The 72089-nt window shown below is 33.5% G+C and overlaps 4 protein-coding genes, 2 long non-coding RNA genes and 2 pseudogenes across 8 annotated transcripts in view; 4 read left to right on the top strand and 4 right to left on the bottom strand.

Moving 5' to 3' along the window:
* Nucleotides 1-3373: 3373 nt before the first annotated feature.
* On the bottom strand, nt 3374-4623 carry LOC120180521 (annotated as a pseudogene).
* A 6678-nt stretch (nt 4624-11301) lies between these two features.
* On the bottom strand, nt 11302-11989 carry LOC120180547. Its single transcript, XM_039185862.1, has 3 exons — nt 11845-11989; nt 11599-11761; nt 11302-11430 (listed from the first exon to the last, which is right to left on the bottom strand). The coding sequence occupies exons 1-3, from the start codon at nt 11967-11969 to the stop codon at nt 11302-11304; spliced, it is 417 nt and encodes a 138-aa protein (XP_039041793.1). The 5' UTR covers nt 11970-11989.
* Nucleotides 11990-18908: 6919 nt separating this feature from the next.
* Nucleotides 18909-22722, top strand: LOC120180531 (UDP-glucuronic acid decarboxylase 5-like). 2 transcript variants are annotated; one of them, XM_039185846.1, is made up of 13 exons: nt 18909-18995; nt 19415-19534; nt 20333-20419; nt 20536-20623; nt 20772-20863; nt 20946-21010; nt 21092-21180; nt 21448-21525; nt 21605-21698; nt 21922-21988; nt 22081-22144; nt 22235-22275; nt 22380-22722. In XM_039185846.1, exons 2-13 carry the CDS (start codon nt 19445-19447, stop codon nt 22560-22562), a joined length of 1038 nt encoding a protein of 345 aa, XP_039041777.1. In that variant the 5' UTR covers nt 18909-18995; nt 19415-19444; the 3' UTR covers nt 22563-22722. The 2 variants fall into 2 exon arrangements, with proteins under 2 accessions (XP_039041777.1, XP_039041784.1); XM_039185853.1 differs by lacking the exon at nt 18909-18995 and adding an exon at nt 19159-19289.
* Nucleotides 22723-22973: 251 nt separating this feature from the next.
* On the bottom strand, nt 22974-23594 carry LOC120179781. The gene is made up of 3 exons (XR_005521649.1): nt 23432-23594; nt 23269-23309; nt 22974-23172 (listed from the first exon to the last, which is right to left on the bottom strand). It is a non-coding gene; the product is annotated as an uncharacterized LOC120179781 (long non-coding RNA).
* Nucleotides 23595-34972: 11378 nt separating this feature from the next.
* LOC120179676 (glycine-rich RNA-binding protein 4, mitochondrial-like) lies at nt 34973-36045 on the top strand. Of its 2 annotated transcripts, XM_039185219.1 has the most exons (5): nt 34980-35220; nt 35343-35411; nt 35484-35590; nt 35717-35789; nt 35962-36045. In XM_039185219.1, exons 1-4 carry the CDS (start codon nt 35124-35126, stop codon nt 35762-35764), a joined length of 321 nt encoding a protein of 106 aa, XP_039041150.1. In that variant the 5' UTR covers nt 34980-35123; the 3' UTR covers nt 35765-35789; nt 35962-36045. The 2 variants fall into 2 exon arrangements, with proteins under 2 accessions (XP_039041143.1, XP_039041150.1); XM_039185212.1 differs by lacking the exon at nt 35962-36045 and having other exon boundaries at nt 34973-35220; nt 35717-35879.
* A 1480-nt stretch (nt 36046-37525) lies between these two features.
* Nucleotides 37526-40685, bottom strand: LOC120181187 (annotated as a pseudogene).
* Nucleotides 40686-54950: 14265 nt separating this feature from the next.
* LOC120180556 lies at nt 54951-59241 on the top strand. Its single transcript, XM_039185872.1, has 10 exons — nt 54951-55071; nt 55180-55230; nt 56955-57071; nt 57170-57595; nt 57681-58114; nt 58218-58317; nt 58400-58459; nt 58534-58623; nt 58702-58809; nt 58875-59241. The coding sequence occupies exons 1-10, from the start codon at nt 55024-55026 to the stop codon at nt 59181-59183; spliced, it is 1743 nt and encodes a 580-aa protein (XP_039041803.1). The 5' UTR covers nt 54951-55023; the 3' UTR covers nt 59184-59241.
* A 12695-nt stretch (nt 59242-71936) lies between these two features.
* Nucleotides 71937-72089, top strand: part of LOC120180573 — a 426-nt gene continuing 273 nt past the window's right edge. The window contains exon 1 of the long non-coding RNA XR_005521694.1: nt 71937-72013. This is a non-coding gene — a long non-coding RNA (uncharacterized LOC120180573). The remainder of the gene's footprint in view (nt 72014-72089) is intronic.

Consider the following 72089-nt stretch of genomic DNA (forward strand, 5'->3'; position numbering starts at 1 on the left):
GAATTCAAGATTAAACGGATATTATTTTATAATCATTACATATTGTTTAAAAGAAAAATAACAAAATTTAAGCTAGTTGTAATCTTGTACAACGTATAATCGAAAATGTTCACTTTCCGATCCTATGACGCAGTCAAGAGATCATTGAAACTGTTATTAAGATTGAAGCAAAGTGAATTTACATGTAGACCAAGGCGCATGGCTAATCTTAAGCACATTTTTGACGGAGGTCAACTGTAAGAATCAAAGTCTATACCTTTTACGAAAATATTCTTCTACTTGTCCTTCTCAACATCATTAATTTCCCTATTTTTAATACCAAAATGATTGATTTCTAAACAATCAATGAAAATGCATTGATATTGCACAAATCAAAGAAGCAGCTATGGCCTATGTGAGTGCTGGGTCAATTATTTCAGTTTGTATGGCCCTTAACAATAACCTTTAAGGGCTTGTATGCATTTCTTTAATGGTTTGGGTTATTATTTGATGCAAAATATTTTATACACCATGTTTATTTTAGTTTTAGATTTTAAAATTTGAAATTTTAATCTCCAATTTTAATTGTAAAAAATAAAATTTGAACTCTAAAATTAAACTCTCAAACTCTAAAATAGATAAGTTCATATGAACTAAACCTTAAAACACTTCAACCCGTTCATTTTTTTTAAATAGGCCCTCACTAAAAAAAACCACTTCTAGATCTTGCAAGGAGAAAAGAGTGTCCAAGAAATCCATCAAGTAGAAAGAAGATCGTTTGATACATAAGAAATAATTATCTCGGGACAAACATAGTCGAAAAACATAGAATGCCCCGAACTAAGGGCCCAAAATCCATCAAAGTCGAGAAACAGATCGTTTGATATTATATATGATATCGATACTACTTAGAGTAATAATACCAATACTCTGAGTTATGGTACTGATACTGTCAAAACATAATGCTAAATTGGTACCGATACCATATATGATATCAATACTACTTAGAGTAGTAGTACTGATACTGCTGAGACAGTACCGATACTGTCAAAACAGAATACTAAAATGATACTGATATCATATATGATATCGATAATATCGATACTACTTAGAGTAGTAGACCGATACTGTCAAAACAGAATGCTAGAATGGTATCGATACCATGTATGATATCGATACTACTTAGATTAGTAGTACCGATACTATGAGTAATGGTACTGATACTACTCCTTTAGTTTGAGTCAGTTAAATTTCCATTGAAATTATTTTTCTTTTAAAAATATTACTTTTTTAAAAATTTCTTTTAAAATATTATAAAAAATATTATATTATTATTGGGACTCATCACGCTGATGCGACGAGTCACTCTTGAAATTTATTTTTTAATCAGGCTGCAGGACTCACCTAACACGGCCAATTAAAAAAATTATATCCCATGGGGACTGTTTCAATTGCAGTAAATCCCAAATTAAAAGTTTATGTGCCCTAATAGGTTAAATAATTTACTCGGGAGCCGTAATGGGCCAATTTGACCAAGGTACCACAGTGTTACAAGTTCTGAAAACATACTTAACAATAAAACCTTTATTTCAATCCAATATATCACGAGCCTCCTGCAAATAGAAACTAAGGGTAGAAATATTCTCGTCAAGTCGTTGGAGCTTGTTGAACCCGTTCATTTGTTTATTGACTATCGTACCACTCAATTCATATACCGTTATTTTTATATCATTGAAAATGTGATGTGAGCAAGCATATTTGGTGAGTTGATTAACTCGTTCGTACCTTTGAAAAATATAATACATCAATTTAATTGCTGTGAGTCCAAGTGCATCCCATTGCCTTTGGATTTTAATGGAGTAGACGTCCTCATTCTCGAAAATGAATCCTTATGCTTTGTTTTCTTTCGCATTTAAACTTATCTTTATACTGTTTGTTTTCAAAATTATTTGTTTCTTAAACATTGATTTATCAACTACCTAATACTCTATGCTTCCAAGGATTACTTCCATAATATCTCGAGTATAAATTAAAGCTTCAACTTGGCTTAATTTTTCACTCCAATTATTATTTATTATAATTTATTTAGATATATAAACATAGTTGAGAACCCATCAAGTAATCACAATAGTTCACTCTTAATGTTTCAATCTAATATATATATATATATATATACACTTTCATCATCAAGCTCAAGAACTATGATGAATTTGATGCAGTGAAAGAAGAGTGATTTACCGTTCACCTTTAGACCACAAAAAAAACAATCGGCCAAAGCAGTGGAAATCAGGGATCACCATTGTTACATGTATACATGTAGCGACAGCCGCATTAGTTTGATGATGGAACAGCCAAAGCTAACATGGCCGTAGCTTGTCAAAATACAATCATCATTTGTCCGTTGTAAAATTTACCACGACTGTTCATTTATATATTTTTCTACTTTTTGTTGTGTGTGCAATCTTATTAGCTGCTTTAGGCCGGTGAAAATCAATCCTACATGTATATTATTCCTGTTTTAATGGAGCAAATAACAAGGGAATAACATTTATTTTTTCCTTTCCAGCCATGTTCCACAATAAGCTGGTCCTACAATAGTGTGGAAGGAAGCTGGAATCAAGGAACCAAGCTGGTTTGCTGAAATGGGAAAACCACATATCATCATAGATTGCGCACTCTGTTCCACATTAAAGTGAAGACCCGCAAAACAAAACAAGCCATCCAAGGTTTTAATTCAAGGGAAATAGAGCCAATAAAAATTGACCTAGAAACACTCTGGACCACTGTTCTAACTAATGTCTGGTTTCACTGGTATGGTCTCTCCACCTATCGCTTGGATCTTTTTACTTTATCCTTTTCAAATACTGTACGTTGCAGCAGATGCTGCCATTCTTTTTTAAGGATTCGAATTTTGAAAAACATAATTAAATCTTAGTATTTAAGTTACAAAACATGAATGAAGATGCCAAGTCAAGGGAGGGGCGAGCTTTCGGCCGCATTGCGTGCTAAACTAATTGATTCTTCTAATCAGTATAAACTGTTTACAACAAAGGGTAATTTTAATTAATACGATGATTAGATTCTTGTTAATCATTCATTGGACAGGAGCGATGGTTTAGGATAGTGGGAAGATTTTGGTTTACACCATACATTGTTTGCCTCCTTTTGATTAACAGAAAGACAAACTGTATAATCAGACTTATACACATATATAGTGTGAAAAGCTAATTGCTTCATTTTGGTTTACACCATACATTTTTTTTATTAACAAAAAAAAAAAAACAAAACAAAAACAAAGGATTAGCTGTACACCATTTCGACTTATCATTAGCTCGTGAAAATACATGCCTTAAACAATGTCTGAAAATCACTTTCATATTGCTGGCTAGGAACTAAAATGTAGCACAATGAAGAATGGCAGTTTAAGTGAGACTCAGGGGACATGGAAGATGATGGGGGCAAAACCAGATTGCCCCCCACTTTGAACTAGCCAAACCAACACCCTAAACTTTGATCTTAGAATATGTCAATTTGTCTTGATTCAAGATGAATTGGTAGATTAAAAGAATAAATTGAAAAAAAAGGGGAAAAATAAACTCATCTAGCAGGAATCTAATGCATACTGTCTTTATTGAGAAGAACTTGAAGGATACTGTGGTAAACACTGGAGAGGTTCCCTGTTCTTACCAACAATGAATTTGAGGAAAGACCCTTCTATCATTGTCCCTTCTATCTCTGTAAAAGTTTCTCTTCTGCATCCCTCAAGAACTTGAACTTGGGAGGAGGTGAAGATCTCAGCTTATTTAACTCAGCATCCGTCGATGATTCAAAGAGAGGATTGAATCCTTGGGGGTGATAATAAGAACCCAAAGGTGACTTCAGTGGTGGAGAAGACAAAGGACTATGGAAAGGAGTGTCCATAGGTAGCATAATATCATTCATGTTCCTTCTTCTTGTCCCTTTATCCTCAGACTCCAAATCTTCCTTTGTTTCCTCTTTGATGGTGAAGAGGAATCTGGGTGGACCAGCCAGATTGTGGAGCCTCATCAGCTCTGATTCGACGCCCTCTTCTCCAAACCCACCCTTTAGAAGCAAACCCTTGGTCGAACCAAGTTCGAGGTCTGGCTCGACACCATCAATATCTTGGTGGTTGTTGGCGATGGTGGGTGCATGTAAAGGAGTTGATGATTTCTTCCGGCACAAGAGTTGAACAAGCTCCTTTGCGTAGCTGGTGTAATCGTATTCAACTTCAGAGCTAGCAATTTTCTTCTTATTTCACCAAAGCAAATAGTAAAGCTCCGCCACCAGAGCCAATACAAGACAACCAAAAACCAAACTTAAACCAATCCCTAAGCCACTGAAGGATTTCATCTTTGCTTCAAAAATTCACTTCACATCTCCAGAAAATATAATCTAAAGATTAAAACTTGGTTTTGCAAACACCACTACATTTCCCTCCCTCTCAGGTCTGTATCATATATAAGAGAAAATGTAAGGAGAGAGAAAGAAAAAAGGACCTTTAAATCATGCCAGACCTTTCATGTGAAGTTAGCCAGAAACAACAATGGAATATTGAAGTAAATAAAGAAAGAAGAACCCGAAAGACCCCAGAAATCCTTCACTTTTACTGCAGTTCACGGGCTAAGATTCATTGTGGTAAAGCATTAATTAGGACTTAGGAGAAGGATCAAATTACCTTATATATCGAAATTTTCTCAGCAAACATGGAACACTTTGAAAACAATATTGACTAAGCCGGAGGAAACAAATAAAATGATTTTATTGTGGAAGCTGAAGACAGATTGTAACAGTTAAAAACGGAAAAAAGAGAAAGCAAATAAAAGATGAATGATTGGGGGTATGGGCAAATTCTTTGTACAATAGCTTATTAGCTTTGAAGTGTGTGGAAAGTGGCAATAAGCAGCTCACATGGACAGCCAAAGGTTTTAAAAAGAAAATCATAAAAAAGGCAGTGTGATTGCATCAGCCCACGCGGTAGCCTCCACGTAAACCTTAACTGGATTGCAAGACAATGGCCGAAGAATCATACACCCCGTCATCCATGAAACCTAGCTCTGTTCTTTTAGTTTTATGTAATGTGAACTATAAAAGTGATTGCAAATTATGATATTTTGATTAAGTGGCCAACCCCTTTCTCCTGCTAATAGTTTTTTCTTTTGTTTTTCACCTGTCAACTTTCATTTGATGAAATGTGAACTCAAGGTGATTACTGGTTGCCAACTGTTGGCACCGAAAGAAAAAGATAAATGCAGTAGAACCTACACAATACGTGAAGCCTTCATGTAGTCAAATGCATTAATACATTTGGTCAATAGATGGTCAGAGAGAGAGAGAGAAGTTTCCCTGGTTCAATAGGTTTTGGGAGCCGAGAAACTGCAAGCAGGAGCCATGCTAGCAGATGATAGATTAGGACTTGCTCTCTCATCTTTTGCAGATGGTGGCATCATGGCATGTGCTGCTATGAAGGAGCAATTTTATCTGATACATTTACTGTAATCATAGCCAAACTTGAAAATGTTGCGGAAGACGGCTATCGGATAGAGCAAAATTACAATTGATAATTTGAGAAAATAAAAATGAAGATAAAGAAGACACAAAATTTACGTGGAAAACTCCTAAATAATATAGGGTAAAAATCACGGGCAACGGTAGAAGAATTTCACTATGACAAAATAGGAATTACAACTTCTCTCTATCTACCAAGGAGAAAACAATGATAATTCTTTCTTGATAAAAAAGATAAAATAACTCTCAAGAAACTCTCTAAATTCTCTATAGTATTATAAGAAAGCTAGAATGCTTTGGGATGATTTTGAAGCTAAATGGGATAGGGTATTTATAGCTAAATCTTAAGGACTTAATCTTGTAAATACCCTAAAGTTTAATGACTAAAGTTTGTAATTTGACCATATAAAAATCAACAAAATTGGCTTTTAATATTTTTTTTCAAAGCCACCGACTGCTAACTAGCAGCTCATGTGGTTTTTGATTTTTCAATAATCTCCCACTTGAAGATTTGATTGGAACAATTATATCTTCACACCATTCTTTCTACCTTGTACCTTTATGTTGCTTATATTTCCGTCAAGCTGCAAGAGGATCGGCACCAGGTAAATTTATCAGCGTTGATCGCCTTCGTCATGAAATATGCTATGTTGTCTTTGGTATGAATCTGATGCATATCTACTGTCCCTTCTTCAACCTTTTCACGAATGAAATGGTACTGAACTCGTATGTGTTTTGTCCTTGAATGAAATGCTGGATTCCTTGCTAGATGCAAGGCGCTTTTACTTTCACAAAATAGAGAGATATACTCTTGATTATGCCCAAGCTCCTCCAATAGCATCTTCAACCAAATTGCTTCTTTACTGGCTTGTGTAGCTGCTACATATTCTGCCTCTGTTGTGGACGTAGCCACAACTGACTGCAATTTTGAAACCCAGCTTACAACTCCACCAGCAACTTTGAACACATATCCTGTAGTAGATTTGCTTTGATCCAAATCCCCTGCATAGTCAGAATCTACATAACCATTTATTAGTAAGTTTGATCTTCCGTAACATAATGCAACATTTGAGGTTCCTTTGATGTATCTCAGGATCCTCTTCACTGTATTCCAATGCCCTTTGCCTGGATTCGCCATGTACCGACTAACCACTCCCACTGCTTGTGCAATGTCTGGTCTTGTGCATATCATAGCGAACATTAAACTTCCCACTGCTGATGCATACGGTACTCGAGACATCTTCATCCTCTCTTCTTCATTGCTAGGACTCATACTGGAGGATAATTTGAAGTTAATAGGAAGAGGGGTAGAAATTGGCTTACAATCTTGCATGCTGAACCGTGACAAGATCTTCTTCAAGTAATTCTTTTGTGAAAGCCAAATCTTCCTATTACTTCTATCTCGGTGAATTTGCATCCCTAGAATCTTGTTTGCTGATCCCAAGTCCTTCATTTCAAATTCCCTAGCCAGTTCTACCTTCAATTCTTCAATATGATCTTTGTTGGGTCCTGCAACCAACATGTCATCCACATACAACAGTAATATAACAAAATTGTTATCACCAGACCTCTTGAAATAAGCACAAGGGTCTGCATTAAGTCTGTTGTATCCAAGGCACATAATGAAGGAATCAAATCTCTTATACCAATACATCGGCGCCTGCTTTAGATCGTACAAAGATTTGTTCAACCTGCAAACCAAGTTCTTCTTTTCTTTTTCTTCAAAACCTTCAGGCTGGAGCATGTAAATCTCTTCTTCAAGATTTCCATGAAGAAAAGATGTTTTAACATCTAGCTGCTCTAGATGTAAGTTCAATGTAGCACACATTTCCAAGACTACTCGAACTGTTGTTAGTCGAACCACAGGAGAAAATATTTCATTGAAATCGATACCTTCTTTTTGAGCATATCCTTTGACCACCAGTCTTGCACGATACCTCTCAACTTGATCGTCACCATTTCGCTTGATTTTGAAGACCCATTTGTTACCAATTGGCTTCCTTCCTTGTGGTAGTGGCACAAGGTCCCATGTATTATTTTTATGAAGGGCTTCAATTTCTTCTTGCATCGCCATCATCCACAGTGAAGCATCTGAGCTGTTTATTGCCTCCTGGTATGTTGATGGCTCACCGTCCTCTGTTAAAAGGCAGTATGCAATATTACCTTCTATAACATAATCTGAGTGCCAATTGGGACGTCTTCTCACACGATCTGATTGACGAGTTATTGGTGCTTCAGAACTCTCTAGTTCTTATTCATCATGTGTTGGTTCTGCTTCAGAAGAATCTCCTTGTTCAAACTCTTTTTCCACATGTATCTAAGTAGTCTCTGATTTTTCAGCGCTATCATCGTATTTTTTTCTTTGTAGTTTATCTTCTACAAAGATAACATCTCTACTGATGATCACTTTGCGGGCAGTGGGATCCCACAAGCGATACCACTTTACTCCATCAGCATACCCCAAGAATTTGCATTTCCTGGATTTTGGATCCAACTTTGAAATTTCTTGGGAGTTGTACATCACGTACACTATACTTCCAAATACATGGAGGTTTAAATAATCAACTGGTTTACCAGTCCACATATCCATTGGTGTCTTCAGCTCTATAGCAATTGATGGAGTTCGATTTACCAAATAACAGGCGGTATTGACTGCTTCTGCCCATAATGATTTTTCTAGGCCTGCATCTCTCAACATTGCTCTTATTCTTTCTAACAAGGTTCTGTTCATCCGCTCTGCCACTCCATTTTGTTGAGGAGTGTTCGCCTTTGTGAACTGTCTTTTGATGCCTTCTTTCCTGCAAAAGTCATCAAATTCTTCGCTTGTGTATTCTCCTCCATTATCTGTTCTGAAACACTTGATCTTATTTCCAGAATCAAGTTCCACCCGCGCTTTGAAGTTTTTGAAAGTTGAAAATACATCTGACTTCTTCTTAATAGGGTACACCCAACATCTCCTAGAGTAGTCATCAATAAATGTGACAAAATATTTTGCTCCGCCAAGGGATGTAACCGGTGCTTGCCATACATCAGAGTGAACCAATTCTAGAACACTTTTGCCTCTAGAATTTCAACCGGTGCCGCTTACTTGTTATGCAATGCTCACACAAAGTAAGTGATACCTTTGTTAAGCCTGGAAGTAGCTTTTGCTCCACAAGGACTTTCATTCCTTGTTCTGACATGTGTCTAAGTTTCTGATGCCATAACATTGCAAAATCTGAACTACATGAGGCAACAGAGGCTTCTGCTTCTAGCAAAGTCTCTCCATTCAGCATGTACAAGTTTGCTGCTATCTTTTCGCCTTTCAGCACCACAAGAGCTCCACAGAACACCTTCATGATTCCTTTACGTGTTTCAATCTTGCTTGCATTATTATCCAACAATCCGTAGGATAATAAATTTTTCTTCAAGCCTTTCACGTGCCGCACATCTCGAACAACTTTAATTGTTCCATCATACATCTTCAATTTGATGGTTCCCACGCCAACAATCTCCAAGGCATGATCATTACAACTATACACAGATCCTCCTGAGACAGGTTCATAATGATGGAACCATTCTCTTCTTGAGGTCATGTGATATGTTGCTCCCGAATCAATGAGCCATATATCTGCAAATCTTTTTCTGCCTTCCACGATGGTTGACGCTTCACAACATAGAGCATCTCCATCATCTGAAGTGTTTGCGGTATTACCTTGTGGATTGGAGTTTTTATTTAGACTCCAACAATCCTTCTTCAAGTGACCCTTCTTTCCACAGTTGTAGCACTTTAAATTCTTCTTGCTCCTCGACTTCGATCTACCATGTTTGTGACTGCTGCTTTGGCTACGTTCTGTTGATATCCCTCTCATCGTTGTCAACGCTTCTGCTTGTTGCAGATTTACTTGTCTGTCTTCCTTGTTCTTGCACCGATTTTCTTCTTGTAGGACAGCAGCTGCAACGTCATCGAAGACTAAACTGGTGACATTACTGTTTGTCAAGTTGATGATGAGTTGATCATACGAATCCGGTAGACTTTGAAGTAGAAGTTCAACACGTTCTTGTTCTCCTATTTTACAGCTTAAGGATGTAAGCTGAGAAAATAAGGTGTTCAGTGTATTTAAGTGCTCTGTCACTGAAGTAGATTCTGGCATACGGAGAGTGTACAATTTCCTCTTAAGGAAAATTTTATTGTGCAACGATGTTGCCTCGTACAATTTGGTGAGATGATCCCATATCTCCTTAGCTGTCTTTTTCTCCTCGATGCTTGACAATACTTCATCTGCTAATGCTAGATGAAAGTTTGCCATAGCATTCCCGTCCATCTCGTTCCATTTGATGTCATCTGCGAAATCCACCGGCCTTTCATTGATAGCCGCTAGACACCCGTCTTTCCTTAGGATGGCCTTCATCTTCAATTTCCACAATGAGAAATTTCTCCCATTGAACTTTTCAATGTCAAATTTTGTTGCCATAGCTTCTATTATTGATAGCTCCCACTATTTCACTATCGTGAATAGTTCTCTAGAACCTCAAAGAATGGGTAATACCTTCTTATTTTCTTATGTTGGAGTATCCACCTTTTGGTGGCAACCACAAAGACAATAAGCAGATATTACACACTCAAATCTTGCTCGGATACCAATTGTTGCGGAAGACGGCTATCGGATAGAGCAAAATCGCAATTGATAATTTGAGAAAATAAAAATGAAGATAAAGAAGACACAAAAATTTACGTGGAAAACCCCTAAATAATATAGGGTAAAAACCACGGGCAACGGTAGAAGAATTTCACTATGACAAAATAGGAATTACAACTTCTCTCTATCTACCAAGGAGGAAAACAATGATAATTCTCTCTTGATAAAAAGGAAAAAACAACTCTCAAAAAACTCTCTAAATTCTCTCTAGTATTATAAGAAAGCTAGAATGCTTTGGGATGATTTTGAAGCTAAATGAGATAGGATATTTATAGCTAAATCTTAAGGACTTAATCTTGTAAATACCCTAAAGTTTAATGACTAAAGTTTGTAATTTGACCATATAAAAAATCAATAAAATTGGCTTTTAATATTTATTTTTCAAAGCCACCGACTGCTAACTAGCAGTCCATGTGGTTTTTGATTTTTCAATAGAAAATACATCTAGGAATGTGTTTTTTAAAGGTGCTTGGGAATCCTATGCAATTATATGTTTTAGTGGGTACAAGAAGATGATGGATTTTTTGGAATCCAAATAGAATTTATATATTCGATTAGGCATCAGTGAGTTTAGGAAATTTATGTATCTAAATATAAGTTTTAGTGGTTTGTTTATGATATCTCATTTGGGAAATATATATACGTATATAAAGCATTTGGGAAATATATATACGTATATTACTTTATAGTAATTCAGATTAATTACACGAATTTCATCCTTCGATCGTAACATGATAGTTAACAGTAAATGTCAGACACAAAATTGAATCTGTTGCTGTCCTCCTCTTTACTCAATAAATTTTATATTATGAATATATTATGTTCAATTTTTAATTCCCCTTATTATTACTTAGTTAACATTAATTAATACTTAAGATCATCTGCTGTATGCAGGAACAAAATGAACTAAGAGAATTGTTATTATTTACTAAAGTCTCGAGTTCGAAATCCAGAAATATTTATAAAAGTAGTTTCAAAAATATCATGGGTTAAATAGATGTTTATTAAATGGTTAAGAGTTATCTTTGAACATATACCATCTTACTGTGTTTATTGTTTAATGCAAAAGGAAAAAAAGTTCTTTATACGATAGGGTTATGATAGTTTTATTCCTAATTTAAGACCTAACATAACTTCCCATCCTGACCACCATGCCATCAATGTCTCTCACATACCCCACCCTTTGTCCCCACTCCTCCTTGTCCTCCGGCTGGCTCACTGGCACTGCCCCATTCTCCACCGCCCGCTGTTCAACCACAATGAACATCATCTGTTATTGAAGATTATGATTCTTTTAACCTCTATTAAAATCTTTATTTATGAATAAACTATGATAAAATTAAATATGAATGCATATTTAATGAATAGAAAAAAAGAGCAGTATATAGTAAGACGAATTGGCAATCACTTAAACCTTGAATGCAGCATCAAGGTCAGGGTAAATAAGGCAGAGTTCCATTGGGGGGCGGTGGAGATCAGATTTAGGTAGTTGGACTGCACCAGTTAGATCATCGGTTTCGTGTTGGTGCTTTGGGGTAAACGCAATGGTGCTCTGTCCACTCTCCAGCTCTCCCCACCTGCTGTTTTAATCCCAAGAGTACAAATAATTCATCAAAGCCATTTGGAACATCCAAAGTCACATGCATATATATATACAAACCTGTGAGACTCGTCCAAGCGACGAACATTGTAGCCAAAGGATTTTGCATAGAAATCAACAGATTTGGCTACGTCCCTAACGTAAAATATGGTGAAACCCAGCACTGGGTTTAGACCAGACGCCATTCTTTTTCTTCTTTTAATCCGAAAAAATGTTTGATTTTCTTGATCTCAACCAGAAAATGTCACAAAATATTTAAACACCGTTTCTCTTTCGCCTTCCACAGTTGTTTGTTTTGAGTTGATACGAGGCTCTTACACGTGGGCAGTAATTTGGTTCTATAACAGCGTTTTTAAGCGCCACTAAAAGCACTTGCGGCGATAGGAAAAACGCCGCAAGAAGCGCCGAAAATACCAGCGTCGCTAAAGTTTGCGGCGTTTGAGAACAAAAAACGCCGCAATAGGTCAAGATCTATAGCGGCGTTTTTTGAACAAACGTCACAAAAGATCTATATCTATAGCGGCGTTTTTGGAACAAACGCCGCAAAAGGTCGATATCTATAACGGCGTTTTTTGGAACAAACGTCGCAAAATGTTGAGATCTATCGCGGTGTTTTTGGAACAAATGCCGCAAAATGTCGAGATCTATAGCGGCGTTTTTGGAACAAACGCAGCAAAAGTAGCGTCGTTTTTGGAACAAACGTCGCAAAAAGTCAGATTTATAGCGTCATTTTTGGAACAAACGCCGCAAAAGGTCAGATTTATAGCGGCGTTTTTGGGACAAACGCCGCTAATTACCTTTATTTAGCTAAGATTAATTGATTTTGCATATTTCATTTCTGCTCTACATCATCTAAATTTAATAACATGTAGCTTTATCTAATTAACAACACAAGTTATGCAGAAATATACTTAACAACAAAATAAATTAAAATTTATAAACATTAAAATTAAATGTAATGTAATTTGACATTGTTCTCTATAATTTAGTCTAGGTGATACATACATAAAAAATTAATCCCCGGAAATTCCATCCACCACAAAATCTTGAAAACAAAAGTAGGAATGTAAAAATGAGTTCCATATCGTCTGGATTCATACTTGTGGCACTTCAGTCTTGGATCTCCTCATTTTACTATCTTCTCTATCGAACCTAATTGATGGACCAGAATTCAGTTGTGCCTGTCAAAACGAGCTTTCTATCTCAGGGTCATAAATAAAAAAAGAATCAATGATGCTGATATAAATGATCAACTGAAGTAGAGTTAATTATCCAATCTATTCAATCTTCACTTACTTGAGGAGCATTTTGCAAAGGCTGCAAAGTGAAATAAAGGACCAACAAAGAAAAATAAGCAGTGAAAAATAATCACAATCAACAAACCAACTCAAGAAATATATGAACATCGAGTTTAAACATAGCTTACTGCAGGTGTTGTAAATGACAATTGAGATGACATTTTTCTACTAAGTGCACTCAGCAAAGCTTGCTTTCTCAAAACCTTATCCTCGGTTTCCATGTCTGAAATCTTGTCTTCTAACCAGTTAAAAGATATAGACGATTATTTGCATGGAAGATAAGCAGTTCAAGTTGAAGAATGAACAATCCAATTGACTTAACATTCATACTAACTTAAACACCAAACATCTATTAGCACAACACAAAATTAGGATAAAACCTTTTCATCACAGTTTTTAAGTCAATTATCCTCATCTCAGCCTCTGTAGCCTGCTTTAGCCGCACTTCGCAAATCTGTTCTAGTGTAGCTACATGAGCCTGAAATGGAAGTTTGGTAAAAAAAATTATTTCAAGACATAAATGAAAAATCACTAACTTTAAATGACATTTAACAAGCCTGCAGTCCAAGTAAAGTCCTTTATTCGGAAGTAACAAATATCTAACAATACCTTAAGCTGTTCATTTTCAGCAGTAAGTTTATTCATCGTTTCGTTGTCAACTACCGTGACCCCTTGAGTGACAGGAACTTGTCCGGAAGTTTTGTTTTCGCCCCAATTTTCTTTCTCACGTTGCAACTTCTGCAACTACCATGTAAGTTCTTCAACTTGCTTTTTCCAGCTGACAGTTGGCCTCTAGCAGGGATTCAGTTTTTTGGGCAGCCTGCCGACAATCATGGATAATCAATTGTAACAATTATGCACATACTTTCACCTCATGGATAAGCCTATGAGATCATCACATCAAACAGGTGAATACACTGGAAAACTGTACTGGAATCTCTTGATCATCCAGAATGGAAGTTAGCAGTTTTAGAGAAGAAAAGAGTTAAGTGAACCAACAGATAAGAAGAGAGAACATTTTTTTGGAACCAAAAGGTGGATTAACTAACTAATTATTTAGGGATCTATAATCTACATCCTATTCCTGCTACTATGGTGATTGAACCATCAGTTATTGAAATTTTCCTATTGATTGGACATGGAGAATTAGGATTAAACTTTAAATGGATATTTTCCTATCGATTACCAATTCAATTGACTGAATAAGGACTAAACCATGGATTTAATATCACATGGCAGTAAAGTACATTAGTCAAAACCAGCATCTATTAAGAACTTGTTGAAGGAAATTGAGAACATTCGTATGCAAGACATCATGAGCTTAAACTAATTTAATAAAATGAAAAAAAATAAATGAGAAATCACCATTTTTAGTTTGCGTAATTCTCTACGCGCAAGTTTTTCTCTCCAAGCACATTGTGCGACGAGTGCAGCTCTCTTTAACCTTTTGTAATAACGGCTCACCAAGAATCGACGACCTTGACTCTGTCACGGACATGAAATCACATGGTATCAGTATGCCGATATAGCAAAAATAACAACCAGACATCGTAAAAACACTTGTCATCAACATTATTTCTTTTGCTAAACCAACAAGCATCCACGTTTAATGCAAAACAACTAAGATAAAACTTCATCGAAGAGATGAAAATTCCTAAAAAGGAGTAAAATCAGAAATAAAAGGAAAACAACTAACTCTATTAATATTCATTAATTGAAAGAAATACATATACCATCATATAATCCCTTTAGTCCTTGCTCTTTCCATAATGAACATCCAACTTGGAACATTCCAGTGTAATAACCATACATTTGTTCACCAGATTTCATTCGCAATTGGTCATTCATGATAGCATAATTCCTAGAGTTTCCTGAGCCTTGAACCTGCATGTGTTGCTTAATCACTTCACATGGAACATATACAAAAGAACCAAGTGTATCACCTGAAAATCAGAGAAATACAAGATAGAAATCAGAGATCATTTGTGCATTTCAAGCAATATCAGATCATACAGAGAAGATGAAAAGTGGGGATAACAAAGTAAATTTTTGCAAAGGTGAAGCTACTAATATTGATAATGCGAATTAAAGTTTTCAGCAGGATACTCCACTAGGGTTCTCCTTTCCTCTAAATACATCTTTGGTTTCACCTGCTGCTCCAACTGCTACAGGTTTCCTCAACCAAAAGTTTGTCCATCGAAGTTTCCCAATGTGGTTGTTGCTAATCAGCAGAAGAGATTCATTTCCCGTTTGCCGGTTTCATATGGAATACCACTCCCCTTTCTGTAGCAGTTTGGATCACCACAAGATGAAAGTTTAGAAACTTGGAGGCTAGCCCCTGGCATGCCTTTCCACCCATTTCCGCCTTTGCCTCCATGTCCCCCTGATAATAAAAACATTCAACCCACTTCTTCTGCTAATTCTATCGGCACGAGTTATCCCGTTGAAAGCATTCCAAGCACAGCTGGTGGAAACCACCCAGAGTCTGATAACTCAGGTACTAACATCCAACAGACATTCAAAAGAACAAGAGAATCCTCGTATGATTTGGGTAAGATGTACTTCAGACAACAGAAAAGAAAAGGACTGCCGTGGGATAAATCGGAAATCAACTGCTGCATAAATGTAGGACATGTAAACAATGAGCCCATAAATTCATGTTATTTAGATGATATAAACCAGTAGAGTTGGAGTCAAGGTTGCAATGATATTTTTCTGTAATCATTGCCGACCCAAATCAACATTGCTTTATAGAAAAAAATTCTAAATTCTGATAACTTAAATTTTATTTCATCTTAATTCTTTCATACATTTGATGTATTTCCCTCAATTCTTTATTTCCTGTGTCTAAGTTCCAGTAGAAATGTGTAACCCTATTCGATTACCAACTTGTGAAGGTAATTAATTGCTGGGTCTAAGTTTCGAGCACCAGTCTCAGACCTCCTATGTTCTCACCAAACGTTGGTTCAAACCACAAATCACCTTCAGCGAAGAGTACTTCTCTATACTATATTATTGAATTCCAACCCAAAACCAATACGACTATGCATACAAAATTTACAATAGTTCGACAGCTTTTCCATTTTAAATGACAAATAAAACTTAAAATATATTAAAAACCAACAAAACAACAGCTAGAACAAAATTCACAAATAAACCCTAAAAGTCATAATAAAGCATATAACAGAAGTGAAATTCAAATCTAAAAACCCTGAAGTGTACGAGAGAGTGAGAGAAATGAAAACGTTAGGGAAAAAAATAAAAAAAACTAGGAGGAGAAGCCTGACCTGCAATAAAAAAGAAAGAGAATAGCATACATTGAAATAACAAAGCTTGAAATTGCTGAAGAATTCATTGACTGTTTCTTCGATTGATTTTTGCTCAGATGACGATTTCAACAAGTTCAATATGTTACATTGTTCTTCGAAATTCAGCATCTTATTCCCCAATCTTTTTTTGCCTGAAATTTTCTAGCGATATTTAGGGTTTAGAGTAAAGAATCCTTTCCTGAGTGAGTTCCTATGGATGAGAATCCAATGAATTCAGATATGTTACTATTTATAATTTTTATATTTAATTAGCTATTAATAAGAACCCTTCAAATAAGAATCGAAGACTAATAAGACTCTGTTGGCTTTATTTATTTAGCGGAGTTTATATAAATATGCCACTAATGTACAAGTATTTAGCGGCATTTATATAAAAACGCCACTAAAGTACCAGTATTTAGCGGTGTTTGTGCTTAAAACGCCACTAAATTACAAGTCTTTGGCGGCATTTTTATACTAATGCCACTACAATACATTATTTAGCGGCGTTTATATAAAAACACCACTAAAGTACCAGTATTTAACGACGTTTGTGCTTAAAACGCCACTAAAATATAATATTTAGTAGTGTTTATATAAAAAAATGCCACTAACGTACGAGTTTTAGCGGCATTTATATAAAACGGCACTAAAGTACGAATATTTGCCGGCGTTTGTTTAAAAAACGCCACTAAAAATGCCGCTAAAAACCCATTTTGCTGTAGTGGTGGTATGCATGCAAATGATGGTTGATTCAAGGAAAAATTATTAAATGAATCCGCTCATCATATCATTCATGATATCAATCAAAAATATTTTTTTTTGTTCAAGGTGAATCTTCATTTCTTTTCTATGTAAATAAATAATGAGTAATTACTAAAAATTTATATTAAAATTAATAAATATGATTCCTTAGAATCATAGATGATATGATAAATCGAGCCCATAAAATAATTTCTCAGTACCTGGACTATGACAATTGTCAGTTTATCGGTTATTCATCGTATCCAAATTTAACCATAAAACTTTTATTAAATAATATTTTCTTTGATTTTATCTTTTTAGTATTTTAATTTTTAATATTTGATTTTAAGATAAAATAACTTTTGTTTGAATAGAATCTAGTAAATGAACTAACGTGATATTCATTTAAGCCTAAAAAATTTACGTTGATTATATTATGTTAAATGTTATTTGATAAGGTAAAAGATATTCTTTAAAAATTGGATATTAATTTAAGTATTGAAAAAATAAAATCTTATCATCCATTAAATAATGAGAATTAGGCAAGCCGAGATTTTCTAATAATTTAAAAGGATCAAGAAGGAAAAAAAAGTAAGCGCGACAAAAATAAATGCAATTACACGTCAATTATATTTTTTTGATAAATTATTTCATGGATCATTTTCACTTTTTCATCAATAATTCAACTACTTAAAAATAATCACATCAATATTTTTCTCCATGTCGTTTATATATATGGATTTTATTTTTCATATCAACTTATTCATTAATGCATATTAAAATAGCATTAAACTTAAATTTAAAAATTATTTTTAAAATCTTCATTAATGGGTATTTCTTCTCCACCAAAACTATCTTCTTTCTCTTACTCTATTATTTTTCTTCTCAATCAAGTTGTTACTTTCACCATTAGCTCCTACCTCATTTCACCAAGCTTCCATAGCTTGTATTGTAGGATGATTTTGTTCATATACACACAGGTTTTCCATAAGAACTCGAATTGTATTTTTTATCTTCTGTTTTTCCTTAAAAAGTGTGATTTCCATATTCAAGTAAATAATCTTATAAGCTGAAGCAAAACAGTCTAAGTATTTAATTTTTTATTTTTAAAATATGTCTGCAAGTCTACTTACTACTAGCTAACCACTGCTTAATCTGATCTAATAATAATTTCGAGCACTATGTATCATAGATTGCCTTCTCAATTCAGGTTCTTATGGAAAGCCTATGTGTGTATGTATAAAATGTTATTTCAGATAACATGTGTTCAAAATTTCAAGTATTTTTTTTACTTATAAACAGTGTTATTTTAATAAGTCGACTGGGAAGAAAACAATGGAACAAGAGAAAGAATAGTTTTGGTGGGAAAAAAAAAGTGTATTAATGAAGATTTTAAAAATAATTCTTAAATTCAAGTTTAATTTTATTTTAATATACATTAATAAATAAGTTGATATGAAAAATAAAATCCATATGTATAAATGATATGGAAAAAAATTGGAGTGGCTATTTTTAATTTGTTTGGACCATGTGGTGAAAATGATTTATGAAATAATTTTCTGTTTTTTAACGTTGACTTTATACACGTGGCAGCGACAAGATACGAACATAGGCTTTCGAGTCAACTGACAAGGTAAAAGAAAAGACATCGTATTTCTGTCTTGAAAACGCAAACGCAAAGAATCCGCATTAATTGCCACTAATAATGATAATTTATAATAATCTCCCTTAATTTCCCCCCTTAAACACACTTGAATTTAACTTACCTAGCAGAGTAATTATTGATTAACAAAATTCCTAATCTCTCGATTCTCTAATCTCAAAAAACCCAAGGCCCACCCTTCAATCGCGTTTGTTTTAGGTAATTAAGATGGAAAATTAAATGATTGAAATCTGGGGTTTTGATTCAGTTTGGTGTCTGATCTGTATTGTTTATGATTGTTATCGAGTATCTATCATTCAAAGCTTTCGCTTTTCGTAATCATGAAGGTTTTTCGATTCAACCAGTTTTTAATTTTTGAAAATTTATTTGATGGAAGAAGTTCCGAATTATGGAACCATTCTTTAGGCTAAAAATAAGGCTATTTTTGTGCATGTAAGAGATCAATCTCACTTCAGTAGTTTTGTTTGATCAATTCCTAGAATTCTTAATCAGGTCTTCTATTTTAGTCTCTGATCTAAAAAAGCATTTCTTTTTTCCCCTTCAAATCCATGAAAGGAGTTATCTTTCAGTTGTGTTTTTGTCTTTTTTCTCCTCAATCAGGTCCCTTTCTTTGGCAGGTTATTGAGGTAAAACGCAAGATCTGAACAATGGCCACAAATTCATCCAATGGGGAACAACAAACATCCTCAAAGCCACCACCTTTGCCATCTCCATTGCGCTTTTCTAAGTTTTTTCAGGTGTGTTTTTTGGCATTTAATGTAATGCTAAAATGTTGGTATTCTTTATCATGTTATTGCAGCTTTTATTTCTTCGTGTTAATTGAAAGCTAGTGACTGTGATGTTTTCTGCAGCTGGGCGGTAGCTTTTCTTTGTGAAATACAACCTGTTAAAATGCTTGAATTACCTTAGCCTTTGGTTATGGGCTTATGCTTAGGGTGATACTTTAATTAGATTAATTTTAAGTAGGGCAGACATCGTAATGTCCCACAGATATAACTATCGATTCAGGTGTGAACATACAATGGCATTCATCTTTCTGAATTTGTACTCTCACTAATATGTTTGATAGTGTGTTGACATTCTTATTTAGTAGTGAATCTGTTCAGTGATTGTTAATGTTGTAAAATGTTCAAAGAAAATTGTTGGCTGGCCATGTTCGAAAAACCGTCCTCTTGTTTCTTGGTTGCTTGATGTGTAATTTTCTGTCTTTTCTGAATAAATGCCATGAGATAATTTAGAGTAACATTAAATTAACTAATTCTTCGAAACCAATGCATCCAGATTTGTTTATAACCTTGTTCGTGATGATTCCTGAACAAATCCTAATATTTTTTCCTTCCTGATCAAGTAGCTCTAGGGTTCTAGAATCCTTTACCATTGTTATGTATTCACTATTCAGCTTAGATCCGTGAACACTGCCTCAATAACTTGTTTATTTGCATAGAATTCTTGTTGTTCAGTTTGGATTATAGTTTAAGTTCTGTCATTTATGTTTCATTTATATCTCTAATGTTATATTTTACTGTTAATGACAGGCCAACATGAGGATCCTGGTTACTGGAGGAGCTGGTTTTATTGGTTCTCACTTAGTTGACAAATTGATGGAAAATGAGAAAAATGAGGTTTGGAAATTTTCTTATCACATCCAACCTCCCCTGTTAAGAAATTATTTTAGCCGAGTCAATATGAGTATTTGACCCATTTACTCAAATTATTATGTTCTTCACAATTATACCAGGTGATTGTTGTCGATAATTTCTTCACTGGATCAAAGGACAATCTTAGAAAGTGGATTGATCATCCCAGATTTGAGCTTATTCGTCATGGTAATTTCTTATGGTTTCTAACCATATGTGCTTAGACTTGAACTGAACTCGATGGGTTGGGTTAAAGACTGTCGAGATGGCAGTAGACTATATTCGGACGAGCAATTTTGAGAAATTTGGCATATTTTTGAATTTTTCTTCTTGGCAGATGTTACCCAGCCGTTGCTCGTTGAGGTTGATCAGATTTACCACCTTGCATGCCCGGCTTCTCCAATTTTCTATAAATACAATCCCGTGAAGGTCGGTGCTGGTATCTTTCGATTGTTTTTTTTTTTTGAAATATTTGTGAGCACTTCTTTAATTTTACTTTATATTTCCATAGACAATAAAGACAAATGTCATTGGCACACTAAACATGCTGGGACTTGCCAAGCGAGTCGGAGCAAGGTTAGGGAATGCAGTTCATTATAAATTTATTTAAATTACCCTTCAACACTGGCTCTACTTAATTGAGATTTTGCGGAACAGGATCTTGCTCACATCAACTTCAGAGGTATATGGAGATCCCCTTACCCATCCACAACCAGAATCATACTGGGGTAACGTTAATCCAATTGGTAAGTTTCCTCGGTTGAAGTCTGAGCCACCTTTATGAATTCACTCTTCTTGCTGGACAGTTTTGCTTGAACCTTCTGCACTTGTGAAGATAGAATATCTTCTCTAGAAGATAAATTCTTGCCATTAATATATTTAATTTCTTTCCATACGAATCTGCTGTTAGTTGATACTGTGTAATGTCAAATGGACTTTGGAAGTTGGCTTGGCCGGATGTTTAATCTTGTCAGAGAATCACATCGGCACCGAATGCTTCTTTTGTCTTATAGGTGTTCGGAGCTGCTATGATGAAGGAAAGCGTGTGGCTGAGACCCTAATGTTTGATTATCATAGGCAACATGGGATAGGTAAAATTTTCTCTGTTTGCCTATATGATGTTATCCTATAATTATTATTCTTGATATTGTCCTTTTATGGTTTACCTAGAGATACGCATTGCTCGAATCTTCAACACATATGGGCCACGGATGAACATCGATGATGGGCGTGTTGTCAGCAATTTCATTGCTCAAGCACTTCGGTAAATTTTTTCTTTTAATGCGCTGTATGGTTGTTATCATTATCATTGCTCTTCTTTTATTCTTGGTTTTATTGTCAACGAGACAACTACCAGCTTAATTGTAAAACTACAAGACAATTATTTCCTATATTCTGTTACTTTTTAGTCAACCATATAAGCAATTTTTCATTGTTTTTCCACTGAGCTATTGTCTCTCATTTGACATCCCTTTTGCGCTTTGTAGTGCTGAACCACTAACAGTTCAAAAACCCGGGTCACAAACTCGCAGTTTCTGTTATGTATCGGACATGGTATGTGACAGCTGTAGAACTCTTGACTAGCTTTGATTCATTTGGGTATCTCTCTACCTTAAAAGAATTAGAGTATTTGTGTTTATGTGTAGGTTAATGGCCTTATTCGTCTCATGGAGGGGCAGAACACTGGTCCCATCAATATTGGGAACCCAGGTTATCCAACGGTCACTGTGACATAATCTGTTTGGCTTATGGCCATTGTCATGTATTTTCTGATTTTAGATGCCTTTTGTTCTGTTTTAGGTGAATTTACAATGCTCGAGCTTGCCGAGACAGTTAAGGAGGTGAGTTCCGTATTCTCTCTGCTTTTTTTTACCCTCCATGCATCACTTAAGATAAATCACTTGTTTTTCTTGACAATGTTTTATGGTGTGCATATGTTACACAGCTTATTAATCCTAAAGTGGAGGTAAATATGGTGGAGAACACTCCAGATGATCCAAGGCAGAGAAAACCCGACATCACAAAGGCAAAAGAAGTGCTAGGTTGGGAGCCGCAAGTCACGTTGCGGGACGGGCTTCCGCTCATGGTGGAAGATTTCCGATCAAGGCTAGGAATCTCAAAAGCTTAACCTATTAGTAGTGAATTATACTACTAGAGGAGGATATTTCACTGCCGGCCAGAACATTATCCGCAATCTGTGTGTTCTCCCTTGGGCCCAGATTAATCTTTTATTCCATCATACCAAAAAAAAGAGAAGAAAACCCATAACCATTGAACATGGGAATTTTGTGCTGCTATTTTAATTTTCGGCCCTTACAGATGATGGTGAATTTGTTTGCTGCTGCCGTTAATAAAAAAAATATCTTGATTAGCTCTCTTTAATAATATCTTTTTCTGGGTTAGTTATGCGCTTTTCAACAACGCCTCTGCCCAACATAGGGTGAAATGATGTACTTCAACGACTTGAACAAGCATTGCATCTTTAAGCATCACAAAGCTCATAACTAAAAACTTGTGATCAGTGGCACAAATTGCCATGTTTATTGTTATCAAAATGATTATACAAATATCAAGGCCTAAACACTAACTGGAAAAAGGCGCTTTAACATTGTTCAAAGACAACCATTAATGATATCACAATTCACAACTGGTGATTTCTTGACGTTATTATTATAGCTCATCGCAAAACGACAACCAAAAGCCTCAAACCAGATGAGTATCTGGAATCAGCAGATCACCTGAATACCAAACGCGAATTCAATCATTTCGTTTAGTAAATTTTCATTTTTTTTAAAAATGAGATGAAATGCAGGGAATCCGATTCTAGGGCTTACCTTGTGCTTCTGAGCGAAAGGTGAGTTCTCGACATCTTCCTCTGCAGAAAAAAATGTAAATTAAAGAAAAAGGTAATTAATAAAAGAGACGAACAGTATCGTTTACAGCATACAAGGGCGTATAAAATAATGAAATGTAGAGATGGAAAAAAAATGATGTTACCGGTGAGGCCAAGGGAGAACTTGGTGATGATGGTTCCGGTTACAGCGAAACCAACAAGGAATGGCCACGTCCGGTTGAACCCTTTCTTGAAGAAAACAGGCCATGGATCGAACCACCTCTTCATCTTCCTTCTTTTCTCTTCTTCTGATTCGTAGTTTCTCTTTGCTTTTGGAGGCTGTAAAGCGTGAACGAGGAGAACGGGTTTTATAACAATGATTATCATGGCCACTGGATGGTTGGCTGGGTTTCTGAGTGAGTATTTCATGGGCTTGGTCATACTAGGTCCAGCCTATTTCGTTAATAAGCCCAACTCCAATTAATTTTTTATAATAAATATTTGGGTAAACTAAGTGTTTAGTACATAAACTATCAGTTTTCATCCGTTTTAGTATTTTAAACTTTCAAAATTTTCAAATTCATACATAATATTTAGTTTTTGTTTTTTTAGTACCTTGCCGTTAAAAAATTAACACGTATAGTAGCTAAACAATCAGTTTTGGTCCATTTTAGTACCTAAATTTTTAATTTTTTTCCTTCAAAACTTAGCGTTAAGTTTTTAACAGGTACTAAAATGAAACAAAAACTAAACGTTAGGTATGATTTTGAAAAAATTGAAAGTTTAGGCACTAAAACATATCAAAAACTGATAATTTATGTAGTACCCCAAAAATCGGGTCAGTGACTGAAATGTAAGGATTTAAAATTTAGTGGTTAAATTTGATAAATTGAAAAGTTAAAGGACTAATTTTGGAAATTTGTGTCTAGGACTTATTAGCAAAGATGGAAGAGTGGAAGGGCATTATGGTCTTTTATCAAGAAATAAATTTAAAACTCATTTTAAAGGATATTTAACATGTGAGGATAAATAAAGGGAAGATATTTCTGGAAGCTTGGTTTTCTTCTCTTATTCTTTTTCTTCTTTTCCACTGTGACTCCATTGCTAAGGTGAGATATGTTTCAAGTTGATTTTTTTTTTTGATTTTGAGTTGGTTTTTGGTTCATGGGTGGTATAGAAACTTAAAGAATCTTTAAAATGAATAGAAACTAAGAGATTTGATGTATTATAGATGAATTAGGAAAATGGGTTTTTAAGGGATTTGATGAGATTGATTAGTATTTGGAGTTCTAATGATATATTTGACTTGCCAAGTGTTTAATTAAGATGTTTGAAGTGTTAGAAAGGATTAAGAATATGGTTGATTAACGAGTATGATTTTAGCTTAAAATATTCTATGGAGAACTTTAGGATGTTAAAAGAGGATTAATGGATATAAGTTGTGTGAGATAAATATTAGTAAGTTTAAGGGTTTGATTGGAGATAAAACTTAAGATTTAGGTGAAGTGTAGGTAAAATTCAGAGTGAAAGAGGTAAAATCTAGGTAAGGGTATCGGTACTGGAAGAACAGTATCGATACTATAGGGTTAAATTGAAAGAAATGATATGAATCGGATGAACAATATCTATACTGATTGAAGTAGTATGATACTAATGTGGATGTATCGATACCAGGAGTAAGGTATCGATACTGTAATTGAAATGAAATTCTAGAATGCCAAAATGGTATTGATACTGAAGTGGGTATCGGTACCACATAAGAGAAGTATCGGTACTATAGGAGGGGTACCGATACTATTCAGTCTGAAATTTAAATTAGGAGTTTTCGTTTTGTTTTTGTAAGTGTTAATTGGTTACCCGTTAACAAAAATTCGGTATTGATATTGGACATGTCTATGTGTAGATTTGGATCGAAACCGTACCAAAGGAATTGAAATAGTACGAGATTGAATGAAAGAAAAAGGATTCCGTTTAGGACTTACGTGAGGCAAATGTGAGTGCAATTTATTGTTTTATAATAGACATGAGGACAACTTGCGATAAGCCAACCTCAAAGGTATTCGATCGAAAACTGTTTTATTTTATTTATTTATTTATTTATTTTATGAATTATTTTTATGATGCTTTATATAAAGTGCATTTCAAAGTATTGTTTTGAGTTATTGGTATGTGAAAAATGTTATATGTGAATATGTTTTATATGAAAATGCTCTATGTAAAAATGTGTTAAGTGAAAATGTTCTATACGAAAATAACCTATGTGAATGTACACTACGTGGATAAAACACACTTTGAATAAAGTAATGAAATCTAATTATAAAGCTAAAGCACAAAGTATATGTATGAGAATTAGAGGTATAGTTGGCATGCCAAGAGTCGAGGGTTCTACGCGGTCCTTTGAGATAAATTTCTACGTGGTCCTTTGGGACAGATTCTACGCGGTCATTCGGGACAAATCTATGTGGCACTTCGGTGTAAATTATATGAGTAGTGGTGACTGCATTATGCACAACCTCAATGTACTCAGATACCTTGAGTTCTCAATAATATGAGTTGGGCTCTATAAACAAATTTATATGAATTGAACAATGTATAAGATTATAATCACGTGTATGAAAGTTATATGGATTTCCTTGATCAATGTTTCTTGAAAGTGTTAAGTAAATATTTTATTTCTTTATACTCATTATTGCATCACTAAGTCAATGACTTAGCGTGTGATTGTTTCACACGTAGGTTCAAAGAGATTCGAGGGTTAAAGCTAGGAGAGTACATCATACTCCTGAAGAAGATCATATCAGAACAATTTGAACTGTAGGTTTCTTATTATTATTTTGTGATTTTGTTGGCATGTATTATAAAGTTTTAAATTGTAATGCTCTGATCTGTTTTGTAATGACACTATTTGAAGTTTATAAATATATTAAGTATTTATTTTCATTATGATTATTAATATTCAATGTAAATGTTTGTATAAGGGTTCACCTTTAAAATGCAAATAAAAGTTTTAAAATTTTAACGAGTTTTCAAAGAGGAAATGTTTTAAAAAGTCAATGTGACACTTCAGATTCGTATCCGAGTCAGATTCGTATCCACGTGCTTATTACCCTTTTTAAAGGGAAAATAAAATAATATTCCCTGAAAAATGACCATAATACCCTTATTACTTTCAAACTTTGTTATTAAATCCAACATCAACACTTTTCATTTAAATCCCTGAACTTTCCATCTTTTCTGAAATTGGTCACTAAATTTACCAAAATTCTATTTTGGTCATTAACCCGACTTTTAGGATGTTACAGAATGGGTTTTGATGTATGAGTTGGTGTGAACAATAAACCAACCTACTTCTCTCATCTCCCAATTTTCAACTTCTACATAGCACGAAGCTAAGGACATGTTTGTTTGATCCCCAAGGATTAAGGTCGGCAATCACATGAAACACAATCTGTATTCATCTCGACTGTTGTTGAAGGAGAGAGGAAGAAAGAAAGTGGAGGAACATTATACAATCCCATATTAGTAGCAAACAAGCAGCTCGGGGTTGGTAACTTATATAAAAGAAGATGGGGGAGAATAGGTTTAAGCATCTTTGCGCTTGGGGCAATGTCGAGCTTGAATCGAGCTCAGAATCGAGCTTGAAGTGAGCTCAGAATCGAGCTTCAATCGAGCTCGAGTCTCAAGTTTTAATCGAGCTCTTAAATATTTTTTGAGTTCGAGCCTTTTCGAGTTCGAGTCGAGTTTCAATATTATATTTTGAGTTTGAGTCGAGCTTGATAATTTTAAGCTCGCGAGTTTTCGAGTCAAGTCGAGCTAACTTTGAAAGTTTTCGAGTTCGAGTCGAGCTCGACTCAGATCGTTTACACCCTTAGGTAGGGTCTCCAACGTTTAGGTTCATTTATGTTCGTGTTCGTTTATGTTCGTGTTCGTTTATGTTTGTTTATTTATTAAATGAACGAACATGAACAAGTTATATTCCTTAATAAACGAACATGAACAAAAAAAATTGTTCGTTTATGTTCGTGTTCGTTTATGTTTGTTTATTTATTAAATGAACAAACATGAACATACCTCCGTTCGTGTGTGTTCGGTTCATTTACAAGCCTAGTTTTATTTGTTAATTTGTTGCTATATATATTGGTTTGTACAGTTTGATGTTGATCGACCGTTTAACTCCTTAAAGCCTACTATTGATTATACCCTTTTCTTTTTGGATAAGCATTGATCTCATATGTTAACCAAGAAAACGGTCAAGATTGTTACACTACAAAGATCACATGCCCCATCTGTATCAATTATATCCTCAATGGGCAACCTATCAAGGATCGTCATCCAGTTAATAACAACATGCTTGGTAATCATATACATGAATGAATTGTTCCTCCAATTAAAACTTTGTTTTTTGTTTGAAAAAGATAATTTATATTGATTAAACCTGAACTATATATCCCATTAAAAACCTCCCTAGGTCTAAATGAAGGAAAAGAGTACACATAGCAAGGTGAACGGGATACAAGACAAGAGGATAATACAACTAGAACTAATAGCAATACAAAGAAATCCAATTTTTAAAGAGCATGAAAACGAACTACTACATTGACAACCAAATTCAAACAATTAACATTGAAGTAATAATCTGTCACCTTTAAACAACCACAAGACTCTCATCTTCAATAGCAAAAAAATCCAACCAATTAAGAGCTACAGTTCACCCAAAACAATGCACAATCGTTGCCTGAGAACACAAACATCTTGGTAGCAAGTAGCCACAAACACTCCAATTGAAATATTGAATACGACCGAGGAGGCTAGATGACATATCTTATTCATGTAAGATCGGAGTTGTTCTAATTGTCAATCAACTTGATTATTGAAAGGTTATTTAGAATTTAAGGATGGCGGTAAGGGGTTAGTTAGCAATAGAGTTTGATACCAGTGGGCAAATGATCGACAACAATGGTGGTAGTGACGGTAGTCGGCAACAACAATGATGCTTGGAGTTTAAAATTTCTAGGGTTTTCATGATATTTTAGAAATATTAGATTAAATAATGATAATAACTTTAAATTTTTTTGAATAAATTTTTTAAGAATTTATAAATGTAACGTATGTCATATTTTTAGTGGTTGGAGATATTGAAGGAATTTATAATAATTATACTTCAAATCAAAATTCAAACTCTATTACAGAAATGTATGCCATATTTGTTGGCGTTCATGCAGTTTGTGGTATGTCATTATTCTCCCACTAAGGGTTACCTCAACCAGTTCATCAAGTTAATAGTCCAACTCAAAAAATCTTTAATAATTTCACATCATTAATGGCAAATCCACCTCCTGGTACCATTCCATCAAGTTCAATAGGGCGACATTTATCTGCCAACTTCTTTGACCTCAATATAGAGATGCATTCTTGTTCCAGGTGGAGGCATTCATTTACCAGCTTCTTCGACCTCAATATGGAGATGTCTTCGACATAACACTCAATTCATAACCCATCATGCCCATGGTCAAAGTAAGCTCCTACATAGCTATTACAGTGATGATTTCTACAAAATACAATCTCAATATGAGTACATTGGCTCAAAGAAAAAACATGGAAGGCAAAACAAAATGTCATTATAAAACTACATGGCGAGTGGGATGTATCTTACAACGAACTACCCAGTTGATTTAACCTATTACGAAGACTGAATTCAGGGACAGTAGTTGAGTTTGAAACTCGCCATGCCTACGAGAATGATTGAGTGCTTCAAGATCGATGCCAATTCTATTGTGTTTTCTGGACTTACCCACAATGCATTAATGCTATGAAATAATGCAAACCCGTAGTCCAAATTGATGGTACATTCTTGTATGGAAAATACAAGCAAGTTTTATGTTGAGTCAATTGAACCAATAAAATGACCAAGAGGGGGTGAATTGACAAATAAAAAATTATGGAAGCTTTTTTAGAGAAAAATAAAAAATTGGACACAAGCAATTTTAGATTGGTTCAACTTCCTTAATGAAGTTTACGTCCACTACCTTAGCTTCCACACTAAGGATTTCAACAAATTCATTAATTTGTTTAAACCTTTTAGGACAAGGTGTAACCTTACAAGTGTACAACTATTCCTAAGAAGAAATTACAAATAACAAACTTAGAACCCTCACTAGGAATGTGTTTGCACAATTCAAGAACAAAAAACACTTAACAAATAAAATAAATGAGTACACAAGTGTTCTTTGAAAGTTAAAAGAATTTTCAAGAATGTTGACTTGATTTTTTGGCTCACTTTGATTGCTTTGGCTTTCTCCATATTCTCTTCTCTTCACATATGACTTAAAATCTTGTTTTTATACCCTTCATTTAATTCTAGCTGTTTGGGTTGTTGTGGGAGTTAATAGAGTCATTGAGATGAATTTTTCCCGCAATAAATGTTGTCTAGACACCTTGAGTACCAGTCTCGAGCCGTATCGATACTCATAGAGTATCGGTACAAAAATAGTCTATAGGAATCGTGTTTGTAAAAAATGTAAAGAGAGTATCGGTACTGCAGTGTATTTTTACACATTAGTATCGGTACCCATATAGATACCACTTGAACAATATTGGTACTGTTCTTGCAGTGTCGATACTCTGTTATAAAAAAATAATTTTTGACTCGATTAGGATCTGAAACTCATTGTAAAAATCTTTGAAAACTATTTTGAGTAAATGACTTTGAATTTTTCAAAAATAGTAAGGAGTAAAAATATAGTATTTGATTTTACAAGGAATATTTATATTCGAATGGTTGAATCGAATATAAACTTGAAAATCATATTAAAATTAATCTTAAAATTTCTTTAAACTTATTTTGGTATATCAAAATCTCAAAGCATGGTTCAACATTTTATTATTGACAGTTGTCCAATATGGTAATCGTAACATTCTTCCCGTTGCCTTTGTTGAAGGAGAAGATACAAAGTCTTGGGCTTTTTTCCTAAGAAATCTATGGTTACATGTTGTCACGAGGGAACATACTTGTGTCATTTCAGACCAAGGAGTTAGGATCAAAGTAGCAATGGACTCTTTGGGTCCAATGTGGAAACCCCCACACATCCAACATTGTCTTTGTATATGACATATTGCTGCAAATTACCACGAAAAATACAAGAAGAATGGTGAATGCCAATTAATTACGCACGAGTATGTTACTTTTTCCAATTTTGTTTCTTAATCATTTTCATCTTATCTATTTTTATATCATACTGACTACTATATATGGAAACTTAGGTTACGAACTCTTACCTTAAAGGTTCGAGGATATGCTTCAAGAATTGCGAGGAAAAAAATGATCATTGATACAATTATATCAGTAAAATCAATAAATAAAAGTGGACAAATGCATACGATGGTGGATATCGATATGAATATATAGCAACCAACTTGGCTGAGGCTATCAATTCAACCTTAAATGGGGCACGTCATTTACCAGTAATTGTTTTAGACAAAATGGCGTATTTTCGTTTAGGTCAGCTTTTGGCGAAGTTCGGGGGGACAAGCTCTTACTTGGATGGAAAATGGTTATGTTTATCACCCAAATATTAGTAACAAATCTACAACAAAAAGTTACATCATCAAACAGAATGTTGGTGATAAGCTTTTCTCGCACCCAAGAATTATTTTGTGTCACATAATTGCAACGACCTCTTCAAGGGATTAAATCTAACTCTTTCAGAGTTAATCTATGAGAGTGGTGGTGTGACTATGGGTTTTCAATCTCTGAAGTATCCATACTCCCATGCCATAGCAGTCTGCTCACATTCTCATCAAGATTATAAGCGATATGTGGATCTCGTATACCAAGTTTCAGAAGTATCAAGGTATATGAATATGAGTTTCCCCCCATAAGCAATGAAAAAAAACCTAAATGAGGTTCAAACTTGGCCTCCAATTATACTAGGTCCATACTTATTAAGGGATACAAGTCGTCCAAAATCCACTCAAATTCATTGTGATATGGATATTCGAGAGGCGTCAAAAGAACACAAAAGATATGGGCATTGCAGAAACCTAGGTCACAATATGAGAAATTGTCCATCTCTTTTATCATCACGTAATCGATTACCACTACTCATGTAATTCTATTTTATAATGTTTCAATTTATGTAAACAGATGGCATCTGAAAATAGGGCGGTGGCATCTGAACCAGTGGGCTAGGGATGTAAACAAGTATCGATGGTTGCTGCTCTGATGGTTCCAGTGGCATAGCTGAGGATGACCTGGATGTGCATGCTCTTCGTCTATGAGTGGGGGGACGATGATGTTGTGACTTTGGACATCTTTCTCGATGACAATGAATTCCCCCTCGTGCTTCCTCTGAAAGTAAGAATGACTTCCCGTTTGCATTGAACCATTCAATATAGCCATCTGAAACCAGATACCAGTTTCTAACATATACTCTTGAGATGAAAAGCGTTAATTTCGATTATCACACATCACTAACCAATCTCTATGCTTCACCAACCAATTAACCTCATTTTTCTCATCTATTGATGTTATGCATATTGTCGAGATTTATTGGTGCTTCAGGAATATATTGTGTGAAATCAAAATGATGAAACGCACAGTCAGTTGGATGCCACTCAAAAATAGCATAACAAATAAGTGGCACAACAGCCACCCATACATCCAATTGCCCACTCAAGTCAGGTGGGATGTAAGCCCTCATTTCGTCGTTCAAATAGGGCAACCATTTTAACTAAAACCAAAAAAAAAAATTCTTATCAAACTTTAAATGAGATTCAAATTATATAAAGACAATTAAATGAAAGAATTAAAATTAAAAACATACCTCTACACCAACTTTCTGGTCAATGAGTAATTATATATCTTCTAATTCTTATAGGATATCACAATGATATTTTTATTTGTTAACCACTTATTTAATATATATATATATATATATATATATATATATATATATATATATATATATATATATATATATATATATATATATATATATATATATATATATATATATATATATATATATATATATATATATATATTATAAACAAGCATTAAAATTACCTTGATAATAATGGAAAGACAAAATATTGATTCACGATCGGACAAAAAAAAACATGTGATACTATGCCCACGGCTGGAGAAGCATGAGATGACCGCCAATTTTACTATATTTCGTGGCTCGACACATTTCTCTAAACAAAAATGGCAACACTGCAGAGCCCCAACTCAACGTGTAGGCTACTTGAAAATCGATGAGATGTCGCAACCACATATAATGGACCTGGTTCCAAGACTTATCGGGCATCAATATCCCTCCAAATATTTGTAATATGTATTCCCAGGCAAATGCTTTTTTCTTATCCGTATAACGTTTTTCACGCAACTGTTAGTTCCATTTATTGGGAGCCCCAACTCCATTGAAACATCCTCTAGAGTAATGGTGCACTTCCCACATGGCAGATGGAACGTGTGCATGTCTCTGGCCTCCACCTCTCGATTAATGCAAAAATAAGGATGAGTTCAAGTTTACAACCTCCTTTAATTTTTTCTAAGTAACCAAGTCCAGACATAGATAAATACTTCCAGATACGCCTCGATATTTTTATCTTGTTATTACGAATAAAAACTTTTAATATTCGATCAGTTTCCTAATAAATAAATTCTAACCATTAAAATTTAAATTAATATTTCAAAAAGTATTTAAATAAATTCTAGCAATTTAAATAATATATGATCAATTTTCTAATATTCAAAAATTTAAAAAGAATATAGTTTCATATTTTGATCGTATCAGCAAAATGACTCGAAATATGATCAATATCTAATTGCAACCTCCCGCTTTCCATTTTTTAACTGCAGATAATAAATATAAATTAAATAATTTTACAATTAAATAATCAAATAATAAAAAATTATGTAATAAAATAATAATAAATTTATTGAATAAAAAAATAACAATATACCTTAAAGACTAGAATGTAATAGATGGGAAGAAGAAATAATTTTCGGTGTGGTTTGTATGAGCTACCAAGGGGGTTTATATAGGGGATGAGAGGTGGAATAGGCGAGAGAATGTGGTAGGAATGATGGGGTGGGGGAAAGGCGTGCCCCATCAAGCGCGTCTTCTACTGTTTTCGCTGATTGGGTGATGATTCGATGTAGACGCTTCCCACCGAATGTGCCTTCGTGCCACGTAAACGTAGGCGCGTTTCACGAAATGCGCCTTATTTTAAAAGGATGCTAGATCAAAAATATTTGGTGAAAGGGTGTTTGAGAGGAGATTTTTTAATATTATGTTGATTTTTCAGTAAAAACACCTTCATATCAATGAAAAAAGTATTAAAAATTGTTTTATTTGTTTTTCGTGGTCAATTATCCCAAATTGATGCTTTGATCCACCCATGCTCTTGTTTCTTTGGAATATCTTAAAATAAAAATAAGGCTAAAGTATATAAATAGTCCCCAGACGTTTAAGATGCTTGGATTTTAGTCATCAAACTTTTAAAACTTATAATAAAATCACTAAATTTTTAGTTCATTTTCAATAAAGTCCCTAACGTTACCTCTCTTTAGTTTTATCCGATGTGATATTTCCCTCCTTTAATTATTTTTCTTCTCTAATCTAAAACCCCTTTACCACATTTTTTTCTTTTTATCTAACTCTCTCGTTGGTGTTGTTGTTTTTTCGATGTTATGTCTAATGATTCATCACTGTGAATATTTAGAAAACGACGGTATTAGTGGCGTAGAACTCATCCATTGTTAAAGTCTAACATTTGAGTCCCAACAGTCCCATAGCATGTGCCACCTTCGTCCAAACTTCACGGTTGTTACTCGTCGTGGAAATTGAAACTGTAACTAACTTAAAAACCTGAACGACTTTCTTTAAGATCTCGACGATGTCGATGCATTTATCGTAAATAGAGCCAACACGCTTGAAGCTAGCTTGGTTGTAGTCATCTTCAGGCGTAACGTGAATCTTCGAGTAAAGATTATCGTCGACTTCATTAATGGAGTAACCACATAGACGAATCGATATGAGAAGTTGAGTGATCCCACAGGTTTTTATGATTATCTTAGTTAGATAAACGAACAAGCTCAATTATGATAGTACATAAGCATCGAAGAAATAGTTGTTGACGACAAAGACGTTGGTGTAGTGACGACATGGAGGACTTGTTCAAGTGATTCAAGATTGATTTTCTTAAGACCCATGTTCTCAAACGGATCATCACCAAAAAAATGAAGCTCCAAACCCTTCGCAAACTCTGGAACTGTCATTGTTGAAACATCAAAATAGATACCTAGAAAAAAAGAGAAAACCCAAAAATATGAAGGTGAAAACAGAGACAAAGATGATGGGATTCAAGTGATTCAAGAACTACAGGGTGGGAGAGAAGCATCAGAGATGTGGGGTTTTATAGGTGCGTTTTTGTGTGTGAGGAGGAGGAGGAGAAGGTGGGCTAACATGGTAAGTGCCACATAAAAATAACTGGAGGTAATGTCGGGGATCTTACTGAAAACGAACTAAAAGTTCAATGATTATATTATAAACTTTAAAAGTTAGGTGACCAAAATGCAAGTTACTTAATAGTTGCGTGACTATTTTTTTATACTTTACTCTCAAAATAAAAATAAAACATTGAAACGATAGCGGCCTGATTCTTTTTGTTACCGTTTTTTTTTTGTCGATTTAATTTGTGTTATGATCTCGTGCACGAAATAAGTTTTAGAGTTTGCAGACCAACAGTTTGATGAAATGAAATCCTAATGAAAGTGATGATCGGCTTAGTCGTTGACTCCTTATTTGTCAGCTGTCGGCGAACGTACACCAGATTGAATAATATAAAGTAATGCAGAGTATAAACGGGACAGTTCGTGGTTTTTGTAAATACCCATTGGCTGGATCTCTCTGGGCACGCAATTCTTGCTCCAAATTATTTGTTGGAGGTCTAAAAAAATTCTTACTCTGTGTTTTTCTCATTATCCGATTTGAAGGGAATGTACGTTTACTACTTTCTTCTAATTTTACTATTATATTATTGACTTGTGATAAGTTCTATTGATTGTAGGGCTTTCATATGATACCAACGAGACTGTTTTGAAGAATGCTTTTGAAAGACACGGTGAAATCATTGAAGGTATTTTTCCTGGATATTTATTTTGACGTGATTTTGTGCTTTGCGAGGTTAAAAATGTTTGAGTTTTAACAGTTCGAGTTGTTGCCCGTCATGTGAGTGAGAAATCAAGAGGGTATGGGTTTGTGCGTTTCACTTCTGAAGCTTCAGCCATTGCTGCTCTTAAGGAAATGCATTCCCGGGTATGTTTGAAGTAATTAATTCAATAACTCAATTTTAAGTATTGACCTATATATATATATATTTCTATTTATGATAAATGAGCAGTTGGGTTGAGATCTGATGTTGCATACAATGGTTGTTTTAAGGTATTGGATGGTAGAAATATTCGAGTTGAATTCACACTCAAGGGATGATTGATTGATATTTATCATTAGAGTGGTTTGGTGTCTTCCATGTTGGTAGTTATTGATTTTCATTCAATCAATGTAGGAAAACTTGGTTTCATGTGTTGAATCTGTGACTTAACTTCCCAACTGTCCTTGATGGATAACTTCCAATTTGATAGCTGAGAACTTTGTAACACATTTTGAACTCTTTTGAAATGAATCAGATCTCCCCAGTTGGATTTGATTCATTTGAACCCATCTCATGCACTAATATAGTGGATGAAAAAGCCTAATCCTCGGAACAATGCAGCTTTTGTAGTATATAAACAGTATCATGTGCTTTGAGTCGTTGACGACCAATTTTCACTTCAGTTGCTTGTTAAACATTTTATGGTTGAATGCATTTCTCTTGTTTATTGAAGGCAGAGTTTTTATTACCTTACCTTGTGATGATTGCAACTCGTGGCACAGTTTATTATTCTCAACTGTCTCCTCACCATCAGCATATATCAGATATAGTTTTCATTTTGTTAGAGCATAGCCATAATTTTTAATCGAATATGATGTGTGCGGCTTTGATTGTAATTCAATTTTGTATTTGAAAGGGAAAAACAAACTTTCCCTGGATAACTCGCGTGAATGGTTTTAGAAATATGACAAAAAGAGTGGGGAGTTGGTACTTTTTCTCAATTAGAGTCTCCATAATTCTAATTTTGTACTGGGGATTATACTTATGTTTTGCTTATGATGTTTGATCTCATGAAATGTCTGCAATTGGCTGCCCGGCGTTTACTGGGCTAGAACTGGTGTCAGCCGTACGGCCTTCCTGGTCTTCTCTAATGCCCAAACCAGATATGTACCTAAGTGTCTCGTGCTGTTCTAAACTTTGCTCTTAATAGGTGAACGATTAACTTTTAATGTGGAATATTAATAAGTATGATTTTACCTATGAATTATTTGTTATATATGACAAGTTTTAAGATCAAAAGTTGAGTTTCGAGTTTAAAAAAATTCAAATATCAATGCTAAATTTGTACTTTGTACGTTCTGCTTTTGTATGTCAAACATAAAACAAGAATAATCCCAGCAAGAAAGTTGTAATGTTACATTGCTTAAGCTCGAGTTTCAGCCGTAAGTAATACAAAGCAAGCAAGCAAGCAAATGTTTGTTTTGAATGTTAAAAAAGTAACTCAGCTGTTAAATCTGTCGCTGATACGCTGGAGCCACAATGAACCCCCATTCTTAGTGAACTGCCAAAAGAGTGTTTAGTTGCCCAAGTGATTGAAATTCAGCTACAATATTCAACGATCATGATAACATCTTAACCTTAAACCCCCCCTCTCCATCCTCATCTTCACCGTTGAGGCTGTCATCACCTTCGACCTCGAACGCTGTTGATACCAGCATATGGAGAAATTGCAGTTGAGACAGGACTAAGACGATTGATAATGAGTAAGGGAAAGCTCCGTGTGCTTTAAAAGGAAATTCTTATGGTTTGTGGAGAAAGCATCTTCCAAGTATATACTTGAAGCAATAACTTTATGGGCCATATTAAATATACAGTCCTTTCAACTTTATTTTTAATATGATTATAATGGCGAATGGGGGGAATTGATACACTAACCAGAAACCCTGGGAATTGGCATATTTGGAAATTTTTGTTGAATTTCTATTGCTTTCCATCATGGTATTAACTTGGATAATTAAACAAACAAGCGATAGGTTGGAATTGATGATTAAATTTGAATATAGTATTGCAGTAAACAGCAACAAATAATAAATAAATAAGTAAATAAATTCATGCCCAAACGATATCACCCATAAACTTAAGAGCTGGAACACCTCGTATCTCTAAATCAACTAGAGGTGCTTCAATTATCCTCAAGTTGGCAAGTTCTGGGTCATTGCGGATCATCTCAATGGCATGCATTTGCTCCTGTAAACACACAGATTTAAACTAAATGCACAGCTTTTACACATGATACTGGACCAACAACTTCGCATACAAAGCTGAAGAAGAGGAAGAAACATATATTACCTTCCTTTTCGTAGTGCAAAACTTGCAATCGGATACAGATGGAGGTAAAATCTGATTAACGATAAGCTTGTGAACTGGTACACATTCTTTCCTCAAAGATGCATGCAGCCTAGATGACTCATTTACTGCATTAACTGCATTAATGACCCAATTAGAGATCAAACAACACATTGATCCATTTAAAATTAAACTTCATTCTACTTGGTTTTGGCTTTGATAAACCAGCCAGCATAGAGGTAGTTTTCAAGTGTTTTGGAGAATACTGTCATTTTTAGTAGATCTACAGTTCAAATAGTAGTCGGAGTCTTGCTAACCATATTCCAACTTAGACACAACTATAAATATTTCATTGATCACTAGATACAGGAAAAGGTAGGATAGACATCAAAAGTTACATCATGTCGACAAGAAGGTGAAATCAAGGTGTTACCGATGGTATGGTTACGATAACAAACTCAGTTGTATTGGAATCCCGGAAAAGGTCTCACACTTTTGTCATCCTCTCCCTCAGTAGCTGTAGTTTTTCAGGCTACGTAATCCAGAAAAGCATGGTTAGAATTTAAATACAGACCAAATCATTCCAAAGAAACATTTGAGCTTACCACATCCTACCGTTCTTCTGCTTTCCCAAGAACAGATTTGATGGCTGAAGTAGCTGAAGCTATTTTCTTTTTGAACTGATGAAAAGACGGTTTTATAAAATATATCAGAAGTTTGTTATATTACATGTATGATCTTTACATTACACATAAATTAGAACAAAGTGAACAGATAAACTGATCTGATTGGGATCCATATAGTAATGAGTTGAGAATAACCGTACTGGAACTTCCAAGCAAAAGTGTCATTTATATCTTCATAATTTTCCCAATGGATGCATCCAAGAAGTTAGGCAAGGACAAAAACCGAAGTGTATGGCCCTGTAAAATACTCGATAAAAAATCTAGCTATGTACAAACTTCAAATGCAGTTGAGCATGCTAAATATCGAAAGCAATTAAGAGACCACTGACCGCTGCTAAACATACTGTGCTGTGGCGATTCAACAAATTGCATCACCTACAAAGCAGCTGCAGGGTTAGGATAAAAAAAGTCTCAAATGAAGGTAAGAATAAAAAACTAGAAGTAATTAGAAACGGATCAAATAATGTACATGCCTTGGAAATTGCTATAGCTTCATCTAAACCTGGCGGAGGGGTATCCAATAGCTCTCCTAGTTTTAGATCCCCCAACAATAAAGTAGTAACAAAAAAAATGTCAGGTACAGCAATCAATGAACAAATCTTAAACAAAGTTGAAATAAAATCTGTAGATTAAGGAAAAAAGGGCAAAATGGATCAGAACTAGGTACAGGGGGGCTATAAATAGACCATAATGCTGCCCAGGAAGCTAACAAATGTTTCAATATCGTTCGTAATCTTCAAATTGCTTTAAAGGAAGCAAAAGGGCTTTACTTTTTCTTTTCTTTAATCTACTTCAGGAACCAAAACAAAGTCCAATCTCAAAATCCTGGTTAGAATAGAAACTAAAAGCAAAAGTGTAAATCAAATCAGCACTATGACACAAGTCCATTTCCTTGACCATTATTCTGTTTGCCAAAGACAAAAAATAAGTTTTAATGGATTCTTCTTCCATTATTAATGGTAATTTAACAGAATGATAGGCACGGCTTCTAAATGTAATGCAATCGACTGATAGTGTGCAAGACTTGTATCCACCTGATCAGCAAGCATCCCAAGGCCCATGTTATTCATAAAATCTTTGACAGCACTCCCACCATTCTTTTGACTTGCAGATTGAAATTCCTCTTTAGCTTTATCTGGAGTTATCTGTTATATTACTAAGGTTTAAAAATATGCATCACATGATGAGCTAATGTGAAAAAATTCAACCTTAAACCATATATACCTGAAGGGCCAACAAAGGAGAATTCAGTCCATCGATAGTAACAAGATTCCATCCTGCCAAATCCTAGAGATAATGAGCAAAGCAGATTGTTGAAGAAGGGTCCCATAAACTAACTTCCATTGTAGAGCATTTTCTGTTTAAAAAGAAAAACAGAAACATATTTTGATACCTGGGCAAAAGTGTCACTTAAGGAGTGAGCAGGATCAGTTGAGATGACAATGGTAGGGTGGCCATGGTCTGCAAATTTTACAGCAAGGGAAGCAGCACAGCTTGTTTTTCCCCGCCTCCTTTCCCACCTAGGAAGTAATACTTAGGCTGCGGTCCAATGATCATCTCATCAAACCTAGCAGCTGGATCAACAATAGTTGCAACACATCTCACTGCAATGAAGAAACATATACGCAAATGTCATTCTAACTAATTCAAAGGAAGTTTTACTGAACTTCATTATGCCTTGGAATATGATTTGCAAGAACACCAATTAATCTTAATCGACAAAGAAGCTTACAAAGGCAGTTTTACTGAACTTCATTATGCCTTGGAATATGATTTGCAAGAACACCAATTAATCTTAATCGACAAAGAAGCTTACTTGGAATATCTCATTAATAGTCCATACAAAACAAAGGAAATTATCACAGTACAGTTCCCGTGTATATGATCTAGCCGTAAACGAGGAACCAAAACAAATTTCTGATTGCTAACAAATATTTGAGGCAATAAATGCATTGAAGAAAATGCAAGTTTTTCCCATTTTTCAGTAGGAAAAACAACACACCACAATCAATCACCAAGCGAATCGCTGGGGTAAACAGAATATAGAGTAGCATAAAGGAGAAACAGGGTTACCTAGAAAAGGTGCAGTATTTGGTACAAAAGTAAAAGATGATGTGATTCTATGAGAAGGGATGTTGTTTTGGGGTTTGGTTATGCAATGCGATACCGTGTTGGGAATTAAGTTTCGTGAAAAAAGTGAAAGAGAGCGAAAACAACGAGATAGCATCTTAGAAATGGAAATGGACGATATAAAAACTTTGGGAAATCTCAGAAATTCAAATGGAAGTGAATTTGACCACACTTGTGTACGTGTGTAATGATGCAGAGGAGGCAAGGCCTGGAGCGGCAGTAACTTGAAGTGAGGGTTTTGTTTGGGTTTTAGGACTTGAAAAATCGCCACGTCATAAGCCTGAGTCCGCCACATTTCAAACCTGTGAGCACGCTGACTTCTAAAGCTCCATTTTTTTTTATTTAGCTAAAAAGCCATAAAAGGTTTAGGGTTTGAAGTTTGAGGTTTAAGGTATATGACTCTTGTATTATTTTTTTTCTTAATATGACCTTTCAATTCATTAAAAAAATTAATGTGACCTTTTGACCAATATTTTTTGTTGTTTGACCATTATGGTGCTGACGTGATAATTCACAATACTGACATGGCGTTCTACAATACTGACATGGTTTTCTACAATAATGTCGTGGTAGTCCATCTACCATGTTTGAGTTACCAATTTAATATACATATCATGTTATCCACCATATTATCAACCATCATAGACTATCATGTTAATATTGTGAACCGTCACGTCAACACTGTAACAATCAACTACGTAAAAAAGTTAATCGAAATGTCACATTAGACTTATTTTCTAAATTGGAGGGTCACATTGAGAGAAAAATAATACAAGGATTATATTAATTATTTTAGAAATAGAGGGACCTTTGATAATTTTTGTATTTTATTTATCGTAAATATGGTAAATTTGATGAAAACTCAAAAAATAGTATAAATGCATTAATCAGTGTTTAATAAGTTTTTCCATTTAAAAAAGGTCACCATCTGGGGTTCAGAATTCTAAAATAGAAGGTACAACCGCAAAGCAATCCTGAAAAGACCACGATTGCAAGCTACGTCAAAGCAAGTGAAAAAAAAAAACAAAAGCCCACTTACAACCTAGACGGTTAGCCCGATTCCCCTCTACCTGAAAGCTTCACTTCATCTTTACCTGCACCCCCCCTATTCTCACTGTTGGAAAAAAGGATGAACTACATTGATAAATTTAATATTTATAGTGAATTTAGAGTCTTTTTAGATATTATAAATTAATAGATATGATTTAATTTGAATATCAGTAAGATAATTACTCTTTTAATATGTCAATTTAAAATTGTATGTATTATCTTTTTGGCGTTTTTCTCGAAAAATCACCTGTGATCGGTATATTTATCGATCTAACACCGGTCAGACTATATTTCTCGATCTAACACCCTTAGCAGTAAAGCGCGCCCTCTGCACCGCTCTATACGCTGATTTGGCGCCACGTGGGGTAAGGCGCGCCCCCTGAAGCGCGTCTTATGCTGACATGGATACACGTGTGTAAAGCGCGACTCCTGGGGCGCGCCTTACGCCACGTAGGGGTATAGCGCGGGGCAGGGGCCGCACCTTACCTTTAATTCTGATTTATATATAGCACGGGGCAGGGGTCGCACCATACCTTTAACTGATATAACTATATAAGGCGCAGTGTAGGTACCGCGCCTTGTAACTTTTCCCGGCTATAAATACCCTTCTCCCCGATTAAGTTCTTCACATCTCTCCTCTCAACTTATAAATTAATACAACAATTCCGTCAACGAGTCAATAATTCTGACAATTTTCTCATATTTTATTCAGAAGTTTGTTCGATTTTTCATTATAAGGTAATTTTGTGATAATTTTTTTATTATATTTATTGTTTATTATGATTATTTGAAAAAATATTATACTAATTGTTGTCAATTAATTTCTGTGTTTGTAAAATTAGAAAGCGGGAATATACGTCGAAATAGTTTTGCGGTACATGTAATAATATAAAATTATATTATTTAAATTATTTACGTTTATGTGTAAAAATTTTATTCTGTTATATTTTCGTTCATATATTATTTATTTAATCAGCATTGTTTCAGTTGTTTTTTTACAGATATAATATTGCCGCACTTTTAAACTTAAAGAATGTCACGACTTTCAGCTATTGTTTATTATTATGGTAAAATTCGAGAAGATGAAACCGGCGTTTTCGTATCAAATAAGCGTGTTAAAATATCATTGAAGAGAAACATAACTCTTAAACGAAGATTTCGAGGAAGATTCATGTTGGAAGTAGTAGAAGAATGTCATCGTTGCAGTACAGATTTCCAACATCATTGTTGCCATTAACTTATACAGCGTTCGAACTTTTGAACAATGATGATGTTGAAATGATGGTTGAAGCTCAAAGTAATTATTCAGAGGCTGATATTGAGATGTATGCAAATTTTATTCAAGTGCGTCTCGTTCGGGGTCAATCATTAAGCTCCCACTATGGGTTGGCTGAATAAGTTGACAGTCCGACGATAGTAATGTGTAATGATTTTAATGCCATAATGGGGAGACATTCATCCGTAACTCCTTACGATATGTACCGAGGTGGGTCAACGAACAATCCGTATGGTAACATCGCGTCTAGTTCAAGGGGAAGGCATTCATCTGCAAATCTGTTTGACTTTAATATGGAGATTCCATCGACGCAACCATCTGTGCAGTTTTCATTTGACACGATGGCTTCAAGCTCTAGGGGGAGGCATTTGACTGCGAGCTTTTTCGATCTCAATGTCGATATGCCTTCTAGTTCAAGGGGAAGGCGTGCAAGTAGTAGGTTCTTCGACCTAAATGTGAAGCGTATGGAGGAACCATTATCTCCACCAGAAGAACCACTTCGTGAGCCTGGTGCGGATGGTGCTGAGACTGGACTATTCATTCACCCAGAATCACTGCAATTCAACTCCGATGATGATGAAGTTCCAGGAAATGTGGCACAAACTGACTCTCATGCACACATGTATGAAGCTGATTATGGTGCAATGTACGGGCCAGAATTTGCGGATATGCCTCATCTCGGTGACTATGGATATTACTCATCAATAAATAATGGTGAGTTATCTTTAGGCATGGAGTTTTCAAGCAAAGAAGAAGTGGTGATGGCTATAAAAAATTACAATATCTGTAATTCTGTTATGTCCAAAGTCAACCAATCCACGACCGAAAAATATGTATGCTACTGTGCCCGACGTGAAAAATGATGCAATTAGATGGTTCGCGTATCGAAAAGGAAAAGAAAAAACAACATATGAGAACTAACAGTATACAACGGTCCTCACACATATTGTGCTGGAGGGGTCAACCAAGATCATCCTAACTTGGACTCTGAAGTGATATGTCAAGCCATCATGCCCATGGTAAAAGCAAGCTCTCATATAGCTGTTGCTGTGTTGATTTCAACTATACAATCGCAGTATGGGTACACTGTCTCCTATAAAAAAGCTTGGTTGGTAAAACAAAATGCCATTGTCAAACTTCATGGCGAATGGGATGCATCTTACAACGAACTTCCAGGCTGGTTTAGGCTGGTGCGGAGGTTGAATCCTGGGACAATTGTGGACTTCGAAACCTCCTATGCATACTATAATGATCGAGTTCTCCGCGATCGATGTCAATTCTACCAGGTTTTTTAGACTTACCCACAGTGCGTTAATGCTGTCAAATACTGCAAGCTTGTGGTCCAGATCGACGGGACTTTCTTGTATGGAAAATACAAGCAAGTTTTATTATTGGCAGTTGTCCAAGATGGCAATCGCAACATTCTTCCAGTTGCTTTTTCTCTTGTCGAAGGAGAAGATACATATTATTGGGCTTTTTTCCTTCGAAATTTATGTGCACGTGTTATCACGAGGGAAAACATCTATGTCATTTCAGATCGCGGAGCTGGGATCAAAGCAGCAATGGAGTATTTAGGTCCAATGTGGCAACCACCCTTTGTCCAACATAGGTATTGTCTCCGACACATTGTTGCGAACTACCATGGAAGGTATAAGAAGAATGATGAGCGTCAATTAATTGTGCGCATGGGTAAGTGAATTTGATGTAGTTTGTTTTCTTTCGATCGTTTTAATTTTGCAAAGAAAGCAAGTTAGTAAGTTATACATTTTTTGATCAGGTTACGAACTACTTCCTCGAACGTTTGAATCAATGCTTCAAGATTTACAGGCGAAGAACGAGGAAGGATACGATTACATCAGCCTCATCGATAAAGAAATGTAGACGAACGCATATGATGGTGGATATCGATATGGACACATGATGACCAACATGGCAGAGGCAATCAATTCAACTTTAAACGGTGCACGTCACTTACCAGTAGCGGCTTTGGTAAAGACTGCATATTTTCATTTGGGGGCGCTTTTTACGAAGCTCGGGGGACAAGCTCAAACCTGGATGCAAGGCGGTCATGTTTATCACCCTAGATTAGTTGCAGATCTACAGAAAAAAAATTCTGCATCAAATAGAATGTCTGTAACAAGCTTCTCTAGAAGGCATGAAATGTTTCATGTCACAGAGTTGCGACAACCTCTTCAAGGGATTGAAGTTGTGTCGTTAAGAGTAAATCTAAGGGACAGAACGTGCGACTGCGGGTTGTTTCAAGCTCTTAAGTATCCATGCTCTCATGTGATAGCAGCTTGCTCGCATACACATCAAGACTATAACCATTTTGTGGATCCCGTATGCCTACTATCTGAAGTTTTTTAGGTATACGAATTTGAGTTTCCCCCATAGGTAATGAAAAAGACCTTGATGAGGTTCAAGATTGGCTTCCGATTATACCAAATCCGAGTTTATTGAGGGAGCGTGGTCATCCAAAATCCAATTGAATTCATTGCGATATGGATATTCGAGAAAGATCTAGACAAGACAGAAGATGTGGGCATTGTAGAAACCCAGGACACACTAGAAAAACATGTCCACTTATGTTGCCATCAAGTAACAATTGATGAGGAAATGATGTATTTGTTTATGAAATAATAATTCTTGTACTTTAATTTGCATTTACTTCAAGTTAATGTCATTCGATAATCGCTGATGAAGATTAAAAAAACGATACAATAATACGAGATTGGACGTTTGCTTTATATATGATTATCATAAAAGAGATAATAAGTGACAAACTTAAGAAAGTTATCGAACACAATCATTAAATTTTATCAAACTAATAACAATTTGGTATTTCAAAATAATTTTAAATACAAAAAACTTACAATAAGTATTAAATGGTAAATGATAACCAAATTACAATAACTGATATTAAATGATAATAAACAAAATTAACTGAAATACATTAAAAAAGTCCAACAAATTTAACAAAATAAAGTAAGTATTAAATGAGAAATAATAAAAAATTACAATTAAAAAGTCCAATAAACTAAATACAAATATAATAAAAAAGACAAAATCTATCGATACATGCGAAGCGAATGTGTTCCGCAGGGCAGTGGCTGTCGGTCTCGAGGAGGATTTCTTCGTATCACTGGTTGTGACTCCTCGCTGTCATCACCATCATCATCGTCGTCGTCGTCGTCGTCATCGTCCTGAGTAGGTACATGAGGAGTTGATGACGATGAAGCACCTCTATAGAATAAGGACCCTGGAGGTGTATGACTGACTATCCCACCGGCCTGCGAAAACTGGGAAAACTCATAAAACCCAGCCATCGCTGAGTGTGAAAACTGTACAAGAGGTGTCTGTGTTGCGGCCATGGGTGATGAGGCTAATCCTACCAAATATCCAGTATATAAACCCCAAGTCGGATCTGCAAACATAGACCCATAATAGCCTTTAGGAGGGGTCATCTGTGACGGTGGCGGCGGCGGGGTCATAAAACCAGGTGATGGTGGCGGCGGCGGCATCGGGTAAGGGAATGACGACGGCGATATCTGGTAATGGAAAGGCGGTGGCGGCATCATATATGGCTGCGGTGGCTGCTGTGAAGGTCCTACTAGTGCAGCTGAGGATGAACCGAAAGCACCTGCTCTCCGTCCACGAGTCGGGGGACGATATTGTTGTGTCGGTGAACATCTCTATTGACGTCGCGGAAAGGTCTACCCTCGTGCATCCTCGGGAAGCAAAAACGGTTTCTCGTTACTGTTGAACCACTCGTAATAACCGTCAGTAACCATCAAGAGGTCAAGTAAAATGGGCTCTCTACGAGGAAGGCGCCGATGTCGATCATTCCACAACACGACCCACGTATGATACCTCATCAGCCAATCTATATATGTCTTGTCACATCTATCTGTGCTATGCAACTCATCCATATTGCGAGGTACTTCCGGAATTGGTTGAAAACAACCAAATTGCCGGAGGACGGGATCAGTGGAGTGCCACTCGACGGTCGTATAATAGATCAAGGGGACCGTCGCCATCCAAACATTTGATGGGCCCCTCAACTCAGGTGGGATCACCGCCCTCACATCATCAGTAGAATATGACACCCATTCAAACTAAAACAAATATATATAATTTTTATCAAAATAATAATATAATTATATAACTATAATCTAAAATTGATTTTTAAACATTAAAATTCATACCTGTGTGTCAGCCTTCTGATCGATTAACACCCTAATTTTTTATAAATCATCAGGTAGATCCTGATAATTTTTCCTATCAGTAGACCACATATTCAAGAAAAATAATTTCTTATTCACTGTATAAAATTATTAATATAAAAAATCAGTTTTACAATTACCTCAGTAGTAGCGGAAATACGAATGAGTTCTTGACAACGGGACATAAAAAGGGCAATCGATATCATGCCCAAGACTGTAGCAGCAGGAGACATCCGCCGATAGCATTACGCCTGTAGTCAGTTTCTTGACACATCTCTCTGTACAGGAAAGCCAAAACTACCGAGCCACAACTGAGTGATCCGGCCAGATGAAAGTCGCCAAGGTGTCGCAACCACATGCAGTGAACTTGGTTGTGCGCTTTGTCCAACATCAACAACCCTCCTATCAGCTGCAGTATGCATGCCCGTGCATACATTTTAACTTCATCCTCAGACGTGTCCTCGCTCAAATCACGAAAATTGGCATCTAACCAATTTAACGGTATCCGACCATCATTAAAATTTTTCGGGACACGTCCTAGATTATCCCGACACAAAGCAATCCAAGAACCATGCGCAATCCCCGATATCACATCTCCATCCACCGAAAGCCCTAGGTGCATAGAAACATCCTCAAGTGTAATCATGCACTCTCCGCACGGAAGATGGAATGTGTGGGTCCCCGACCTCCACCGCTCTACTAAGGCAGAAATCAGGTCTGGCTCTATCTTACAGTGACCCTGATATCTACCTATGTAACTGAATCCAGCCTCTACTAAATACAATAAGACACGGCTAGGTATCACTAACTTAAGATTCCTAATAAAAGGATCTAATACACGGTTCTTCTCCTAAAATTAAATAATTACAACAATTAATTCTTAATCTAATAATCATGCATTAAATAAATCAAAAAATTATGACTAATAATTTAAATTAAATTAAAACATTAAAATGTTACTGTATCAGCAAAGTGTCGAGATATATGATTTGCATCCAAGCGAAGTAGATCGTCTGCCATTTTATATCTGCAAAAAAATAAATAAGTAAAATATTAAATAAATTAAATATTTAAATAAATTAAATACAAAATATTAAAAATATAATAAAATATACCTTAGAAGAGATTATAAGAGTATTTGAGAGAAGTAGAGAGAATTTGGTGTGATGAAAGTGATTGAGGATGGAGGTATTTATAGGGAGGTTTGGGGGTATTGAAGTCGGGGTAATTGTGTAATTACACCTAAGACGCGCCGCAGGGGGCGCGCCTTCCTGACGCGTGTCAAATTCACAGGGAAGGCGTGGCCCCTGCCCCGCGCCCCTTAGGTGTAATTACACACCTACCCCGTGCTTTATCCATGTGTATCCATGTCAGAATAAGGCGCGCTTTAGGGGGTGCGCCTTACCCCACGTAGCGCCAAATCAGCATATAGCGCGGTACAGGGGGCGCACTTTACTGCTAAGGGTGTTAGATCAGAAAATATATTCTGACCGGTGTTAGATCGATAAATATACCGATCACCGATGATTTTCAGGAAAAATGCTTACATTTTTACCTTTAAATATTAAAAGATAATTATATATTTTTGTGTATTTCAGATTAAAATAATATTTGTTTAATTTGAATAATAAAAGGAGTGTATATACGTTTAAAATTTAAAATTTAAAAGATATTATTATTTATTTAAATTTAATATTAAAAAATATTTAGTTGGAGTAAATATCTCAGGTTTAATATTTTAAATTTAAAAGATATCATTATCTGTTTAAATTTAGATATTAAAAGAGATTTAGTTGAAGAAAAACTCTCTTGAAATTCTCCTATAAATACTGAGAAAATCTCTTAGTTTTTTTACAACTCAGAATTCAAGAAGGTTTCTTCTCTTGAAAATATTTTTTCTCCTTCTAAGATTATATCCTTTTTCCCTTATTTTTTCCAGTGATAGTCGAAAGTAAGGAAAGTCAGTGATCTCTATTGTTGTGCTATTGTATTTGATCATCTAGTTGTTGTATCCTAGAAGATAGACGATCAAAGAATCTTGAGCACCAAGGAGTGGCCTAAAATTTGTATTAAGGAAACTGTGTAGCGACATGCTTCAATTGATTCTGATCTCATGATCAAAATACAGAATATTTTATTTCTAGTAATTCTTTTTTATTTTTAAAAGATTTTGATTCTTTCTTTTACTTTTCTCATGTTTTTTTTAAAAGATTTTGATTCTTTCTTTTACTTTTCTCATGTTTCAATTTAGTCTCATATTGTTACTATCGGATAACAATCTTAAGACAATTTTTTCTTCTTCTACCTTTCTTGATCCAAGATAATTCGGAATTGTGGAGAAAACGAAACACGAGATAGTAAACATATTTGTTTCGGGATTTATCCTGCTATCTTAACGGGTTTACTAGAATCTCAAGTGGACAAATCTGTGTAACATAAATTTTCATAAAAGTAACTGTGGTTACTGATTTTGTTTCAGAATATTGATTTTGTTCGATAACAAAATCTAAAATAAACGAGAAATAATTTTTCGTTTATTGGAATATTTGATTTCATATTTGAAATCAATTGAGATTGTAATTGTCATGTAACAGAACTATAAGATTTCTATTAATAGAAATCGTGGGAAGTAACGAATTTGTTACTGGTTTGTTTCAAAATTTTAGTTCATGACTAAATTTTGTTGATTGAATAAATCAAAAATTAATTTTAGTTTATTGTTGGAATTGTTTCGTGTTAAATATAATAATAGGTAATCCCAGTGATTCACCAAATTTGTGATTTGGAACGTTGATTTTAACTCAAACTTTGAATTTAAATTTAACGGTGTTGATGGTCGTAAGCCACAACAAGAAGCTTGTACAATTTTAAATATAGAATTTCAAGATGTGATAACATAAAATGTTATTTTATTTAGTCATGGTGAATTTGACCAAATGTGAGATGATCCTCTTATTATTAGAGATAATGAGGTAAATATTGTTACCGTATTAAAATGCGTAAGCATTAATCATGACCTTTTAATATATGAAATTAAATATGCCATGAATAAAAAATCGTTTGATATTTATAATTATTATAAGCCATTATAATAATTATGGCTAGTGTTTGGAAATATTGTACTATTAATTTCTTTTGAGAAATTTTATAGATACAAATAGATTCAGAGTTTAATTAAAGGGTCTTGAATACTGGGTAGCCAAAGTTAAAGGATTTGTTCCTTTTATTTCTGGTTGTTAATCATAATGTAGTTGCCTTGATATATCTTTTTCAGAATATATAACACTGAAAAAAATAAATTGTTGAATTTATTTCACCTTAGAATCTTGCATTGATTCTAACTTTGAAAAGGAAATAACTTGTTAAATTTATTTTCATGTGAATCTTATATGACTCTGATTGGTAAAAGGAAAAAAAATGTCAAATTTATTTTATTGGAAATCTAGATTGATTTCATCTTGTAGAAGAAAATAAATTGTTAAATTTACTTTTATAGAATCTTGTATGATTCTGTTTTGTAAAAGAAATTAAATCGTTTGATTTATTTCTTGAGAATCAAGAATGATTTTATCTTGTAAAAAGAAATAAATTGTTGACTTTATTTCTTAAACGTCTTGAATCAAATATTGGAAAACATGGTTTCTAAGATGTAATCACATTCTTAAAGCCTTATCTGATGCACGTTATGAAGTGTACAATGTTTAAAATGGCTAAAGAATTATGTATGATATTGAACCATAACTACGAAACGAAAGATGCTGACATTAAGGAAATTTTAGTTGTCAAGTTTTTAAAAATCGTAATAATGTTACAAATGAGGAAAAATAAATGTTTTATTACCTCTAGTGATGATAACTAAAGTATTGATATGTGTATTTGCTTAAGAGCAAATATGAAGCCATAGAGAAATTTAAACTCTATAAGCAGGAAGTTGAAAACCAACTTAATAAAAAGATTAAGATGGTAAGAAGTGATCATGATGGTGAATATGTTGAACCATTTGGTGAATTTTATTCACAACATGTTATTATTCACGAAGTAACACCACCTTATTCTCCTTAATTAAATAGAGTTACCGAGCGGAAAAATCAGAATCTAAAAGAAATGATGAATGTCTTCTTAGGCAGTTCTGGGTTATCACAGAACATGTGGGGGAAGTTTTTCTTTCAACTAACTACCTTTTAAATAAGGTACCCTGAAAGGAAAAAACAAGACACCATACAAATTATGGAAAGGTCAGAAACCTTCCTACAAACGTTTGAAAATATAGGGGTATCTTGCCAATGTAATGGCTCCATTACCAAAACAAATGAAAATAGGTCCTAAAACTGTGGATTGCATTTTCATTGGCTATGAAAAACATAGCAATGCGTATCGATTTATTGTGTATGAATCTAAGAATCTTGAGATTCATAAGAATACGATAATAGAATTAAAGAATGCATCATTCTTTGAAAATATGTTCCCTTATAAATCTAATGAGGTTGATCAAAGTTCAATGAAACAAACCTTAAAGACTAATAATGAGGATAGTCTAGATTATCAACAAAAGGTTGAAATTGAGATAGAGCTAAGAAGGAGTAAACGAGCAAGGTTGAAAAAACCTTTGGGCCACACTTCATAACTTTTATGTTGGAGGTTGAACCTCAAACGTATATTGAAGCTATACGATCCTATGAAGGCACCTTATGGAAGGAAGCCATTAAGAGTGAAATAGATTCCATCATGCAGAATCATACGTCGAATTAGTGGATCTTCCTCTGGGGATTAAACCACTAAGTTCTAAATGGATTTTCAAGCGAAAAATGAAAGTAGATGGAACAATTGATAAGTACAAGGCCATATTGGTAATAAAAAGATATCGATAAAAGGATGGCCTAGACTATTTTGATATACACTCTCTTATATCAAGAATAACATCCATAAGAATGATACTAGCAATTCCTACTTTATGAAAAAAATGGATGTTAAAACAACTTTCCTGAATATGGACCTTGATAAAGAAATTTACATGGAACAACCTGAGGATCATGTAGTTATAGGTCAAGAAAGGAAAATATGTAGGTTGGTGAAATCTTTGTGTAGACTTAAACAAGAACCAAAACAATGGCATGAAAAGTTTGATAATGTCATGATGACAAACGAATTCAAGATAAATGAGTGTGATAAGTTTGAATATGTAAAAATAACAAGCATATGATATGTTATTCTATATTTATATGTTGATGAAATACTCATTGTTGGAAGTAACAATGAGAAGGTAAAGCGTACCAAAGACATGTTAAATTCAAGATTTGACATGAAAGATATGGGATTGATAAATATTAACACAATCACACTTGTGAAGAAGATCCTTGAGAAATGTAACAAGGATGATTCTGGTATGGCTATAACTCAAATAGACTCATGTGTACATTTGTCTAAAAATCAAGGTGAAAGTGTTCACCAGGTGGAATATGCAAGGGTCATAGGCAACTTAATGTATCTCATAAGATGTACGACACCATACATTGCTTTTACTGTGAGTAGTCTAAGAAGATTCACGAGCAATCAAAGTGAAAATCATTGGAAAGGGATAAAAAGGATATTGAGATATCTTAGATATACTCCGAATTATGGGTTGCATTATTCTAGAGATCCTGCGGTCTTAGAAGGATACTTCGATGCCAGTTGGATATCTGATATTCAAGATATCAAAGGTACAAGCGTTACATATTCACTTTAGGAGGAGGAATTGTGTCCTGGAAATCCTCAAGACAAACGATAATAACTAGATCCACAATGGAACATGAGTTTGTAGCTCTAGACAAATCTAGAGAATAAGCATAATGGCATTAGAACTTTCTTGGGGATATTCCAGAATGGCCGAAACCTGTGGCCACAATATGTATATACTGTGACAACCAAGCTACAATTGTTAGAGCACAAAAATTTCATGTATAATGGTAAATCGAGACATTTGTGTTGTTAACACAATACCATTAGACAACTGATCTCAAATAGAGTTATATCTCTTGATTTTGTGAAATCAAAGGATAACATTAAGGATCCTCTAATCAAAGGGTTAAATCAATAACAAGTTGAGAAAACATCTAAAGGAATGAGACTAAAGCCCATGAAATTTAAAGGTGTTATGTGAAGGAAAACCCTACCTTGTTGACTGGAGATCCCAAGATCTAGGTTCAAAGGGACAACCTAATTGCATAAACCGTGTATGGTCACTGTGGGGGTTTCTTATCCCAATTTTGTTCCTATGATGTAAACAGTGATCAAAGTGGTATAGGCTAAGCTAGGCTTTTAATGACCATTGAGTGTTGCGGTGAGCCGAGCAACATAAGTCACCTATGTGAGAGTGAAGTGGGTCCACTTCAAAGAGACTATTGGGGCATAGTTCTCTCAAACTCTTAAAGAACTAGGTAAATGTCCATGACTTTAAGGACATACCCATCAGAACTAAATTATTTTCAGATGGGTAGTTTTGTGAAGTATGTCATAGTTTATACAAACGACAGAACAATTCAAGGACATCATGTCTACTATTTAACCAGTAAAATAAATATAATGTCACAAGAGAAGGTTCAAAGGAGGACACCTACATATCCTATGCAACTATCAATCGTAGAGGCTATCACTAGACCATGTCAAAATGTTTTTGATTAAATCATCAATTTCATTCACGTGGAGGATTGTTGGAAAAAATGGTGAATTACATTGATGAAGTTAATATTTATATTAAATTTAGAGTCCTTTTAGATATTGTAAAATAAAAGATATTGTTTAATTTGAATATCAGTAGGATAATTACTCTTTTAATATGTCAATTTAAAATTGTATGTGTTATTTTTTTAACTTTGAATATTAAAAGATAATTATATATTTTTGTGTATTTTAAATTAAAATAATATTTGTTTACTTTGAATAATAAAAGGAGTGTATATTTGTTTAATATTTTAAATTTAAAAGATATTATTATTTATTTAAATTTATATACTAAAAGATATCTAATTAAATCATCAACAATATCTTTTATGTATTTATTTATACATGCTTTGTATTTTATCTATATTTTTAATTTTCTGACTGCCGGAGGTCTTCCACGGAAGCTACTCTCAACCTGGCGTTGGGGGCAGCCTACTACCCTACCTCCCCCTTACCCCATTGCATATGGGAATTGGGTTTTGTTGTTGTTGTTGTTGTTGTTGTATATCTAATTAAAGTAAATCTCTCAGGTTTAATATTTTAAATTTAAAAATATCATTATCTGTTTAAATTTATATATTAAAAGAGATTTGGTTGGAGAAAAAGTCTATCGAAATTTCCCTATAAATACTGAACAAATCTCTCAGTTTTTTTCACAACTCAATTCAAGAAGCTTTCTTATCTTGAAAATTTTCTCTCCTTAGAAAATATCCCTTTTCCCTTAGTTTTTTCAGTCGAATGCAAGGAAAGTTCGTTATCTCTATTGTTGTGCTACTGTACCTGATCATCTAGTTGTTGTATCCTGGAAGACAGATGACCAAAGAATCTTGAGCACTAAGGAGTGACCGAAAATTTGTCTTAAGGAAACTGTATAGCGGCATATCTCAACTGATTCCGATCTCAATATCAAATTACATAGTATTTTATTTCTAGTAATTCTCTTTTATTTTTAAAAGAATTTGATTATTTCTTTTAATTTTCTCAGGTTTTAATTTAGTCTCGGATTGTTACTCTCGGATAACACCCACTGTTTCAATTCTTCAAATAATAATACGTCAACCACCAACCACAGCCACCCTTGCTTTGGGTCTAAGCTTCGGCCTTATATCCCATTACCCTTTCTTGTTTTATTTAATGTTTCTTCAAGGGATTGATTGCTGGTGTTGAATCGAACAAGGTAACTATTCATGGCCACCCAACCAGACCTGTCTGTTAATAACATGTCCTTGGACATTGTAAGTTCGGTTGCCTCGTTTCACTGTTTTGGAGTTATATAATGGATAATTTTCTATGCTTCTCTGATTTTGTTCCTTTTGCCTGCTGCTGCATGTTATTTTCCTCAGAGGAGAAAGAAGCTTAGTGGACAGCAAAAGAAAGAGGCACTTGAAAGAGAGGTATGTGATTTACCATGTGTACGTTATGATCCATCATCCATGTCTAGAAGACACATATCCATCTCAATAATGTTTTAACTGCAACTGTGTGCAATAAATTGATCATTACTGATAGTGCACTGCAAAACGTGGATTTCCCGACCAATGACTTGAGGATTTAAGAACTCGTTGATTTGCATCTCAGATTAATCATGGTTTATTTATTTATTTCTCACTTTTGAACTTCTAGTTTTATCCGGGAACTCGATGATGAGTTTCTTATTTGGTACTCAAAGGGTTTGGTGTATCCATTATCACTTCTTTCTCCTGAAACCATCGTTAGACGCCACAATGTGGACGTTGCGTACATTTGCTAATTTTGCAAAACTTCCAAATAAAAATGCCATACTTAATAAATGAAACACTAAATTATCTTTTAGTCACTCAACTTTACTAGTGTATCACATTTTCATTGTAATTTAAAAAGTTTTAGTTTTAACACTAAACTTTTGACAATTACTACATTAGAATGATATGATAGTTTAGTACTGACATGTACTAGGATAGAAGCTAAAATTTATTTTTTATCTAATCATATTCTTTATTAAAATTAGGGTTTTTTCGTCCATTTTAACACTAAAAAAAATCATCATTTTTTTGTCTTTTAGATCCTCCTAAGCACCGATGGACTTTTCTCGTCATCCTCTATCATTTTATCAATTTAGATTTTTCTAAAATCTCTTCAAAACTCATGAATGAAAAACTAAACAATAAAAATATTAATTTTGAGAGAATGAATAAAACGCAAAAAATTAGTTTGTTTGATTGAACAATCATCAAAGGAGATCAGAGCTTTAGAACATTGAACTTTTAGGTAAGTTTCCATTGATTTTGAATAGTTGAAAAATTAATCAGAGAATAGAAAATACTAGTGGAATATTTTGGTATTAGTCTTATTGTAAATAATGATGGATGATAATTTATTTACAACGACAAGAAAACAAAAAAAAAACTGATGATTTTATTACAGAAAAATGAGAAAGAAACGGTCAGGTTTCACGCCATTAATAATTTAATATTCTAATGACAAAAAAATTAATGTCGAAAGTTTAGTACTAAAATTGAAATATATTAATATCCAATGATATAGTCAATACACAAATTTAAATCTAGTGACTAACAAAATAGTTTATCATAAATAAAATACGAAATCAATATAATAAATATGACACTATAAAATTAAAAGACATCACTTTCGTGTTTAAGATACAACATTTATATGACTATGAAAGAGAACACGAGAAACACTACGTACATACACATTGATTACTACATTTCAGTATGTATGGCGAAACCCATCTGCCTGGTAATTAATACACGACTGATAATGGCTTTGTCCCTGCCCCCGGAAGAGGCAGCAATATGGGAGGATCATCTCTTCTCTACCTCTTTTAGGCCTTTTCTTGTGGCCCATAAATTTTGAAGATGAAATGGTATTTTGAGTTACTTTAAAGTTCTGCAAATGATTCATATATATATATATATATATATATATATATATATATATATATTGTAATTAATAGTGTGTGGTGGTTACGCAAATTATATGGCATGTCATGATTTAAAGTTACAGATACATACATTCCTTGTTGTTTCGATAAAGTTTTCTTTCAGTTGGTTCAACTAAAAAATATGAATTGAAATGATCATGTTGATGTTTTTTTATTCTTCTTGTATTTGTATAGGTGTCCATGCTTCAGAGAATGCTAAACCAAGAAGAAAAGATGCATGAGATTCTGACACGAGTGCATCATCAAGAGGCTGACTCTTCCATCTCTATTCCCAACTTTCTCCCTCCGAAGGTAACCCTTTATTTCTCTTATCCTTGCATGCATGTTTTGAGGGCATATTTGATAAACAGCTGAGTAATCCGTTTTCCATCTGGCTTGAATTTCTGCAGACGAAGGAGCTGTTGGCAGAGCTGGCTATGGTTGAGGGTGAGATAGCTCGTTTAGAAGCCCAAATAAGCCAACTTCAACTCAGTCTGAAGCAGGAAAAGGAACTGACCAAGGAAACAAGATCGAAACAATGGCAGCCTGGGAGTCTGATGAGTTACCTTCAAGGTAACCCAAGCCCCATTAAGCAAGGTGGTCAGGAAAAGGTGGTTTTTGATACAAAGGCTCTGCATTTCGTTAGCAAAGCTATTAAAGGCGATTATACTCTTAGCGACTTCAATCTGAACGAGAGAATGGACTCCAGGTTGCTTTCCGATCAAAAAGAAAACCAGTTCCAGGGAGAGGTTAAATTTCAAGACAGGGTTCCAAGGAAAAGTAGTTTGTTGAAGGCAGCTTCGCCTTTGCGAGACCCTCGACATCCATCTCCCAAGGTAAAGGCTCCTTTGATCCCTGACAAGCCTACCATGAAGGTTTTTTAATTACATTTTGTATGTAGTGAACTTCTGTTTTGTTCAGATAAGGGAACGTATTCTGGAGTCGAATTGGGACCTGCCGCCGAAATCTCTATCTAGTACACTGCTTTCGGAAGAGAACAGCCAGAATTGGCATCCGAACAAGCTATCAGAGAATATCATGAAATGTTTGAACTTCATTTTTGTCAGGCTACTTAGAACATCAAGGGCAATGGAACTGGAGAAATCAGGCCCTATTACAAGGTTTATGGGCACTCCCATAAGCTCAAGAAGCTTTAGGGTAGAAAGTACTCTAAATCCGAAGTTAAGCATTGGGTCACAGAAGGAATCAAGGCAACAAGACCCGTATGGTATCTTCGATATGGAAGAATCTATTCCAAGGGACATTGGCCCTTACAAGAACCTGGTCATATTTGCATCAAGCTCTATGGACCCCAAATGCATTTCCAGTTCTGTTCCTTTGCTTAAAAAGCTAAGGTCTGATGTAGAACTTTTTATGAACAAACAGATTTGCGTTTAGTCCTTCAGCAAGAGAGTAATGAAGGCAATTTCTGTTTAATTCTCTGTTTCCCATCTGCAGGGTCCTGATGAGCAATCTCCAGAAGGTGGACCTGAGATCGTTAACTTACCAGCAAAAATTAGCATTCTGGATCAACATGTACAATGCCTGTATCATGCATGTATAGTATGGAAAATAATTCACTTTTCTTTATTCTCTTTCCCCTCATTTTATATATCTACTGGCTGGTTTTACTATTGCAGGGATATCTCCAATACGGTGTGCCTAATTCCCCAGAAAAGTTTTTGACACTGATGAACAAGGTACTTTCCAAATTAGTTTCCCAGGTTGTTCTGTATGGAATTGGAAACTTCAAACTTTTGGCATTGAGTTTCAGGCAACTCTCAACGTTGGAGGCAACACGATAAGTGCTCAGGCAATGGAGCACTATATTTTGAGGAAACCAGCATCTTCAAACACGAAAGAGGTACGTAAAAACTTTTATGCTTCTGTTTGAGAGTTTCTCCAACTAATCCGAACTTAAAAATATGACACTTACCGGAAGGGTGAAAAGGAAGATCAAGAAGCCATTGTCCGCAAACTGAATGGACTCCAACTAATGGATCCAAATGTCACATTTGCTCTGAGCTGCGGAACTCGATCTTCGCCTGCAGTAAGTCTAGCTAATTAATTTTACAACTCAAATCTACCAGATCCTTAAACAAACTTCATTGGCAGGTGAGAATATACACGGCTGATGGAGTTGCTGCTGAGCTGGAGAAATCAAAACTGGAATACCTGCAAGCTTCGATAGCGGTGACCAACACAAAAAAGATTGCACTCCCTGAGCTTCTGCTTCGAAACATGTATGATTTTTCAGTTGATATGAACTCGTTGGTCCAGTGGGTTTGTCAACAGTTGCCAACATCTGGCTCACTCAGGAAATCCATGGTGGACTGCTTCAGGAGCCACAACAGTGGCAAGGTATCCATCACCGTCGAGAAAATACCATATGACTTTGAATTCCAGTATCTGTTGTCCATGTAACCAATATTGTTTCCATTTTTCCTTTGTTTTGAATCAAAGAAAATACAGAGAAAATGAACAAAACAGCTAAAATAAGATGAAAAAATCAATTCACACTTCATTTTTTAAGATTGACTTGATTTTTCTGTCTGAATTACAGCGATAGGCCCACAGAATTATAATTTTCATCTTCATAATGTCTGTCAAATGTTATTTTTATATAATGAAATGACGATATTGAATAATTCAGAAAGTATGATTTAATAAATTTCAACCTATATGTAGCTTAATGCTATGATTAAATAAACCCGTCTCATTGTGACCATAATCGAGACCGTGAGCAAGATCCATAGCGATTAGCATTCGTTGGCTTTTTTAGTCCCATCTGTAATCAGAAATTTAATTATAAAAAAAAGGTTGAAACAAACTTCGTTATGTAGGACATCATAAAGCCTTGTAGCCAATGAATACTATCCTATTACACCTCACACATGCCGGCCCAACACCTCTGAAGATCTTGGAGCGTGCCAATGCAAATGCAATTATATTTCATCGTCAAATATTTGATTGTCCATCTTGTTCCCCACCAAGACCAAGATCAGCATGACCCACACTATCACTATAGCCTTCCCCCCTTATTGGTCTTATATTATGACTTTGCTGAATTTGGTATGTGGTTGTCATTTTTTTAATGTGTTAGGCAAGTTTTCTTTTATCAAAGGCCTCGGGACGTCCTTTCATACCATCAAGCATATGAATGATCATCCAAAGTCCCAGTTGAAAATTAATGCATGATACATCTACAGGTTTATAAAAGTACTATATATGTGTGTTTGCATTGTACCACGTTCTGCATCTTGATTTTTGTATTTTAAGATAAATAAAAAGGTTAGTACTTGTTTTTTTTTTACAAAATTTGAAAAAGCCATTAATTTTATAAAACAAAATTAATTAAACAGTTATGTGATATTTTTTATAGAAGTTGTGATGTGATATTTTTAGTAATAACACATCTACTTGATTAAATGTTATAATCTCGTATGAATCAAGCGATTTCATTAATAAATGAATTGTTCTTTCTTTAATGTCTCGAGTTCGACTATTAAGAATACTAAGGGTATGAACGTTCAGTATCAAATAGTTAGAGTTATCTTTAAACAGATATTATCCTGTACTTACCCAAATTAATAAAAAAATATACTCTAACGTCAAAAAAAATTGAAGTTCGCATTTAATTTCGTCTAATTTCACTCTATCTGCCGCTAATATGCAGTAATTTAAGTTTTTCTTAAAAAATATTAATAAACATTTTAAATTAATAAATATTTTATGATTAAATCCATCTCATACTGTGTTCGAAAAATAGTTCAATCAATTTTCTAATTTATATGAATATTTGGCTATTTTCCCTCATTTAAAATTACATAAATTGAAGAAATAAAAATATAGTTCACATAAAAAAAAATTATAATATATATATATATATATATTCAATTTTATTAGAAAACAATATTAAAATTTTGGACTTTATTTTTAAATTTTTATCGTTAGTCATAAATAAAGTTTACAGATGTCAATCATGTGATTATGGAATCAATTCTATTTTCCTTTTGTTGAAAAAGCAGTACAGAAATGCTTGAATTAGAATAGTATTTGATTCCCCCAAAATCATACAATTAAAATAAATAACAACTTTCGTGATCAGCAGACACCCCTCAAGGACAAATTATATATATATATATATATAGTATTTATTTTTTTCTTTATTTTTATAATAATGTTTTCCGCATAAAATAAAATAGCTTCTTTTGCAATATTTTTAATATTAAAAGCATCTTTGCTTACTTGACAAATTAGATATAAAATATTGATTATAATTATACGCTTTCTTGAGGAAGAGTATTTCAAAAAATATTATTACGTAGGTGTGTTTTTATCCGAAGTGACAAAAAGTGTTATTTTGAAAGTTCAAATTTTTTAATATTATTTTAATGAAAAAAATATTATTTAATAATTTAGGCTTGTGATCGTCTCTTGCAAGTTGCAACGGAAATCCGCTCTGAAATATGAGCTACATTGTCCAACGAAACTTCATATAGAGGTAAAAACAAGACGAGTATAGTTGGCAGGCAGTAGCAATTCAATTTGAGATGTGTTCTCAATCTTTCTACCTTGGGCTCTTTTTCAGGTACGAGCTATAGGGAAGTTTTGTTGTGCGGCGTTTAAAAAATGGCGTGATCGGTTAAAATTTAAACTGATTATGTTATATCATTTAACCGGAAATATTATCATGTACAATAGCATATTAGGTACCGTTTATATAATGTAATATGTAGCGTTTATATAATAAAATAGGTTAATTACTAGAAACATTATCAAGCACAATAACATATTAGGTAGCGCTTATATAACGTAATAGGTAACGCTTATATAATAAAATAGGTTAATTACTTAATTTGTTATTACAACATATTACGTAAACACTTAAAATGTTACCAAGGATAACATAACTGGTTAATTATTATTTTGTTATTTTAAAATAACTTGTAAGTTTATTATAATGTAATAACATTATTTTGTTATTACTTAACTTGTACGTTATAAAAAAAACTACGTTAATTGATTATAATATATTTTATATTCGTTTTTTAACGAAAAAAATAATTGCATCTTGTAATTAAGTTTACAATGTAATATAATAAGAATATTATTTGAAAATAAATTATTTATGAATTGTAAAAAATGTTTATTATCTAATTATTACCTACATATTAACGTAATTTGTAAAGGACTTGCAAAGATTATTTATTTATTATAAGGATTCTTTTGTTTTTAATGACGTAAAAACTCATTAATATTTTTTATAATGTACAAGTTAAGTAATAATCGCTTATATAACATTATTTTGTTAATTACTTAATTTGTGATTACAGCATATTAGGTAAACACTTAAAATGTTATCAAGGATAACAATAAAATAATATTATTTATTAACAAAATAATAATATTATTTTTAGAATAAACATTGCAAATTTATCTATTACATTATAATTATCGGTTTCGATGTTTTTGAGATCGATACAATTTTAAATGTATCGACACTTTATGTGTGCACCTCGTTAGACATTCATTCTGGAAAAAAGTATCGACACAAACTCAAAATGTGTCGATACATTATGTAGACCTATTTTCTCATTAAACTGGTATATTTATACCAAGTACATTGTAAATTTACCTATTACATTGTAATTATTAGTTTCGATGTTTTTGGGATCGATACTTTTAATAAATGTACCGACACTTTATGTGTGCATCTCGTTTGGCATTCATTATGGACAAAATGTATCGACACTTTTTAAATTTGTGTCGATACATTATGTTGACATATTCTCTCATAAAATCGATAGATTTATACCGGTTATATTATAATTTTACCTATTACATTATAATTATCGGTTTCGATGTAACATATGTGATGTGTCGATACTTTTTGAAAATGTATCGACACATATGTTTCACTATTATCTCATTATAATATAATTAATGATATAGTATTCTTATTATAATAAATAATAAATATAATTTATAATAATTTTATTTTAATAAAATATAATAATCATAATTTTTATTTATAAAATTATAGATATAATATTTTAATAGTAATATTGACATAAATAATATTAAATAAATTATTCTAATATTTTAAAAATAAGATTATTATTTTGTTAATAAATAATATTATTTTATTGTATTTGATGTTTATAATAAAGAATTTTTTAACAAATTGTATAATTTGTGTTTACTAATTTTATCATTAAAAAGTTTATTTTTATCGGTTTTGTTATTGTTGGGTTAATAAAACTGGTAAAAATTACCTAAAATATTATTATTTCTACCTAAAACATCAATATTTTTTAACATTTCCGGTAAAATGCCCAACAATAACAAAACCGGTAAAAAAATAACAAAAACCAGTAGCACTTTACCTATTTTGTTAAAATAATGATATTTTCGGTAATTATTACCGATTTTGTTATGTACAACAATAAGAAAACCGGTATATTTTTACCCGGTAAAATGCTAAATAATAACAAAATCGGTAGAAATAATGATGTTTTCGGTAATTTTTATCGGTTTTGTTATGTACAATAATAACAAAATCGGTGCCTCTTTTTTTTAGCTACTAACAAAATCGATACCACATTTTTTTGGTCGTATATTAAGCGTCTCACGTGAGCATTCCCCCGAGTTACATGGGGACATCACGGTGCTAGTTTAGTGGTTTCAATGAAAGGGCACATCTCATTCGTAGAGGGCAGTCCATTGCAAATTATTTTATAACTCGATAAATTTTAATTTTTTTAATGAAATTACACAATACATATAATTTAGTATAGGAAAATTTTGAGGGTATTTTAAAATATGAATAATTTTATAACTAGTATTTCTTTTACAAAATGATGATGATGATGATTATAAATATTTTATAATTTAAAAAATTATAAATTTCATATATTTTTGAAAAATTTATTGACTTTTAAAATTATTTGTTTAAAAATATAAAAATATTAAAATAAACTTTTAATTGTAATTGAGGGATCAAATGAATTATTATTCATTGATTTTTTTTAATAACAGTTAATAATGTTTACTCATTTTTTAATAAAATTATTTTGATTTTTGTATGAAATTACACAATACGTATAATCTAGTATAGGAAAACTTTGAGGGTAAGTATTTTAAAATATGAATAATTTTATAAAAGTTTTATAATCAATATTTCTTTTACAAAATGATGATTATGATAATAAATATTTTATAATTTAAAAAATTATAAATTTCATATATTTTTTAAAAATTTATTGACTTTTAAAATTAATTGTTTAAAAATATAAAAAAATATTAAAATAAAATTTTAATTATAATTGAGGGATTAAATGAATTATTATTTTTTAACAATAGTTAATAATATTTACTCATTTTTAATAAAATTAGAATTTAATATTTATTTTATATTTTTTAAAGTTAATATTAGAAAAATGTTCCCTCAATAAAGAGGTGATATTTTTTTAGCTTTACATTCTTTTTTTATTGAATTTTATTCACTTTTAATTCTTTTTTATTGCATTTTTATTGATTTTTAAAAAAAGTGAATGATAATTTATTTGATCTCTCAATTTTAATTAAAAGTTTATATTTATATTTTTATATTTTTAAACAATTAGTTTTAAAAGTCAATAAACATTATTAAATTATTTTAATATCACAAAAAATAAATGAATAAAATTAACGTTTTTATATAAATATCACCTTAATATAAATTAATTATATATAATGCATCATTATAAAAATATTTACAGAACTAACATACGATTTTTTATACGCTTTACAAGATGCAGTGCATGTGCTGCGCTTTTTGTCATGCGATGTAAAATGCGATGTATGATTTGCGTCTTCCTGCAAAGAATATTAAATCGAAAAATAAAAATAAAAGGGTATTTGATAAGAAAATGAAATTTGAAAAAGTGATTTTAGGAGAAAATGAAAACAGACATCAAATGATGTGACCGTCAGGAGACAACCCTTACAACATAAAAAAAAGAAGGAAACTTAGGGACCCTAAAAACCCACCTTCTGCGCACTGCCCAACTAGCTCAGGCTGATGTCAATGTTCAACTGCTATTGTTCCTTTAGCAGTTGCGTTTCTTTTGAACTTTTTATTTTATTATATTTATGTTTCAATTTTGTTGTTTGAACTTTATTCACGTCAAACAATTTTGTACATCATATTTTCAATGTATAATAATATATAAAGGGTTCTTGCTGTGTTGATAGAGTCCAAATCCCAGACAGAAATGGCATTGGAATTTCATAGTAAATCAAATCACTTTTACAGGTATGTATGTATGTATACCAAGTTTCTTTGTATGATTACCCTTTGGTCTTTCTTTTTTCATTACATGAATCAGTTGCAAGTAGATAGGTATATTCCATATTGGAGTAGATCATCATATCACTTCGGGGAACATCCAATGCAGTAATGTTAGTAGTTGAGATTACATGACATGAAATCTAAGCCTTAATTCGTTGAATTATTATTTGCTAAATTAAACAAAAATATTTAACAGTCTCAAAATGACAACCCTGTTAATCTCTTTGATTAGACCGTTGTCCAGGAGAAAAGCAGTGGGGGGTGAACTTTGATAAACGTCAGATATAAGCTCTACAAATATGGTTTAAATGATGATGCATGTATGTATGATAGAGACTGAAAGGAAATACAAGTTTGGCCGTACATGATGGAGGTGACGAGCTTTTATTCCCTTCAATTATTAAGAGGCCGTTTGAATGTGAGAATGTGAGATTTTTCGAAAATGAAATTTATATTCTCTCGTTTGATTTAGTTAGGAATATTATTTTTAGTAATATTTTATTATAAATAGTAGATTTTTTAGATATATTATCGAGAATATTATTACTTTCTTTCTCTTAAATATTGTAATATTACTGGCGTTTTAGATTAAAATATCCTTAAATTTTTTTTTCTTTTAAAAATATCATTTTTCTGTCATTGAATAATAAAAATTCTACAAATATTAAATTATAAATTTATCCTTAAACTATTTTAGATTTACAAAAAAATCTATAATTAAAATTTTATATGAAATTCAGAGGTTAAAATAAAATTTATGAAGTTCAAGGGTTAAAATAAAAATTTTACCATTTCATTAAACTTTTTTATATTTTTAATTTTGTAAAAAAATTGTATAAATTTTATAAATTTAAATTTTTTAAATAAAATATATAAATATTTTTCAACTTGTAATATTATATAAAGATATAATAAGGACAATTTGGTTAAATATACATTCTAATAATCTTTTATTCTTTTAACCAAATATGATAATCTTACATTCATGTTAAATCAACCAAATACAAAATATAACATTCTCAATAATCTTATTTTCTGATAATCTTTTATTCCCACTAATAATTTAACATTTCATGAATCGTACGCACTCGGATTATTTTTTTATTATCGGTAATCAGTAAGACAGAAGAGTTTATAAGCAAAAGATACCTGTAGCGGTCAGCATTTAAAGCGGGAGGGACTTGGGCTGCAGTTTCTATGATAAACCGCTTGCTGATCTCATCTGAACTCAACTGTGTATGTTTCCTATCCAATCAATGACTTCCATTTTGGAGCAAAGCATTACTATTTTATTATGAAAAGGGTCATCTATTTTTTGGTTTTTTTTTCTTACCAAGAGATTATTTGTATGAGAACAATTTATATAAAAAAATCACATTAATAAATTATTTATTTATTTTTGAATGAATAAAATATTTAAGAATGCAATGATGTATTTATTGTTTTATCAAATTAGGTACTTAAATTATTATATTTAATTATTTTAAATCATAATATTTTTTAATTAAAAAATATTTTTTGATAAATAAGATGTTAACACGTCGTATAAAGTTATATATTTATTTTGGTAAAAAAATATTTTAGGAACTTAAAGTTACAAAATAATATAGTTTAGAGATTTATTTTGAAAAAAATAATAATTTAGAATACTTAAAATATTGACATATAATAATTTAAGTATCTAATTTGAAAATAAATAATTTAAATTGTTAAAAATAATATAATATAATTATATTGTTAATTTAAACATTAAATTTATTAAAAAAAATTGCAAAGCGGTAAAAGGTAGCATTATTTAAGGCGAGATCAGACTCTCAAGGGTAAACTCGCCCCCACGTAAGTAGCTTTAAGTTTGAAAAATTAGGTTCGAAGGGACCCTACGAGGGGACATGCAATTTTATCCCTTCACCTTTCTCCGTTGCATTCAACGTTTAATATCAGAATTCTTGGTTTAAATCCAAAGCTACAACCATGCTTAAATATTCCCCCTCTTTATTTAGTGGAGTATTTATTTTCTCCCAGCGTTTTTCTTGCTGGAAATCTCCCAACACGTTAGAAAATTTCCTCTCGTATTTGAGTTCTAAACATTTTTTTTGAGGAGGTAACCTATTTTTATGAACAGTTATCACAAAATACAGGTTATAGTTTGGCGAGCTGTTGGTTCTTTTTCTTGGTTGGTGAATGTTGTGTTCAGCCTCTTTTTCGTGTTTCTTTTTCTATTTATTTTTGAAAGTGTGTTTTTTAGTTGAACCTACAGAGTCATGACATAGGTTGAATTTTTTTTGCATGGTGCATTGATGCACTAGTGCATGGATACACTGCAGGTGCATGGTTGTACTGCAGGGTGCATGGATACACTTTGATACCTTTTAGCATTTTTGCTCAAATCCGAATTTAATGGATTTTGAATTATTTTTGAAACCTTTTTAAAACTTTGAATAAATTCAATTCAAGTCTAAAAATATTTTGCCTTAAATTTATTAAATCGAAACATAATTCAACAGACTTAGATTCCTTCATCCGCAAGGTTTCAAACTCACCTCGCAACACTTGGAGTCGAACCTTTTTCACTTTGTCAACTCCTTCGAGAGAATTTTGTAAATTTTCCCATGCTTCCTTTGCGATGTTGGCATTTGTCACTTTTACAAACTTCGAATCATCTAGACAATAGTGGATGAGGGTGAAAACTTGTTGATCATTCTTTCTTATCTTTGTCAAAACCTCATTTTCTTATTGTGACAATGGTGCCTCATCTTGGGGAGATTCATAACCATTTTGGGTGATCTCCTTACCATCTTGTGCCTTGAGTCTCATACGGATACTCTAATTCTCATAATTGTCTTTTGCAAGACGAGGGAATTGAAATGGAATCATACCATTGTTGGTTATCTTCCTTTATATTGACTCAAGCTCTGAATACCACTTATTGGGATATGAAAGTATGAAACTTAAACTTGTAGAGAAGAAGAAGAAAATATAAGATCATTCACTTGAATTAAAATGGAATACAATTGTTTTGCTTCATCACTTACAATCCTTTATATAGGAATTGTAAGTGACTATTAGAATAGTCATAACTATTCATTACATCTTTTTATCATACAAGAATCATATCTATTCATCATGAAAAGTTACAACTCTTCACTATTCATTTCTTATAATTGTAGCGGAGTCGGATCGAAGATTAATGGGATGTTAGATGACTTTTATAATTAAAATTAGGTTTAAAGTAAAAATAAATATCTAAATTATATTTATTTTTGTTTTTAGTATTTAATTTTTTTATCAAATTAGGTGCTTAAATTATTATATTTAATTATTTTAAATCATAATATTTTTTAATTAAAAAATATTTTTTTGATAAATAAGATGTTAACACGTCATATAAAGTTAGATATTTGTTTTAGTAAAAAAATATTTTAGGAACTTAAAGTTACAAAATGATATAGTTTAGAGACTTATTTTGACAAAAAAATTAGAATACTTAAAATATTTACATATAATAATTTAAGTACCTAATTTGATAATAAATAATTTAAATTATTAAAAAAATATAATTTAATTATATTTTTATTTTAAACCTTAAATTTATTAAAAAAATTGCAAAGTGGTAAAAGGTAGCATTATTTAAGGTGAGATCAGACTCTTAAAACAATGATTTGATAGATAATTAAAGTGATTAAGTCAAGGGTAAACCCGCTCCCATGTAAGTAGCTTTAAGTTTGAAAAATTAGGTTCAAAGGGACCCTACGAGGGGACATGCAATTCGTATCCCTTCACCTTTCTCCGTTGCATTCAACGTTTAATATCAGAATTTTTGGTTAAATCCAAAGCTACAACCATGCTTAAATATTCCCCCCTCTTTATTTAGTGGAGTATTTATTTTCTCCCAGCATTTTTCTTGCTGGAAATCTCCCAACACGTTAGAAAATTTCCTCTCGTATTTGAGTTATAAACATTTTTTTTTGAGGAGGTAACCTATTTTTATGAACAGTTATCACAAAATACAGTTTATAGTTTGGCGAGCTGTTGGTTCTTTTTCTATTTATTTTTGAAAGTGTGTTTCGTGTTTCTTGGTTGAATTTTTTTTGCATTATGAAATATCTTTTCATTTCTTTTATATTATATAATCTTTATTTTAGTGCTTCTTATTGTTCCAAGTGAAGCAGTTTCTACTGAAACAATTATACGCACAAATTACGTTCACTGGAAAATACAAAGGAGAAAGCTTCTCTTGATCTTATTTCATGAAAACTAACTTTTAGAAGTTGAGTGTTTTCAGTAGCTTGAAAGTTATAGGAGTCTAGGGACCTGGGTTCGTCCACTTCGAAAACTTAGGGTTTTCAGAGATTAACGTGGATTTCCTGCTTCTTTGGTACTTTTGGGGTTTAGCCTTTATCTGATTTATCTGAAAAACATCTACCTTGCTTTGTTTCTCTGTAAGCCTCCGATCTGATCTCTGGGTTTACTTTCTTTGCCTTGTTTCATTTATTTGTTTTGACTTTTTTCTTCCATTCTGGGAAGACTTGACTTGAGTTTTGGTTTGGATCATCATGTGAAGCAATGATAATAGTTAAGCGTTGGCTTGTTAGGATCTGAATTTTTTTTTCTAAGAGTCTAAGTAAACAATAAAATGAAACAATTTTAAAAGAAAAAACTGAGCAAGGTTTGACAAGTGAAGTAAATTTGCTTGCAAAAATATGGCTTTCGCTTTCCATGATTTTTCTTGTTACTATTTCTATTTTGGATTCGCCTGTAAAATCTTGTCCGCACTATTGTTTCAACTTCACATGAATTTCTGTTCAGTTTGAGGGTACTTATCAAACCTCTCTCTCTTAGCTTTCATGGGTAGTTTAGCTTTTTTTTGGGTCTGAGATGTGGTTCTCTGCTTAGACAATTATTGCTACCTGTAATACATCTTTGTCAATTTTTTTTCTGGTGCTTTTTATTGCAGATCATCGATCTTGGAAATGGAATATTAAACTCGTTGAATTGTGTCATTTTCCTGCTGGAAGCTGAACTGGTGTTGCATGAGTTTCTTGGATAGGCTAATCCACGGAATCTTAGTTAAATCAAAGGTGCAAGTGTCATCTTAGTCATGGATATGAACAATTTTAGAGCTGAATCGCATGTGGCACGGAAAAGCCTACGAGATAAGCTGAGGGTTCCGCAAGGGAGGACTTCCCCAACAGTATAAACCCAGATCTTATTCAAGTTCGAAGTGTTAGAAATGACCATCTGTTATTCGATCCAGATGTTTCTTCTTCAGGCATCTTCCATGGCTCCTCAAGCTCTAATGTTTTTCCTGCTCGAAGTGGTGCAATGCTACATCTGGAATTACAAACAGCTCAAGAACACAGGAAAATACTTCATGAGGAATCGTCGTTTTCAGGTATTTCGCAGTCAAATTTATCCAATGCTTCATCTAACGTCTCCGGTGGACCACGTGGTTGTGGCAACTGGAAGATTGTTGATTCACAGCATACTTTTCGATTGGATGGTAGGTTATGCAAGTGGATTAGCTAGTAGGGAAAGCAATCAGGACCCTAGGTTTGTTGGGGAAGTCATGTCAAATAATGCAAGGGCAAGCAGCTTATCTGCAGCCACGCAATCTCTGAAGCCAAGTTATGGGATCCTATGTTGTTGTTATCATTTGTTGTTGTTGAGTAGTACTATTTCAAGTTTAATATGATGATTAACATGTATGTTTCTTGGGATGTAAAGGTTTGCAGAACATACAAGCTAGCTATACCATCAGCAGATGCAAATGGTGGTTTCTTCATTTGAATCTGTAGCTGGTCTTGGTGCTGCCATGCCCTACTTTTCCTCGGCTTTGAAAACGGTAGGAAAGAATTTCCGATGCCTAAGGAATGCTATTTTAGACCAGATTAGGCACATATCTAGAGCCCTCGGGGAAGACTTATTGTCCCCAACTACTGGTACTAACAGTAGTAAAGGTGCTATAAATATGCAATGTTTTCAAAACTGGACCGGACATTGAACCGGTGAAGGTATTGGTTCACTGGTTTAACCGGATTCAACCGCGGTTGAACCGGATTTTATATAAAATAATTTTTTTTTAATTTTACATAATATTCAAAGAAATATTAATATATATGTAACACTTTTTTTTAAGTTTACAATATTAAAAGGTATAAAAATATCACAAGTCATAACATGTATAAATGAAAAACCATAAAATCAAGTGAAACAAAATGATTCAAATCAACTACAACATAATATTTAAGGTAAAACATATTAAATAATAAATATAATTATATAACTATAATCAAAAAAATAAAATTGGGGCTTAAAAAAATTATAACAAATGATGTCATTTGGTTTAATTGTTTTAAAAAAAACAATCTCACATGACTAAGAAACATAGAAGAGTATCCCAAAAGTTTAAAGAGTAAAAATATGAGAATAAAACAATCCCACATGGCTAAGAAACATAGAAGAGCATCCCAACTTACTTCTATAAATAATAGAGGTAATTTGACATTTAAAATCATGGAGCCTTTTGGTGAGCACAAAGCTAACTATTCTTTCGCTTCAATTGAGCTCAAATTTTACGCTTCAATTGAGCTCAAATTTTAGGCTTCAATCGAACTTCTAAATTTTTTTTTGAGTTCAAGTCTTTTCGATTTCAAGTTTTAATATTATATTTCGAGTTGATAATTTTTAGCTCGTGAGTTTTTGAGTCGAGTTGAGCTTACTTTTAAAGTTTTCGAGTTCGAGTCGAGCTCAGCAATACTCGAATTTGACTCGGCTCGTTCAAGTATGCGGGTCAGAATTCTGGTGGGGTTAACATTGGGTTACTTGAACCCCAACAGCATGGCTGGAGTCCCCAGAGATGACTACCGGAACGTTCGGTAGAGATTCTTAGAGCTTGGCTCTTTGAACATTTTCTTCACCCGTAAGTCTCACTTGTCTTCTTTCTATTTTTGTTCTCTTAAATGTGTAATCCGATGTGATGTTCTCTCTGTTTGCTT

The sequence above is a fragment of the Hibiscus syriacus genome, unplaced genomic scaffold (genome assembly GCF_006381635.1).
Source record: "Hibiscus syriacus cultivar Baekdansim isolate YM2019G1 unplaced genomic scaffold, ASM638163v2 tig00003715_pilon, whole genome shotgun sequence".
NCBI lineage: Eukaryota > Viridiplantae > Streptophyta > Magnoliopsida > Malvales > Malvaceae > Hibiscus > Hibiscus syriacus.

Excerpts from the sequence above, each read along its gene's own strand:
- LOC120180547 (XM_039185862.1), bottom strand. The coding sequence starts at position 11,969 with ATGGCGTCTGGTCTAAACCCAGTGCTGGGTTTCACCATATTTTACGTT. Across the intron at positions 11,762-11,844 it reads CGCTTGGACGAGTCTCACAG|GTGGGGAGAGCTGGAGAGTG; the intron begins GTTTGTATATAT and ends TTAAAACAGCAG. Across the intron at positions 11,431-11,598 it reads ACCTTGATGCTGCATTCAAG|CGGGCGGTGGAGAATGGGGC; the intron begins GTTTAAGTGATT and ends GTGGTTGAACAG.
- LOC120180531 (XM_039185846.1), top strand. The coding sequence starts at position 19,445 with ATGGCCACAAATTCATCCAATGGGGAACAACAAACATCCTCAAAGCCA. Across the intron at positions 21,989-22,080 it reads TCTGTTATGTATCGGACATG|GTTAATGGCCTTATTCGTCT; the intron begins GTATGTGACAGC and ends GTTTATGTGTAG. Across the intron at positions 22,145-22,234 it reads CATCAATATTGGGAACCCAG|GTGAATTTACAATGCTCGAG; the intron begins GTTATCCAACGG and ends GTTCTGTTTTAG.
- LOC120179676 (XM_039185212.1), top strand. The coding sequence starts at position 35,124 with ATGCAGAGTATAAACGGGACAGTTCGTGGTTTTTGTAAATACCCATTG. Across the intron at positions 35,412-35,483 it reads ACACGGTGAAATCATTGAAG|TTCGAGTTGTTGCCCGTCAT; the intron begins GTATTTTTCCTG and ends GAGTTTTAACAG. Across the intron at positions 35,591-35,716 it reads TTAAGGAAATGCATTCCCGG|GTATTGGATGGTAGAAATAT; the intron begins GTATGTTTGAAG and ends GGTTGTTTTAAG.
- LOC120180556 (XM_039185872.1), top strand. The coding sequence starts at position 55,024 with ATGGCCACCCAACCAGACCTGTCTGTTAATAACATGTCCTTGGACATT. Across the intron at positions 55,231-56,954 it reads AAGAGGCACTTGAAAGAGAG|GTGTCCATGCTTCAGAGAAT; the intron begins GTATGTGATTTA and ends GTATTTGTATAG. Across the intron at positions 58,318-58,399 it reads ACAATGCCTGTATCATGCAT|GGATATCTCCAATACGGTGT; the intron begins GTATAGTATGGA and ends TTACTATTGCAG.